Source organism: Capricornis sumatraensis, chromosome 4, assembly GCF_032405125.1.
Source record: "Capricornis sumatraensis isolate serow.1 chromosome 4, serow.2, whole genome shotgun sequence".
In the NCBI taxonomy this organism is placed as follows: domain Eukaryota; kingdom Metazoa; phylum Chordata; class Mammalia; order Artiodactyla; family Bovidae; genus Capricornis; species Capricornis sumatraensis.
In genome coordinates this window covers 73,225,286-73,286,947 of record NC_091072.1, presented here as the reverse complement: position 1 = coordinate 73,286,947, position 61,662 = coordinate 73,225,286, and the positions used below count along the sequence as shown (strand labels likewise).

General features: G+C 43.3%; 2 protein-coding genes and 1 pseudogene across 4 annotated transcripts; all 3 read right to left on the bottom strand.

The window, feature by feature from the left end:
• Positions 1-3,820: 3,820 nt before the first annotated feature.
• Positions 3,821-39,785, bottom strand: BIN2 (bridging integrator 2). Of its 3 annotated transcripts, none has more exons than XM_068970663.1 (12): positions 39,677-39,785; positions 32,707-32,787; positions 19,361-19,415; positions 18,970-19,064; positions 18,313-18,408; positions 15,524-15,631; positions 15,127-15,212; positions 13,724-13,799; positions 12,660-12,742; positions 8,464-9,157; positions 5,192-5,266; positions 3,821-4,213 (listed from the first exon to the last, which is right to left on the bottom strand). In XM_068970663.1, the coding sequence occupies exons 1-12, from the start codon at positions 39,755-39,757 to the stop codon at positions 4,184-4,186; spliced, it is 1,560 nt and encodes a 519-aa protein (XP_068826764.1). In that variant the 5' UTR covers positions 39,758-39,785; the 3' UTR covers positions 3,821-4,183. The 3 variants fall into 3 exon arrangements, with proteins under 3 accessions (XP_068826764.1, XP_068826765.1, XP_068826766.1); XM_068970664.1 differs by having other exon boundaries at positions 8,464-9,154; XM_068970665.1 differs by lacking the exon at positions 15,524-15,631.
• Positions 30,756-31,889, bottom strand: LOC138077962 (protein DBF4 homolog A pseudogene; annotated as a pseudogene).
• Positions 39,786-43,512: 3,727 nt separating the features above from the next.
• On the bottom strand, positions 43,513-57,768 carry CELA1 (chymotrypsin like elastase 1). The gene is made up of 8 exons (XM_068971749.1): positions 57,729-57,768; positions 57,045-57,127; positions 55,970-56,070; positions 54,962-55,087; positions 53,652-53,788; positions 52,308-52,453; positions 44,289-44,438; positions 43,513-43,530 (listed from the first exon to the last, which is right to left on the bottom strand). Exons 1-8 carry the CDS (start codon positions 57,766-57,768, stop codon positions 43,513-43,515), a joined length of 801 nt encoding a protein of 266 aa, XP_068827850.1.
• Between the last annotated feature and the right edge of the window lie 3,894 nt (positions 57,769-61,662).

Genomic DNA, 61,662 nt, shown 5'->3' with positions numbered 1-61,662 from the left:
AAGGTTCATAGTCTCTCAGAAGCATCTTTTTTTCTGTTTAAAATGTAACCTTAAAAGCTTTGCTGGTACATGATTTTATCCATGTTGGCACATGCCACTCACTTTGAAAGTGTAAACATGCGGAAAAATAGGATCCATATGCATGCACAGACTGGTTCCAAATTGGGAAAGGAGTATGTCAAGGCTGTATATTGTCATCGTGCTTATTTACCTTATATAGAGAGCACATCGTGCAAAATGCGGGCTGGATGAAGCACAAGCTGGAATCAAGATTGCGGGCAGAAATATCAATAACTTCAGATATGCAGATGACACCACCCTTATGGCAGAGAAAGCAAAGAAGAATTTAAGGAATTAAAGAGCCTCTTGATGAAGGTGAAAGAGGAGAGTGAAAAAGTTGGCTTAAAACTCAACATTCAGAAAACTAAGATCAGGGCATCTGGTTCCATCATTTCACAGCAAATAGATGGGGAAACAATGGAAACAGTGACAGACTTTTCTTGGACTCCAAAATCACTGTGGAAGGTGATTGCAACCATGAAATTAAAAGACGCTTGCTCCTTGAAAGAAAAGCAATGACAAGCCTAGACAGCATATTAAAAAGCAGAGACATTACTTTGCCTACAAATGTCCATCTAGCTAAAAGCTATGGTTTTTCCAGTTGTCATCATGTATGGATATGAGAGCTGGACAATAAAAAAGGCTGAACACCAAAGAACTGATGCCTTCGAACTGTGGTGTTGGAGAAGACTCTTGAGACAGCAAGGGGATCAAACCAGTCAGTCTTAAAGGAAATCAACCCTGAATATTCATTGGAAGGATTGATGCTGAAGCTGAAGCTCCACTACTTTGGCCACCTGGTGGGAAGAGCCAAGTCTTTGGAAGAGACCTTGATGCTGAGAAAGACTGAAGGCAGGAGGAGAAGGGGACGACAGAGGATGAGATGGTTGGATGGCATCACCAACTCAATGGACACAAATTTTAGAAAACTCCAGGAGATGGTGAAGGACATGAAAGCCTGGTGTGCTGCAGTGTATGGGGTCTCAAAAAGTCAGGCACGATTGAGTGAACAACATGCATGCACATGCTCAGCATCCACTTCAGCATAAAATAACCAATACCGTAATCAGTGTGTCCTCTGCTCTCTGGTGTGTCCCGTGTATCCTGGATGTGTCTAGTTTCTAGTATTCTCTGGATATTTTACCTGGTCTGTCAATAGTCTCCTTCACATTGTTGGAAGTCAGGGATTGGGTGATGGGCTTGCAATCAATTCTAGATGCATACAGATAGGTGATGAATGACGCCTCAGGTGGTGGTGAGCTACCAGTATTCTCCAGGTATTAAATGCCAGACTTCAGAAGCTGGAGCAGCCATCCTTATGGCAACAGACCTCCAGGGGCCTCAGGGTAGAGGGTAAGACATTTTCATCTCTGCCCAGCTTTCAGCCCCTTCTTTTGGTGCTGCCAGGATGGCAGTCTTCTAAGTCCTAGTCTAGTAAGTTCTGTCAACCCACTACCATTGGACCAGCTACAACTTCACCATTTTTCAAATTAGGGTAAATAATTTGATTCCTAACTGGGACCATCTGCCCTAGATAAGCAGAATGATTACTCATGCCCAGCTTACTAGCCCTCTCCCCAATATTCCTGGAGCCTCAGGTGGGGAGGCGGCATATGCTAATAGAGTGTCAGTCTCACACAGTTAAGTTTTCCACTTCATTTGTGCCTCTTTTGTGGAAGTTACCTTGAGTGCTTATCTCCCCACCAATAGACCAAGGACCCTAGGAGTCCTCTCTGGCACACTTCCCAAAGAGGATCAGTTTCCTAGGAGATGAGGGTCAGGAAAGCCCCAAAGAGAAAAGGCTTGAACTGGGGTTTTGCCTTGGGAGGAGCATTCTATGCAGGTCCTGGAGGGCCTTGGACAGCCAGGAAGCCTGTATTCCTAGCATTCCTCTACCCCCTCCATTAGTCCTAGAGTATCACCCGCAGCAGTGACCGAGTGCCAGGGGAGCGGGATGCCTTCTAGAAGAGGAATTAAAATACAGACAGGAGGACTTTGATAGGGGGATATGCAACCTCCACTTCATTAGAGATCCTTTGAAGTTTTTAAATGGAACAATAACAGGATTAGATCTTAGAAAAATGACTCCTAAGTACAAATATGCATTTCCAGCTCCCTAAGCGACATGTCTACTGAAAAGTCCCGCAAGTTCTCAAGCTCTTTGTATTAATGTTTGTATGGGACACCCAATAAACTGCACATAAAGGGTACAATTTGATCAGTTTTGACAAATGGATACATATTAAATTATCACCACTATCCCAGTCAAATCACCCCAAAGCTTCTTTGCCCTTCTTTGTAATCCACCCTCCTTCCTACTCCCACCCTCTACCACCACCAACACGGTCTTCCTGTCATTCCTGTAGACACTAACATGCCTCCTCCCAAACTGGGCCAGTCAGAGTCTTTCTCCAGGGAAAGAACACAGTGGCAGGAGGCAGCTGAAGCTGAGTCTTCCAATGACAGCAGCCAGGAGGGGCAGCCCATGCATTCCTGCTACAGACATCCGTAGACTGGTTCTTTCAGTTCTGTGAGCTGCGTAATATCCTTCCATCATATCCTTTAGTGCTGAATTGTGTCAGTTTGTTGCCTGAAACCAGAAAACTCATATATAATGCACTTTCTCCTGCAGTCACCATTCCAGGAAATGTTACCAAGCCTAACCTAAAATAATTCCTGAAAACTTCAGTCTTCATCACATGTCTCCTCTCACTCATTGCTAAATCCTGCCTGTTCTGCTCCCTGCTGAGCAGTCTGTCTCTGTAAAGTTCTGACTCTCCCCCATCCTCATCGTTTCTCTAGTACTCAGTGCAGTGCTTGGCAGACTACTCAATAAATTCTTGCTGAATGACTGAACGAATAGTGACATCATTAATCACCCCTAGAAACAAAAGCAAAAATGGATGAGTGCTTGTATATGTATGCATATTTATTAGGGTGGCAGGACTTCAAAGTGAAATTTTTTAAAAATTTATTATTTATTTACTTTTGGCTGCACTGGGTTTTCTCTAGTTGTGGTACACAGGCTTCTCATTGCAGTGGCTTCTCGTTGCAGAGCATGAACTAGGGTGCTTGGGCTCAGCAGTTGTGGCGTGAGGGCTTAGCTGCCCCTTGGCATGTGGAATCTTCCCAGATCAGGGATCAAACCCATGTCCCAAGCATTGGCAGGCGTATTCTCAACCAGTGGACCATCTGGGAAGTGCGCGAAGTTAGTTTTTAATGTTTTCACAGAAGCAAATGATAGTACTTGAATCCAAAAGTTCTGATTCCAAATTCCATACCACTTCCATTACACTTTGTATCTATACCATGAATCCTTCCCCTTCACTTGGAGTTCTGTTTCTTCTTCCACCCTGGTCAGAGCCTTACTTACATCAAGTACCAATCTGTAGACACTAGACACAGCTCTAAAATAAAACCCCTTCCCAAGGATATCTGCTTATTAACCAAAGGGCAGAGGAGGTAGGCAACAATGCATCTAGACTGAGGAGAGAAGCCTGTAGCCCCAGGCATCAGCAGAGTGTTATAGCCAGGAGGTAGGGGGAGCTGGAGGTCAGGGATGTGACTAAAGCTTTCTGAACCTGGGGTGCAGTCAATAACCTTGCCTAAGTGGAGGACAGTGTGCCGGCCTGGAACAACTTCCTGTGTCCAAAAAAGAAACCCCACACACATCAGAATAATACTTTATTTATCAATCTGAAAATCTGTTCTTTTGGCTTTAAGTCCTGCAAAATGAGTGGTAAATCAAAGATTTGTGCATGAGTCTCTGAGTATATGTGGTTATACGTCTGTATGAGGACAGATGTCTATGTCCACAGATGCTTTTGCTTTTTATAGTCTCACTGTAATTTTAGTCCCACTTAATTAGTATATAAGGTCTTATTACTGTCAAAACGCTAAAACCTGAACTAAATATTCCAACAGTCTCTTCTCCCAAGCCTGCCTCCCTCCCTCCCCTAAGTGTGCTCCTCAGCCTCCATTAATGCTAGGTCTTTAGAGACAGCCGGGATTCAGAGCCTGAGAAACCAGGAATGAATGCTGGGTCGTTAGTCCCTCTGACCTACATCCTCTAGCTGAGGAGTTTCTCCGGGGAGGTGTGTGGGGAGGTCCTCGCAGTTCCTCTTCAGAGTTGGGCATTTTGAATGGTAGACACCTAGAAAGTAAACATGATTGCATTAGATGTGGACCTGCCCTCCCACCAACCACTCAAGGGAAGGAAAAAATCAGTCTTCCTCTCCTGAATATATTTAGTGTAACGCACTGGCCTTTATGGGGGGGGGGGGGCGAGTGGGGAGGATGTGAAACTGGCTATTGGGATGATTTTAAAGCCTTATTGCAGAGACTGTTCACTATCTCATTCACCATCTCTTTATAAGGATTCGCAGAGGAGATTTCTTTTTAAAAATATTACTTATTTCTAGCTGTATTGGGTCTTGGTTGTGGTCGGGCTTCGCTGACCCTCAGCATGTGGGATCTTAGTTCCCTGACCAGGGCTTGAACCCATGTCCCCAGCGATGGAAAGCAAATTTTTAACCACTGGACCACCAGGGAAGTCCCAGAAGAGATTTCTTTTCATCTTAGTAGCAGGAGATGTTCTCTTAAGGAAGGGGCATCATAAAGTGGGTGAACTGATCAGGTTTTCCCTCTTCTTCTTGGATGTTAGAAAGTCTGGAACCAATTTTGTGGTCTATCGTTAGTAAGTCTGTTTTACAGAATGCATTTTTGTATTTGCCTAATTCATGGCTCCATTTTATGTCACTATCACTAATGTACAGAATTCTGCATTACTTTGCTACAGTTTGTATGTGTGTGTATTTACCTTTTGTATGCCTTTTGTGTCTCTTAACTCCTTTTTGAAATAAGTTTAGGCATAACTAAATATATTCTTAGGAGACGGCTATGAGAAGGGATCAGGAAATCCAAAGCCAGTTGGGAAATGGGCACAAAGGAAGCCTCATTTACTCTTGATTCTTCTGGCTCCCACCTGCTTGACTTTGCCCTAAGGAATCTGTTCACTGCTGGGTTCCCCTTGCAGCCCACAGTGAGGATTCCAGCCTGCAGCCAAGACTTGGTCCATCCCCAATCCCAGTCTCACCACCCCCCGTGTTCTCTGAGCATCTGGCCTTCTTACCTCTTCTTCAGGCTCATGTGCTATGACATTGCTCTCTTCTGGAACTGCAGAGCCATGAAGCTGAAGACTTTGGTTCTACAAAAAGAAGAGTTCTACTGGTGAGATGTGACTCAACCTCCCAGCCTGTCGGCTTAGAAGGGTCTTTTGTGCCTTACACTTTATTAGGGTCACAGGTAATACTAAGGGCAAACATATAAAGTTGTTTCACTGCAGCCTGAAAGCATCAGGGAAGGCTTTATGTCATCCTCTCTTGGATTAGGAAAACAAGATTCAAAGGCTGAAGTGACTTGCTGGGACAGGCAACCAGGCCTTTGAATTCCAGAACTGTTTCCATGATTTGTGTGACATGCATCTATATAGATGTATTTATGTGATGGTCTGTAAGGATACAAATATAGGACTTAAAACCACTAGCTACCACTTTTAGACCAATTCTCCTCAAGAATGCACACATTTAGATGATCCTAACCCCTGGCAGTTAGGAGAGCCAAGTGGTATGATGTCTTCTTTGGGAAAAGGTCTAGGTTCTGAGATGGGAGCCTGAGGTGTGGAACTGCTAAGACAGGGGAAGACCTTGGCACTCTTAAGGTTTAAAAAGATTTTTTTTTAATTGAAATTTAATTTATACACTATAAAAGTCATCCTTTTAAAGTAAAACCTAACAGTATGATAGTCATGTGAAATTCTGTGATTTCTCCTTTCAGGAAAATTTCCTTATTCTTAGTCCCTCTGCTGATTCTAGGCCATGAATTACCTCAAAGGTAATACTACCTCTGGGCTTCCATGGTGGCTCATTGGTAAAGAATCTGCCTGCAAGGCAGGTGACGCGGGTTCAATCCATGGGTCGGGAAGATCCCGTGAAGGAAATGGCAACCCACTCCAGTATTCGTGCTTGGAGAATCCCATGGACAGAAGAGCCTGGCAGGCTGCAGTTCATGGGGTCACAAAGAATCAGACATGACTTAGCAACTAAACAACAACAATTCTACCTCCAAGTAAGTGCTACCTCCAAGGAAGTTGTCAAAATCTTCATGTTCTCTCAGGTGATTCAAATGCTGGGCAAGAACAGATTTTCTCAGTTATCTTTCTATTTGCCCACTTTTATATGTGATAGGTCCACAGTTCTGCTTGAGAGAACATATGATTTATGATGTATCTGTGAGGGAGGTGAACACATTTTATAGGGACACAAGCTTCAAAGGACTGATGATACTGACAGGCCAGGATGTAACATGCTCTATTGCTTAATTCCACAGAAAAAATATGTCTCCTTAGCCACTGACTAAAGCAATCCCACAGGAGAGGCTGGGAGTAAGGAAACACTATATAAATCTCAAATGTAATGAGGTTGTGTCCTGTACCTCTTTCCCTAGGAAGATAGTGTTACTAACCTGTTCCTCAAAGTATCAAATAGCATCATGGCCCCCAGAATTTCCCCTTCAGTAAAATTACTCCAAGAATTCAAACTTATTCACCTGAGCCAAGCAGGTCATTCTATTGCTGCCTCTATACTAAAGTCATACATTACAAAAGTCAAATTTAATTTTGGATTTTCCATACAGTTGAGTTGCTTTTTTCAGTGCAGAAAAGTGACTCTACTCTTCACTACACAAAACCCCACAATGGCCTTGTGCTTATTCATCATCCACATGTCCTGCATAGCTCTCTCACACGGAATGGCAACCTCAGACTGGAAACCAGCCAAGGGCAAGTTTTATGTCCTATGTATTAGGATTTTCAATACCTCACGTGAGTCACGTGAATATCCTTCCCAGGCAAGGATATAACACCCTTGATGACTCAGATTTCAGTACCCCAGGGGAGTCAGCTGAGATAAGCTTATTGTCCTCGTGTTTTCTATCTTCCTTGTCTTGCCAGGCATCACAGCCTTGTGCCCTTTGTCCATGCTAGCTCCTCTCAGACAGCAGGGAGCTCCCAAGAGAGCTGGGTCAACCTTCAGGTAGGCATACCCAGTAGTAGGGTGCTATGATCTGAGGTGTACCAGACATCTCACACTTCTAGATATCCACATGGTTCATGCTCTGGCCTCCTTCACTGCCCAAGTGTCACCTTTTCTGACCACTGTTTAAAACTGCAATTCAGCACCCCCTTCTGGTCCCTTCCCCTACTTAGGTTTTCTCTGTAACTCTTATTAACACTAAACTATAATTTTACTTACTTATTCTGTTTCTTGTCTCTTTCCCCTCCACTAAAAGGTAAGATGCAGGAAGGCAGAGAATTTTGTGTTTGGCTTTACTCTAATAACCCTACTTCCTAGAAAAGTGTTTGGCACATAGAAGGGGTTTAATGAATGATTGTGGATTGAATGAATGAATCTGGATGCCATCCAGCCAGATGCTGCACCATAATACTCTGCACAATGCACCTGACAGGTAGGTGACCACATAGCCTGAGCTTCTAACATCAAGGAAGGGGAACTATTTTTCAAGGTGGCTCATCCTTTGGTTTTTTGATGCCCCTGGTGCCCCCTTTCCCTGTATTAAAAAAATATTTTTCCCACGCCATTTTTTAACAGAGCTAATCGCTGAAAGTTCCTCTACACTGATTCAAAGTGTACCTTAAAAAAAAAACTTCACACATAGGGCCTTTTTCTGTCCTCAGGAGTCTTGAAGAACAAGTCAAATCTCTCTACTATATGATAGACTTTCCATGTAATTTGAATAGAATATGACTTGATTTCCAGATCTTTCACAGAGGGTCTGCGTTTCTATTTTAACACAATCCTTTTCTCATCAAAATTTTCACTTTTCAAAAGACTATCCTTTTGCTTTACTGTCCTCTGTGAGTTCCTTCTAGGCTTCTCTCATCAAAGACAATGCCTTGGAAATTTGCTGATGCCATTTTGCTTGGCGTCTGTTTACCATAGTTACAAGTATGACAAAGTGAAATGAGACCTTCCTCCCTACCCCACATTAAAAAGTAATGATCAGCTGTCAGTTGTAGGTACTTTATATTGGGAACTCCCAGAACTTGGAGCAAAAGAAAGAAAGAATTAGTAACAATCTGGTTATACTAATATTAGAGATAAGCCCTTTGCAAAAGTCAATTACCCTAGCAGTACAAATCACTAAATTAGTTGCTATGATGATGTGCAAGAAATCCCAGAACCAAAAAAGGTGTCTGAGACTATCCTTGAAACTGTAATATAATGACGTAAAATCCTATCTACTGTGGGGCAACCTGAGCATAGCAAAAATGATCCCCATGGAGATTATAAAAGGGAATAAAGACTCAGCCAGATCTATGCTCACCTGAGAGATCATCAAAGTAGGGGAAGTACAAAGTTCTTCTGGGTTCAGATTGCTGGTGTTTTCCTTTTCTCTTACTGGCTTCTCTGGTGGCTGTGGGTCAGGAGAGGCCTCTGAGGAAGCCCGAGGGCTGGTGGGTGAGGCTGGAGGGCTGGAGGGCGTGTTCCCTAAGGAGCCCCTAGGACTGGGAGTGGCTCTGGGTGGCGGAGGCCTACTAGGTGGTGCTGAAGCCCTCTGCACAGAGACTCTCTTCTTTAGCTCTTCAGATCCCTCGCTTGAGGTACGAGTTCGGAGGACTACTACTGAGGAAGATGAAGCCTGCTCTGAAGGGGTCAGAGCTCTGGCTGGTGATGGAGCTGGGGAGCAAGGGAAAACTTCCTCCTGGGACTCTCTATCCTCAGTGAGGGGTGAGGGCTGGGACTGGGTGGGGCCATTGCAGGCTAGCAGAGGCTCTTCTTCCTCAGAAGAGCTTGTCTCGGCCTCCTCCTCTGTTTCCTTGTCTTTTAAGGGCTCTTCTTTAATCTCAGAGTTGTCTTCTCCCTGGGCTGAATCAGATGCCAGCTCTTCTTCACTTGCTGAGCTGGAGTCCTTCTCACTCTTCAAGGAAAGTGCGGAAGGACTGGTAGGTGAGGTTAGAGGGCTAGAGACTGTAGATGTTCGAACTGGGGGAGAGATGACTAAAGAGCGTCTGTTGCTGCTAAAAAAAGGAAGGGTGTTTAGACTCAGAAGAGTGAAAAACTGGAAGTAACCCCAATATCCCAAATATATAATGATACATTCATATAATAATAAAACAGAAAAAGCAATTTTCAATGGCATCAGAAAGTTTGTATAATTTGCAATAGTGCTTAAATTATAAAGTGGAAAAAGGCTATAGAATTTTTATCCATATCACAATCTTGATTATCTAAAAATATATAAATAAAAAATGACTGGAAAAAAACTCAGCAATATATTAACAAAGTATTTTCCTCAGGGAAAAACAGTTCATGAGTGAAATACAGTTGATCCTCATGGATTCTGTGTTTGCAAATTCATCTACCCTCTGAAATTTATTTAAACCTCAAGATCAACACTTGTGATACTTTCAGAATCACTCTCGGACACATGCCAGCTATGAAGAATGATTGCCTGACCAGTACTGTCCCAACTGAGGTCTAACCAGGCAAGCCTCTGCCTTCCTGTTTTAGCTCTCTTAGTGTAAGTATGTCCTGTTTGCCAAGTTTTTACACATTGTTGTGATTTTCTTTGGTGATTTTGCTGCTTAAAATGGCCTCTAAATGCAGTGCCAAAGTGCTGTTTGAAAGCAGAAAGTCTGTGATGTGCCTTCCAGAGAAAATACATATGTTAGATAAGCTTCATTCAGGCATGAGTTATAGTGCTGGTGGCTGTGGGTTCAATATGAATGCTGCTGCTGCCGCTAAATCGCTTCAGTCGTGTCTCTGTGTGACCTCATAGACGGCAGCCCACCAGGCTCCCCTGTCTCTGGGATTCTCCAGGCAAGAATACTGGAGTGGGTTGCCATTTCCTTCTCCAACGCATGAAAGTGAAAAGTGAAAGTGAAGTCGCTCAGTCATGTCTGACTCCTAGTGACCCCATGTACTGCAGCCCACCAGGCTCCTCCGTCCATGCAATCTTCCAGGCAAGAGTACTGGAGTGGGTTGCCACTGCCTTCTCCCAATATGAATGAATCAACAATATATATTAGATGTCTTTAAACAAATATACAAGAAAGGTTCTGTATGGATCGCTTGATGAAAATGTTGGAACCAGGGGCTCCTAAGAACCTAACCCCATGTTTCCCCTAGGAGCAGTGGGTCAGTATTCACTAATTCAGTGCTTGTGGTGATTTCTAGAACAAAACTACCATGAACAGTGAAAACTGACTACAACATTTATTGAGTATTCTGGATACTGTGCTGAGTGCTTCTGCAGGCAACATCAGCTTAACTCCTACTCACCTCCTTAGGTGCCTCCTGGGTACCAGCCACTACCTGATTAAGCAACTCACCAATATTTGCTTGATGTATAGCAACTATGTGCTGTATCCTGGGTTCAAGGATGGGAGAGAGTGATAGGAAGAATGATAGGAAGAGAAAGGTAATAATTTAGTTCCAGCCCTGTGGGAGTTTCTGATGTAAGATAAGCTAAGTGATATAAGGTTCTTTCTAGCACTAGCATCTTATGGGTCAGCAGGTTTAGAAGGCCCAGGATATAGAAAGAAAAGATCAGATTTCTCTGCAAGGTTCTAGGACATCTTGGTGTAAATGATGGTTAATTTCAGATGAATGGACTCAGAGAGAACTCTGGTTTTCAACGCTGGGAAGAGAAGAAATAGAGTTTTTGGAAAAGGGAAGTCTATATTGGCCCGTTAGTGATTCCTTTTAATAGTCTGTAACTGACTGTTAAATGAGTAATACAAATATCAAATACAAACAACCTACTGAGTCCCATTCTTTCTTCAAATCTCAAACTCAGTTTCAGCACCTCCTCAAAGTCTTCCCTGACCATCTATCTGCATATTGTAATCACTTAACTCTTGGTTCCTAACTGGTCTCCTTAGGTGCTTAGTATGTGCAATTTTATATTGTTCCTTGTTTTCTTAGGCACATTTTGTGTCCTTCCAACTTTTGTAAGTCACTTCAGGGAAAAGACAAGTCACCTATGTCTGTGGGTCCCTAACTCTCAGCATAAAACCTTGTGCATAGAAAGAACTTACTAAAACTTAAAAGGCTTTAGAATAAGAAAGTGATCACATTATGAAGGTAACAGACATGCCACATTGACACACACAGGAAAGCAAGTCATGACAGGTTAAGAAAAGGTATTTGTAATGTGTATCACTGAAGGATTAATATCCAGAATATACAAAAAAAAAAACCCACCTCATATAAATCAATTTTTAAAAAGAAGTAAACTATCTACATGAAAAATGTGAATAAAGGATAAACATGAAAGTCACAGAACAGGAACCTTAAAAGGTCAATAACATGAACAGATATTCAAGCTAACCAGCCACTGTGGAGATGTAATTAAAACTGCAAAAAATTCAATTTCATACCCATTTCCTTGGAAAAATTAAGAAGTCTGACAATGTCACATATAGCAAGAATATGGAGCAATGGGGGCTTCAATTCACTGCTGGTGGGCTGTAAACTGGGACAATGGCTTTGGAGAGCAATTTGGCAATGGTAATGTCTCATAAGGCTGAAGGAACCCAAAGGTACAGATTCTAAGAGTCAGCAATTCCACTCCCAGTACATCCTAAAGAAACTCTTAATAATATTCATACAAGGATAAATGTAAAACACATTCATCGCACCATTATTTGTAATAGCATAAAACTGGAAGGCAATGTCAATTTCCACTAGCAGTTCAAATAGATTGTGAACTAGCCATATAGTAATATCCATAACAGTTATGAAAAGGAAAGATCAGAGCTAACAACATGTAGCAACAGGATAAGTAAATCTCAAAAACAATACTAAGAACAAAAGAATATATACAGTATAACTGTATTTAAATAAAATTTTAAAACATGCAAAATAGTATTTTTGTGTATTCATATATGTGTATAATTAAAGTTAAAAAAATGTGGATAATAAATACTAAAATTTAAGACAGTGGTTACCCTCGGTGGAGGACAGGAAGAGAAAGTGAGTGGGGAAGGGACACTGGGAGATTTAATTATATATATTCTTTTTTTCTTCTAGAAAGTTTTTATGTATTTATCTATTTAGTTTTGGTTGCACTCGGTCTTGGCTGCTGCACACAGCCTTTCTCTAGCTGTGGAGAAGTGGGGTCTACCCTTGGTTGTGGTTTGTGGGCTTCAGTAGCTGTGGCCCGTGGGCTTACTTGCTCTGCAGCATGTGGGATCTTCCCGGACCAGGGATTGAACCTGTGTCCCCTTCATTGGCAGGCAGATTCCTATCCACTGAGCCACCAGGGAATTAATTAAGTGATTTCTTAAATTTGGTGATGGGTATATGGCTATTTGTTGTCCTATTCTTTTTTATCTTTAGTTATCATTGAAGTATTTCACAAAAGAAAAATAATATATTTAGGGGTACAGCACAAACAAAAAACATTATGCACTTGGACACAAAGGAAAGGTCAGGATTTGGGATCAGAGATGAGAGTGCTGAATATGTTCACACACAGAATAAACCAAACAGAAATGAGTCTCAGAAGCAGCTCACCTTGAGAGTCCCTTCACCACAAAGACTTTGTCAGAATGTTGTTTCTCCAGTTTGCTCATCACCTCGTAGAGATTGTGGTTCAGCTGGAGCAAGCAAGAGAAGAGATATTAGCCACGTGGGAACCTGGGACCAACAAATTCCTTCTCTCCCCAAAATAAAACCTTCCTACCCTAAATGATAAAATTCCTCATCTCTTTTGCATTAGTGTCTCAGTTGTGTCTTAATTTCTGTCTTTTCCATCAGACTGGCAGTTCTCTCAAGGCTAGGTCCTTGATATCTGATATTGATTTGAGGTTCTAGCTTCTCTCAGGTGACCCAGGGAACAAAAAGTCATTGTAATATCAACTAGACAAACCATAATTTAGCCAAGAAACTGTGGAGAGGAACATGTGTGGATATGGATGTGAATATAATTAATACTGTAACAGCAAGGTGTCTTGGAATTGCAGGTCTAGAAAAGACCCCATGGGGTCACGTTCCATGGCTGCCCATCTCTAAACAGGACTGGCCCTTTCCAAGACCAATGCCCTGAGAAACTGAGCTATGTTTAAACACCACCTCCACTCCCCAGCAACAGAAGACAAAGATTACACAACTTAGTTCCCCATTTCAGCCGTTTCTTCTATAGTCCTAATCTCCTTGGTGCACCTGAAACTCATCTGGAGACCATTCAGCTGTTAATGGAGCAGCACAGTCCATCAAGTGCTGTTATTTCACCATGAGAAAAAAGTAAACATCTGTGATGCCAATATGGATATTTAATGAGGCTATGTAAATTAAAGCGACCTTCAGATTTGTTAGAAAAACCCTCCTAGGTGTCTAAATGGGCTTCTCTGGTGGCTCAGATGGTAAAGAATCTGGCTGCAATGCAGGAGACCTAAGTTTAGTCTCTGAGTCGGGACGATCCTTGGGAGAAGAGAATGGCAACCCACTCCAGTATTCTTGCCTGGAGAATTCCATGGACAGACAAGCCTGGCAAGCTACAGCCCAAGGAGTTGCCAAGAGTTGGACATGACTGAGCGACTAACACTTTCAGGTGTCTAAATTGGCCAGATGCTTCTCACCTTGCTCATTTCCCTGTAGAAGACATCCCTCAGGTTGGAAATGTTTTGGAAGATGGTCACATAACAGCCAATACGACTGTCAGGAAGCAAAAGAACAAACACGTACAGGTAAGTGCTGGTAAAGAAAGTCTGTTGGAAGTATAAGGCAGACGCACAAGCCAAAGCCAGCCACTGCCGGGCTCCTCATAGAAAAGCACTGCGTGGCCTAGACTCAGGATGCTGGGATCTGGATTCATCAGAGCCAGGACAGGAGTACATTAGACTCTCAGGAGTGGGAAGGCAGGGGAGACATGATACCAAAGTATAACAGATCTCTGAGTGAAGTTTCCCGGTGGCTCAGAAGTAAAGAATCTGCCTGTAACGCAGGAGCCACAGGAGACATGGGTTCAGTCCCTAGGTTGGGAAGAGCCCCTGGGGAGGGCATGGCAATCCACTCCAGTATCCTTGCCTGGAGAATCCCATTCACAGAGGAGCCTGGAGGGTTACAATCCACAGGGTTGCAAAGAGTTGGACACGACTCAAATGACTTAGCATGCGTGAATGAAGTTACTGATTCAGGCTCTTCAGATACTGAAGTAGACATCCGAGTGCTTTGAAGAATTTTAGAAGTGATGTATAAGGCCATACAGCTATAATTATAAGTATTCTTTCTCAGTATATGGTACTTGGATGTCTATGCAGCTGTATGTACATTAATGAAATTCTACTGTAGATGAACTGTGGAAGTTTACATTTAAAGAAACTATTAAATTTCAATTCTGTTTAAATTAGGAATCACCTAATTAATATTTTAGAATACATGTAGTCATTATAAAGGATCCCTCACTCATAGACTAATATAAAGTGACAATATAAAATACTCTGCATTAAAGCATATCTTGTTCAATGAAAAGAAAATAGGATACAGATAGAACTTCTGATCAGATTCCTTTTCCAATGTGGGAAATTTATATCTAAAACATTTTTACCTACTGTGAAGCAAAAACATTTTTACCTACTGTGAAGCAAAAACATCTTCTTTAATGGAAACACTCATCCCATGGTTTATCTTATATATGAATCTTGATGTTCATGAACCAAGCTTGTTTAAAACAATACACACTCAAGCATAAAACCAGATACTCCTAGCAGGCATGATGACAGCACTTTACTTGCCAAGATCTCTCCTACCTAAGAGACATGTTGTCTTTAAACCCAGAAAAGCTGGTAGGGCAAAGAATCTCTGAATTTCAGATGAAGAAATCAAGGTCCAGAGATAAGGTGGTGAGCCTAATAACCCCCAGCAAGTTAGGAGCAGGGCTGAGGCTACATTCCATTCTTGGACCAGGGCTCTTTTCAGGAGGCAACATGTTTGGGCTGCCCAGGGCCTGGGATCCAGCCCTCTTCTGGAACTCAGTCATTACCTGTTATAAAGGACAGGCAGCTCCTCTAGTAGCTCCTGGTTCAGATCTTCAAACACAACCTGGGCTTTGTTGAACTCCTCCTCTGCCTAGGTAGTAAGAGACAGACCAATTCCCCTTATTCCTGAACCCAAAGCTAGAGATTGCTTCCTCTCTCTTCTGCATTTTTTCAGGGACTAGGCTTACTAGGAAACATGCCTCTCCTTCCCCAGACCTGTGTCCTCCCCAGCCTTGAGTCTGACTATCCTGAGAGCATTGGTGTCAGAAGAAACAGGATTTCCTTCAAGACACCGGAGGCTGAATTTATCATTTCCTAAACCGAACTTGGCTCAACCACCTGCCACCACTGTGGGTAAAGGGAGGGCATGGAGGTTTTACCAGGGTTTGTTTTGTTTTTCACCTTGGCTGTCTTGGCCTCATCTTTCTTCTTGGCATTCTGCACTGCCTCCAGGTGATGTCGGGCACTGTCGTAGTCCACAAGCTTCCGGCCCCGCTTGGCGATTCTTTCCTAACCCAGAGTCAAGAGAGAGGACCTTGATACTCACTTTTAAGTGACCAGGTTGTTGGTAACAGAGTATCAGAGAGGCAGCATTCCTGTCCTATTATCAAATTTTATTGTACTTTCTAACAGGGTTTTGTGCTCAGGGATCTCCCTCATTATCTGGAAAGAATGGAGAATTCTCAGGGGGAGAGAGTAGAGGGCAATCCCCCAGAGCACCTGGAAGCCTGCACTCAACTGCAACATATCCTACGACCCTATTAGAAACTGGTTCAGCACCCAGAACAAATGGCCTCGAGAAACCTACTAAATTGAAAGTCAGGAGTTTTTGGGTTTTACTCCCATCACTACCATTTATTAGCCTTGTCACCCAGGGCAAGGCATGCCTCTTTTGGAGCCTCAGTAGCCTCATCTGCCCTGTGTTGTTGTTTGGTTGCTCAGTTGTGTCTGACTTTTGTGACCCCATGGACTGTAGCCTGCCAGGCTCCTCTGTCCATAGGACTTCTCAGGCAAGAATTCTGGAGTAAGTTGCTGTTTCCTCTTCCAGGGGATCCTCTCGACCCAGGGATCAAACTCATGGCTCCTGCACTGGCAGGTGAATTCTTTACCACTGAGCCACCAAGGACTGATTTCCTATCGGATGGACTGGTTGGATCTCCTTGCAGTCCAAGGGACTCTCAAGAGTCTCCTCCAGCACCACAGTTCAAAAGCATCAATTCTTCAGTGCTCAGCTTTCTTTATGGTCCAACTCTCACATCCATACATGACTACTGGAAAAACCATAGCTTTGACTAGATGGCCCTTTGTTCACAAAGTAATGTCTCTGCTTTTTAATATGCTGTCTAGGTTGGTCATAACTTTTCTTCCAAGGAGCAAGTGTCTTTTTATTTCGTGGCTGCAGTCACCATCTGCAGTGATTTTGGAGCCCCCCAAAATAAAGCCTCTCACTGTTTCCATTGTTTCCCTGTCTATTTGCCATGAAGTGATGGGACTAGATGCCATGATCTTAGTTTTCTAAATGCTGAGCTTTAAGCCAACTTTTTCATCAAGAGGCTCTTTAGTTCTTCTTCACTTTCTGCCATAAGGGTGGTATCATATGCATATCTGAGGTTATTGATATATCTCCCAGCAATCTTGATTCCAGCTTGTACTTCATCCAGCCCAGCGTTTCTCATGATGTACTCTGCATAGAAGTTAAAGAAGCAGGGTGACAATATACAGCCTTGATGTACTTCTTTCCCAATTTGGAACCAGTCTGCTGTCCCATGTCTGGTTCTAACTGTTACTTCCTGACCTGCATACAGATTTCTCAGGAGGCAGGTCAGGTGGTCTGGTATTCCCATTTCTTTAAGAATCCTAAAGGATATCAGTCCTGAATATTCACTGGAAGGACTGATGCTGAAGCTGAAACTCCAATACTTTGGCCACTGATGTGAAGAACTGACTCATTTGAAAAGACCCTGATGCTGGGAAAGATTGAGGGCAGAAGGAGAAGGGGACGACAGAGGATGAGATGGTTGGATGGCATCACCAATTCGATGGACATGAGTTTGGGTAAACTCCAGGAGTTGGTGATGGACAGGGAGGCCTGGCGTGCTGCAGTCCATGGGGTTGCAGAGTCAGACATGACTGAGCGACTGAACTGAACTTCGACACCAGGGAAGCCCAGCTGCCCCATAGTGTTATTTTAAAGATCAAATGCTGAATATAAAGTAGTTTGAAAATCCTACAGCATAATAATAAAAATTGCAAACTATTATGAGCTCTGAGAGAACATCTACTCAATCTCATACCAACTACAAATTACACCAGGGAGAGGCAAACCATGGTAACGGCTTTGTCTTGTTCTCTCAACCACAGAACTTGAAAGGATCTTGTTAATTATCTGACCCAACTTCCTATCCAATTCACAAGCTTATCCACAATATCCAAGATAAGAAGTAGTTAGACTTCTGTTTGAACAGAGAATAGACAACTCACTATCTCTCAGCAGATTTCATTTTTTTGGGAAAGCTTTAGCTATGAGAAATTTAAGTGAGGCTTCCTTTAATTTCTTCCTATATTAATCTAAAACCAGCACAGTGTTCAACAGAGTAGATGTTTAATAAATATGAGTTGAATGAATTAATGAATTCTAATTCTACTTTCTGGAGCAGTTTAGAACAGGCTGAAGTCCTCTTTTACCTAACAGGCTTTCAAATATTTGAAGATAATTATTATGACTCCTCTAAGTTTTCTCTTCTCTACAATAAATATCTTTAGTCCCACCAGCTGTTTCTCACAACAAAAAGGGATGCTCTGACCTGGATCTAATTCAAAACCAGCCCAAATCTAGTTCACTGAAATCTAAATCTAAATGTAACCTTTACACTGTCTCTAACCCTTCACGCTAACCTCTTGTGTAAACCCTCAACTTTCAATCTTTTTCCTAACCTACCCAACTTCATTCCTAACCATGGGCTCTAACTCTACTTTGTACTTTTACCCAGGTGAAAGTGAAAGAGACAGTCACTCAGTCATGTCCAACTCTGTGACTCCCTGGACCGGAACCTACCAGGCTCCTCTGTCCATGAAATTCTCCAGGCAAGAATACTGGAGTGGATTGCCATTCTCTTCTCCAGGGGATCTTCCTTATCTTCTAACTTACATGGGCCACCCATAATCCATCCTTGATGCTGTAAACTGATTACCTTAATCTCACTAAACTGGGCCACATAGTTTTCCATGGTCCTCAAAGCCTGGTCAGCTAGTTTCTCTTCATAGTCTTCCCAAAGGAGATCATTATTCTGTAGGATAGAGGCAGAGAGCAGTGGTGAGGGCCCCGCTTCTCAACAGCAACTTCATCCCAGGGAAATATCCCAATTCTTCCCGCAACAAACTTCCTTTGAGAGCACCAATATTGTCAAAAGAGCATTCTGAACTCTGGGGAAAAGTCAGATGAAGAAACAGCTCTTCCTCGGGAACTGCCCTGTAAGAGAATGGACACACATTCTAGGGATTAAGAACAGTCTTGGACTCTAGAGTTTGAAGGATAGGGAAGTATGGGAGCAAATGACTGCATAAAGTTAGTTTTCAAAACCAACAAACTGGGTTTTGTGTAGGTAAAACTTTCCAAGGTTTTCAAGAGAGGAAAAGGATAAAAAAGAGAGGAATCCACGGATTAGGGAAAACTTGCTTTTACCTTCACAGTTACAGCTCCTTCCTACCACCTGTGATCAGGGCTATACAAACGAACAGTGTGAACTGGCTCCTTTGTTCTCCTGTTTGCTTGGACAGAGAAGCTGGGAGGAGGCTGAGATGAGGGTAGGGTGACTGTGGAAGAGCTGTAAAGCCCAGCATACTCTTACCGCCACGATGGCCTTCAGCTCCTCATGACCGTCCCACTTGCTGCTGTAGATCTCCTGCAGGGTTTCTGACACTCTCTTTGAACTTTCATGCATCACTGAAAGGAGAGAACTCAGTGCTACCATAAGGTAGTCTGACATAATCATATAGGTGACAGGCGAATCAATGGGGCTAATCCAAAAGGGCAAATTCCGTAGGTTTGGGCTATCACTGAGGGAAGCTGGGTGGGGTTGGATAGGAAAAGTTACTCTTCGTTGGTCCACAAAGTTCCAGGGGTCAGGCACAGGTTAAGTGATGAAAAGCCTGAGTATGGCTGGTTTTCTCCCTATCCCCCAGACTTCTTAGTAGCTGCATAAACACCATCTGGATCCCCCTGCGCTCCCTGATACTCACCTTTGACTGCACTGAGGAAGTTCTTCAGGTCCTTGTATAGCTTATGACCTTCTGCCTGAAAGGGAGAAGTGCCTCTAATGACTAAAGAGATATGTCTCTAGGTGTCAAGGTTGAAAAGTAGGTTAAAAGCAGAAATCAGTCCTGGAATTTCTCCAAACATCTGCAAATGTTATATATCAGCTTCTATTCTCTTTACCAAGAAGTTGTAGGTTGTCTCCTTTGGGATAAAATTTTAAGTTGCGAAATTGCTCCCACTGCACTGGCACGTCTTTTTTCCTTGGTTTGTTCTCCCCAGTGAACGAGAACCCCCACCTAATAGACCCTTGGAATTTAAGGATCCTATGTGAAGCTATCTATGTGACCCTCTGGCTGACCCTGACCTCTCTGAGTAGATAAACAGCTACCATTTTCTGCAGACACCAGGCTCCCTTCTTTCTTTGTACTCAGACACAGGCCATTCCTGTGCTTCCCTGAACTTCCTTTTTTCTTTTGGTATTTATGTTTTAATCAACAACACTCTTTACCAGGTGTAATTTTATGTAGGTCTTATGAAACTTTAGGTTGACTGTCATGAGACTAAACTGTGTCACCTCCAGGAAGATTTTGACCAGTGTGTGTGCATGTGTGCTCAGTTGCTCAGTCGTGTCCGACTCTTTGTGACCCCATGGACTGTAGCCCAGCAGGCTCCTCTGTCCATGGGATTTCCCAGGCAAGAATATTGGAGTGGGTTGCCATTTCCTTCTCCGGGAGATCTTCCCTACCCAGAGATCAAACTTGCATCTCGTACATCTCCTGCACTGGCAGGTGGACTGTTTACCACTCACCAATGTATAGTTGTTCTTTTTTAAATTAATTTTTATTGGAGTAAGGTTGATTTACAAGGTTGTGTTTGCACTTCATTTTTTTTTGCTCCCCTACCCCCACCCCCCACCCCCCACCACCCCTGCACTTCATTTTTTAATAGCTCTCTTAGAACTTCTGCCCACTGGTCCTAGGTTGGCCTTCTGTGTTCAGAGCAAACTAGTCTCTCTTGCACGCAGCTTTGAAGACATATTTCACAAGGTCTTCTTTTTCACAGGCCTCCTCAATTGTTCCTCATGGTGTTGTCTAAGACCCTTTGTATCTGGACTCCTTCCTCTGTGTGAATTCTAGTTTCTAGGAATTGAGTGAGGAGTTTTGACCCCAGGCCATCAGCCTTTTGGAGACTGACACTCCCAACATTTGGAGTGTGGGACTAGATGGACAGCCCACATCAAGGGTATCCAACAGGGCCAGGCCTGCAGACCCGAGCAGTGATCCTCCGTTCAGATGATCTGAGCTAAGAGGCATTTTGCCGTACATCATAAAAATACTTGTGAACATGTTTGCTTGTTTTATTCGCTTATGTTCATTATAGGTAGGCTGTTGAGTATACCAAGAGTATGAAAAATTTATGAGAAAAAAGCTGAAAACTCACAAAATTCTATCTCATAATTTAAAAGTTTAAACTGTGGAACTGTTTGTGAGAAAAATCATTATTACTTAATTTCAGCAGCAGAAAAACTAGGTCTACTTGGTCAAGTAAACAAAGGAAGCTAGATGATTAGCATCCATCTTCTTGCCTCCAGAGCTCACCTCTAAGCCAGTTCAAACTCTTGACCATACCTCAGGCTAAAAGTCTTTTTCAAGGGCTGCATGCCAGGGCTCAAGGGACACAAAGACAGATAGTCTCAAGGGAATCTGAGGTGCCATCAGATGGGTGGGAGAAGAACTGGGATCGTATGTGTGGCACAGCAAACAAGGATCAAAGGAACATCCTGACAGAAGAAGGGTAAGATGCAACAGGGAGGTCAGAATGCATGAAGAATCAGGAAATCATTGAGCCTGGTAATTGGAGGTCACGGGTGACCTTGAGAAAGTGATAGAGACAGATTTTAATAGCATAATAGACAGATTCAGCTAACAAAATTCAGAAACAGCATTCACCAGGAAAGATATCTCACTTCCTCTTTGCTTTGTCATTCACAGAAGAAAGTTTAAACAGTCTAAGACGTACATAATATGTTTTAAACATGGATATGGTAGGTGGGTATAACTTTGAGAGTTTTGAAAATGTGATAACCATGCTTTGAAAGAGTTTGAGGGATTATGTAAGTTAACAAGGATTTTAATTTCTTTTTTGAAAGGAAATAACATGGACTCAACTTTTTACTTCACCATGAAGATTTGGTCTTCAGAATACAAACGTAAGTAATAAAAACTGTTAAACTATCTTGCATAATTTCTACAAATGAAGTTCTTAATTTTTTATCCCATTAGATATTATATGGCCTGAAAAGCCAGATCAGTAATCAAGGCTACCATGTATGATGATGCAGGTTATATGTACACTATTCAAAACCAAGGGTACTATTTATACCATTGTCCTTAAGACCAGAATGCTTCTACCCTCCACTGCACTTCACAAAAGCCCAACTCCATTTCTGTGTTTTAGATCAAGTGTCTTGGTCAGAGTTCTTCCTGTATGCTCCTGCTCTTTCCGTTGGGGAGATGAAGAGAGAGAGAGACAGACAGACAGAGAGGATGTGCAGTGGTGGTAGTGGGTGCTAGAGATGTGGGACAGGACCAGCGTCATTTTCTTTCTTTGACCTGAAATAATATCTGCAGGCTGAATAATCCCAGCATCTTTTTTATCTCCGGACAGATGGGGCTCTGACAGTCTTAGCCTCCCACTTGTCTGTAAGTCAAAAACTTGTTTCTGCCACCAACTAGCAAGCTATTCTACTTCTCTGGCTTTAATTTCCTCATCTATAAATATCAACTAAGCCCAGCTCTAAATGTTAATTCTGGCTCTAAATATTATAATTTTATCACTTCTGCTCTCTCAGTTCAGTTCAATTGCTCAGTCGTGTCCAACTCTTTGCGAACCCATGGACTGCAGCACGCCGGCCTCCCTGCCCATCACCAACTCCTGGAGTTTACTCAAACTCATGTCCATTGAGTTGGTGACGCCATCCAACCATCTCATCCTCTGTCGTCCCCTTCTCCTCCAGCCTTCAATCTTTCCCAGGCTCTAAATCTTTGCAAAATTCTTGATGGCATCATAGAGTCTGAGTTCATCCTTCCCATCCCTGAAACAAACAGTCCCAGCCCTCACTCTGGAAGCTTGTGCTAAGCACTCAGGTAGACAGAGCTGTGTCCTAATAGACTGGGGTTCTGAGGATGGAGAAGTCCATCCTGGGGTTCCTAACTTGCTAGAGAAAAACGGACTCAGAGAAACACAAACACTCAGCAAAATAAGGGCATGACCAATCCTGAGCAAGTGTTGACAGTTCTTGATCTAATAGAGGTCCAGGAGGGAAAGATGAAACTAGATTGTTAGATGGTGATTTTAAATTTATTTATTTATTTTTGGCTGGGTCTTCTCTGCTGTGGGCGGGCTTCCTCTAGTTGCAATGAGCAGGGACTACTCTCTGGCTGTGTTGCTCAGGCTTCTCAATGCAGTGGCTTCTCTTCTTGCGGAACATGGGCTCTAGGCATGTGGGCTCAGTAGTTGGGGGTGCATGGGCTTAGTTGCCCAGCGGCCTGTGGGATCTTCCCGGATCAGGAATCAAACCTGTGTCCCCTGCATTGGCAGGTGGATTCTTAACTATTGGACCACCAGGGAAGTCCCTAGATGTGATTTTAAAGGCAATGAATTGGAAGCAGCTGTCACTACCAGAAATAAGGGATGAAAATGCTGCTTGAGGAAAATAATTCTTCCTATATAATACACTTTGAGGAAAGGGAAAGGGGGAAATAAGCAGAGTCCTCAAAGAAAAATTACTTATGAAAATTTGATGAAGCACCTAGGCAAGTGTCAAAGCCTTGAAATCTGGCTGGGTAGTTTGGGAGTAATATTTATTTATTAATAAAAAGTCCACCTATAAACTGGTTGCAGGTGAAAGGTAGGGCACATGACCAGCTGGTCCAACTTCTGGAAAACTTCACTCACTTTCAATTTCCTTGAAAGTGAAAGTTGCTCAGTAGTGTCCGACTCTTTGCAATCCCATGGACTATACAGTCCATGGAATTCTCCAGGCCAGAATACTGGAGTAGGTAGCCTTTCCCTTCTGCAGGGGATCTTCCCAACCCAGGGATTGAACCCAGGTCTCCCACATTGCAGGCAGATTCTTTACCAACTGAGCTATCAGGGAAGCCCAACTACCTTAACCTTGTCCTTTTTCCTCCTGTTCATTTTAGACACCCAAGTCCAGCTTCAGACCCGACTGTATATTCACTGTTTTTCTTCCTAAACTGTGAAAGCCTTGAGAACAGGGGTGCTGTATTGTTTCTATGTAGCAAGTACCTATGAAATGGTTGTTACTTAAACTTTCCAAGCATATTCAAACACCAGTTACCTAGGTGCATCATTCTCTCAGGAGAAATGTTTTCCCTTATTCCTAATCTAACTCCATTTCATCTCTCAAATGTATTTCCTCACTCAAGTGACAGTTAGTTGGGGGGCTCACACAGGGAATACTGAGAGGGTTGTCCCATCTGATCCTCTTATTCTTCTTGATGGCTATTCCTTCATCTCCTGCCTTTTCTACCCACACGTCTACCATTCCAGGTCGACCCTATAAGGCAGAGAAAGAACTGCGGGCCAGATGGGCCAAGAGTCAGAAACCTTTCAAAGTATGCTTCCTGTCTTGGAGTTGGAAGTAGAGCAGCAGCTGGAGTTGAGAAGAGGCCCAGGGAGGCCTCCATGTGAGGTACGGGGGAGAAAAGTAAAGGCTTTAAGTTTGAATCCTAGCTCTGCAGCTCTTAAGTTATGTTACTTTGATTAAATTACTTCCCTCTCAATCAGATCCTATTTCCCCTTGATGGAGTTAGACTAGATTGAAAGTGAAAGTGAAGTCGCTCAGTCATGTCTGACTCTCTGGACCCCATGGGCTGTGGCCTACCAGGCTCTTCTGTCCATGGATTCTCCAGGCAAGGGTACTGGAGTGGGTTGCCATTTCCATCTCCAGGGATCTTCCCGACCCAGGGATCGAACCCGGGTCTCTCGCATTGCAGGCAGACGCTTTACCGTCTGAGCCACCAGGGAAGCTTTTTAAACTAGATTGGTGGTGGCCAAAAGCTGTTCTCCCACTGCAGCATCATAATCACTTAGGAAGCTTAATGTAAAACAGATACTCTAGTTAATGATCACCTATGGCTGTTAATATCACACAAAAAAGGAGATAATCACACTCTATGTGTCTCCAGTGGAAGAATGTAACACCTATAATATCAAGTATTCTTGCTTCCAAAACAAACAAAAACAAAAATCTGAATCTCATCAACTCTCTAAATCTAACTATTAATTTACAGAAAATACAAGAGAGAGAGAGTAACCTGTTAAACAGTATCAGGGAGATTCAATCAGCAAAATTTAGAAACTGCAGGAAAAACAACCCAGTATTATCCATGAAGTGAAGTCGCTCAGTCGTGTCCAACTTTCTGCGGCCCTGTGGGCTGTAGCCTACCAGGCTCCTCTGTCCATGGGATTCTCCAGGCAAGGATACTGGAGTGGGTTGCCATTTCCTTCTCCAGGGATCTTCCTAACCCAGGGATCGAACCCGGGTCTCTCGCATTGCAGGCAGACGCTTTACCATCTGAGCCACTAGGGAAGCTATCATCCATAAATAAACTGCAAAAAGGAGAGAAACCTACAGATTAAGAGATTTATTAAATATGTCAATAAATTGCTGATTTAAACAAATTATTTTTAAAAGTGACACAAATCAAGGAGTGTGAACACTGCATATTTTATGATATTAAGAAATTACTGCTATTTTTTAGATGTTTTTAAGATACTGCTAAAATATGTTTTAAGCCAGATACGTAACCCGAACTATCTTGAAAGATATTTGTAAAGTGAAAAAAGTAAGTTATAAAACCAATGAATGGAATAATAACACTTTTGTAAACTGATTGTTGTGAGATCATACACATACACAGCGAAGTAATTGTAAGTATAAAAAAACAGTAGTTGTAGCATGGGATGGTGTGAAACCATTATTATTATTATTTTTGTTTCTTAATATACTATTTTTTTGGCCATGTGGTTTGTGGGATTTTAGTTCCCCAACTAGGGCTTGAACCTGGGCCTTTGGCTCTGAGGACACTGGACTATCAGGGATTTCCTCTTGATATTTATAATTTAAATATCTCAAAAAAATTTTAAAAACTCATTGCTGTGATGAGTAAATGTTTGTTGTTTTTTTTGAGTAAATGTTTTATAAAAAATATTTTTAGGTGTGATAATGATTTTGTGGTGAAATTTTAAGTGTCCTTATCTTTAGAGACTGATAATAAAATTTTTATAGATAAAATATCTAGAATTTGCTTCAAAATGATCAAGGATGGGGAAAGTGGGTGGAGATACAGATGAAACAAGATTTCATCTGTTATCAAGATTTCATCTGTATCAAGATGAAACAAGAAACAGGTTTTTCTTAGTATATATCTGAAATCTTCCATTAAAACAAGTTGAAAAATACAGATTCCCAAGCTCTACTACTGGAGATATTGTATTTAAAAACATTTCTCAAATGATTCTGGCACAGTCAACAACTGAATTAGATTATAGCTAATATGCTTTTAAATTAATTTTAAAGAATTATTTTCCATATAATTCAGTTAACTGATATAGGACAATAAAGAATTTGACTGGTCTTTGGCCCTGGTTTCTGAGAAGTAACTTCTAAATTCTTGGGATTTTCCAAGTTACTTCCAAGATATTCACAGTGGATCTCTCAGATCATACCTAAGTTTATGCTAAATAAATGACTCAGGATGGTGGCTGGTCAGACCAGAAATGTGAACCATGTGATTAGGGGGTTGGGGCTTTCAGATAGGTGATATCAGCATGACCTCCAGGGGAAAGGAGAGGAAGAAAGTTAGAGATCAAGTTCAATCACATGGCCTATGATTCGCTATGTAATGAAATCACAATAAAAACTCTAGACATCTTAAATTTAGGTAAGCTTCCCTGGTTGGTAATCCTATATCAACATGCTGGGAAAGTAACATGTCTTCAGAACATAGAAGCTTCATGCTTGGGATCATCCCAGACCTCCCCTTGTGTGTCTCTTCATTTGGCTGGTCCTGGTTTGTACCCTTTATAATAAAACTGTAACTGTAACTAGAGCACTTTCCTGAGTTCTGTGAGTCATTCTAGTGAATTATGGAAGCTGAGTGGCCAGTCAGTTCAGTCTCTCAGTCATGTCCAACTCTTTGACCCCATGGATTGTAGCACGCCAGGCTTCCCTGTCCATTGCCAACTCCTGGAGCTTACTCAAACTCATGTCCATTGAGTTGGTGATGCCATCCAACCATCTCATCCTCTGTTGTCCCCTTTTCCTCCAGCCTTCAATCTTTCCCAGCATCAGGGTCTTTTCAAATAAATCAGCTCTTCCCATCAAGTGGCCAAAATATTGGAGTTTCAGCTTCAGCATCAGTCCTTCCAATGAATATTCAGGACTGATTTCCTTTAGGATAAACTGGTTGGATCTCCTTGAAGTCCAAGGGACTCTCAAGAGTCTTCTCCAACACCACAGTTCAAAAGCATCAATTCTTTGGTGCTCAGCCTTCTTCACAGTCCAACTCTCATATCCATACATGACTACTGGAAAAACCATAGCTTTGGCTAGATGGACCTTTGTTGGCAAAGTAATATCTCTGCTTTTGAATATGCTGTCTAGGTTGGTCATAGATTTTCTTCCAAGGAGCAAAGGTCTTTTAATGTCATCACTGCAGTCACCATCAGCAGTGATTTTGGAGCCCAAAAAAATAAAGTCAGCCACTGTTTCCATTATTTCCCCATCTATCTGCCATGAAGTGATGGGACTGAATGCCATGATCATAGTTTACTGAATGTTGAGTTTTAAGCCAAGTTTTTCACTCTCCTCTTTCACTGTCATCAAGAGGCTGTTTAGTTCTTCACTTTCTGCCAAAAGGGTGGTGTCATCTGCATATAGAGGTTATTGATATTTCTCCCGGCAATCTTGATTCCAGCTTGTGCTTCATCCAGTGTGGCATTTTGCATAATATACTCTGCATATAAATTAAATAAGCAGGGTGACAATATATAGCCTTGACCTACTCCTTTCCTGATTTGGAACCAGTCTGTTGTTTCATGTCAGTTCTAACTGTTGCTTCTTGACCTGCATACAGATTCCTCATGAGGCAGGTCAAGTGGTCTGGAATTCCTATCTCTTCAAGAATTTTCCATAGTTTGTTGTGATCCACACAGTCAAAGGCTTTGGCACAGTCAATAAAGCAGAAGTAGATGTTTTTCTGGAACTCTCTTGCTTTTTTCAATGAACCAACAGATGTTGGCAATTTGATCTCCGGTTCCTCTGCCTTTTCTAAATCCAGCTTGAACATCTGGAAGTTCACAGTTCATGTACTGTTAAAGCCTGGCTTGGAGAATTCTGAGCTTTACTTTGCTAGCCTCTGAGATGAGCGCAATTGTGGGGTAGTTTGAACATTCTTTGGCATTGCCTTTCTTTGGGGTTGGAATGAAAACTAACCTTTTCCAGTCTGTGGACATTGCTGAGTTTTCCAGATTTGCTGGCATATTGAGTGCAGCACTTTCACAGCATCATCTTTTAGGATTTGAAATAGCTCAACTGGAATTCCATCACCTCCACTAGCTTTGTTCGTAGCGATGCTTCCTAAGGCCCACTCGACTTCACATTCCAGGATGTTTGGCTCTAGGTGAGTGATCACACCCTCATGGTTATCTGGGTCATGAAGATCTTTTTTGTATAGCTCTGTGTATTCTTGCCACCTCTTCTTAACATCTTTTGCTTCTGTTAGGTCCATACCATTTCTGTCCTTAATTGTGCCCATCTTTTCCCTGGTGGCTCAGATGGTAAAGCATCTGCCTGCAATGCGGGAGACCAGGGTTCAATCCCTGGGTCAGGAAGATCCTCTGGAGAAGGAAATGGCAACCTACTCCAGCACTCATGCCTGGAAAATTCCATGGATGGAGAAGCCTGGTGGGCTACAGTCCATGGGGTCGCTAAGAGTCGGACACAACTGAGCGACTTCACTTTTCACTTGCATGAAATGTTCCCTTGGTATCTCTAATTTTCTTGAAGAGATCTCTAGTCTTTCCCATTCTATTGCTTTCCTCCATTTCTTTGCATTGATCACTGAGGAAGGCTTTCTTATTTCTCCTTGCTATTCTTTGGAATTTTGCATTCAAATGGGTATATCTTTCCTTTTCTTCATTCCCTTGAGCTTCTCTTTTCTCAGTTATTTTTAAGACCTCCTCAGACAACCATTTTGCCTTTTTGCATTTCTTTTTCTTGGGGATGGTCTTGATCACTGCCTCCTGTACAGTGTCACGAACCACCATCCATAATTCTTCAGGCACTCTATCAGATCTAATCCCTTGAATCTATCTGTCACTTCTACTGTATAATAGTAAGGGATTTGATTTAGGTCATACATGAATGGTCTAGTGGTTTTCCCTACTTTCTTCCATTTCAGTCTGAATTTGGCAATAAGGAGTTCATGATCTGAGGCACAGTCGGCTCCCAGACTTGTTTATGCTGACTGTATAGAGCTTCTCCATCTTTGGCTGCAAAGAATATAATCAGTCTAATTTTGGTATTGACCAGCTGGTAATGTACATGTGTTGAGTCTTCTCTTGTTATGTTGGAAGAAGGTGTTTGCTATGACCAGTGCTGTTAGCCTTTAACCTACTTCATTTTGTACTCCAAGGCCAAATTTGCCTGTTATTCCAGGTATCTCTTGACTTCTTACTTTTGCATTCCAGCCCCTATAATGAAAAGGATATCTTTTTTCAGTATTAGTTCTAGATGGTCTTCACAGAATCGTTCACCTTCAGCTTCTTCAGCATCACTGGTTGGGGCATAGATTTGGATTACTGTAATATTGAATGGTTTGCCTTGGAAACGAACAGAGAGTGGCTGGTAAGAACCTCCAGATTTGTAACCAGTTGGTCAAAAATGCAAGTGGCCTAGGACCTCTCGAGCTTTGTGGCTGGTGTCTGAAATGAGGTAGTTTGGTGGGGAACTATGCCCTCAACCTGTAATGTTTGGACTTACTCTGGGTATTTAGTGTCAGAATTGCATTGCAATTGGATATTCATTTAAGTTAATAATTCCCTCCTATTATAAAGAGAAGATCACATGCTCCAGGACTGATGTCAGAATTAAATCAGATAAATGTGAGGCCTGGTACAGAGACAGAAAGTCAATATCCCATAGAAGAATAAATCTCTGTACACACTTCTCTCTCTTTCTCCTTTTTAATAAGATGAACCACAAATTTATTCTATAATTTTCTATAATAGGTATTCAATTCTGCAGAAAAATGCAAACAAAATATTGTTACTATTTATTTGGTTCTATAAACAAACTTGGGGGGAGAAAGAAAACCTTAAGAATTTTTATATAAACTTATAAAAATTTCAAGAATTTGGTTTTCATCATTTCTGAAAGTTATTTATTTTTTTAAGTCTAAAAGCCACTAAATGTAGAGGTCGAAAGAGAAAACACTGACAACAGATTATTTGAATTTCCCTCTTTCCAAATATCTAAAACATCACATATATCATTGTTTTCAGTGTAACCTGTGTAACCTAAGAATTCTGACTTCTCTTCACTAGTCTGAAAAAAGTTCAGTAGAGATTGTACTGTTGTCGTTCAGTCACTAAATCGTGTCTGATTTCGTTGCGACCCCATGGACTGCAGCAAGCCAGGCTCCTCTGTCCTCCACTATCTCCCAGAGCTTGCTCAAATTCATGAGATTGTATTTGTGAACTACAAATTCTGTTTTCTTCTTGCATAGTAGGAAGTTTAGTATTCTTATAAAACTCTGCATTTGGTTCCAGATTTTAAAAAAAATTTCTTCCTTATAATATTTTCATTCTCCAGTGGATTTTACCAGATGGTAAGCTCTCTGAATTCTTGACATCATATTCATTGGATTCCTAGAACTTTGGGATGGAGCCTTCTCTGAACTAAGGTGGTGCTAGTGGTAAAGAAAAGAAAGAAAGAGAGAAAGTGAAGTCGCTCAGTTTTGTCTGACTCTTTGCATTCCCATGGACTGTAGCCTACCAGGCTCCTCCATCCATGAAATTTTCCAGGCAAGAGTAGTACTGGAGTGGGTTGCCATTTCCTTCTCCAGGGGATCTTCCTGACTCAGGGATCAAACCCGAACCTACCTGATAATGCAGGAGACCTAAGAGATGTAGGTTCAATCCCTGGGTCAAGAAGCTCTCCTAGAGAAGTAAATGGCAAACCATTACAGTATGCTTGTCTGGAGAATCCCATGGACAAAGGAGCCTGGTGGGCTATGTCCATAGGGTTGCAAAGAGTCAGACACAACTGAGTAACTGAGCACACATCCCTTAACTATTTACTGAAAACAAATAAGAATCTTGACCAAATACAGAATGAAGGTCCTTTTCCTTCAGATCCTATGCTGGGAAGTGCACAGCATCTAACTTTTGTTTTGGTTGAGATGCAGTTTTTTCCATGTTGAAATTAGAAACTTGTATACATGTGTGTATCCTACACAGACAGTGATCTACCCTTAGCTCTTCATTTTCATGTATAATTCATTTCCATTCAGAAATGCCAGAATGCATTTTTGTTCATTTTTATGTAACAGTAGATATGTAAAATTTTATGTCATTTTCATAAATGGAACCTTTATTAGATGTTTTCTCATCAAGTCCTTTCAATTCAATAGAAGAAGGGTAGAGAAACACGTTCTGAAAAAAAACCCAAAGTTTTGTTTGGTTATTGGGTTTCTTTACATAGGAAACCCTGGTCAAGTAACTGTACATTATTTTCCCTGATGTCCATCTGAGGTGTATGTTGAAGTTCCAGCTTTTCTTTATATTCAGACTTTTCCGGGACATTTGCAGTTTTTATAGTCAAAAACTAACTTAGATACAATATCATCAACAACTTGATAGTGATTACTCTGTGCAAAGTTTCTGTGTTGCTCACTTATAAGATGTGCCTCCTGTCATTTACCTTTATAAAAAAGGCTTTGTGAGTCTACTTGTTCTTGTTTTTGTGGGCCAGTTCCTACTCTTTTCCCTACATCTCTTACAGAAGTTCTTGATTTCTTGAGTAAATACTTTTTTTTTTCTTTTGTTCCATGTAGTATCTTATGTCATCAGTATGAAGAATTTTTACTCTCCATGATATTTGGTAATCTATTTGAAGGAATAAAATCAGTCATTACTAGTTTTTTCATCTACTAAAAGGAGAAATCTGTACTTTTTCTTTGAAGTTAGGTAACTGAAATCTTTACTGAGAAATTCTTCAACTCACTCTCCCAGATCTTGTCCTTTCGTAATTTTTCAGATATAGTGACAGAAGGTAAGTCAGTGTAAAATGCTTTTTTCTGCTTTTCTGGTTTGTTATCAGTTTTCAGAAAATTCAAAGACTGTTGTTCTTTTTTTCGTTTTGACCTGGACTCCACCCTGGAAATGTGAATCACTATGGATCTTCATGGCTCTGTAGTTCATGGCAGTCACCTGGCACTCACATGCTGGGTCTGGAGAAGGTGTCACATCCAGCAGCTCTGGAAGCACGGCTCCCCAAGGCCCGATGGCTGGCCAGGTGCCTCTCCCCATCCATAGGCCACCAAGTGTTACCCACTTTCTCTTCTTTTTTAACGTTCCTATATATGAATTATATTTTTTCTTATTCAAATCACATATGCACTATAGAATTTTCAGAGCTGGTTGCAGTGCCTTCTTTTCCACTTCTTAATGTAAGTTTTCTTCTTTTTTTTAATGTAAGCTTTCTACATAAAATTACCCATAGCATCCAGTGAAGACAGAAGCAACAGTGAGAGCAGGAGTTTTGCTGGTGAGAATGACAGGTAAAAGATGGAGGTATTATTTTAGAATAAAAGGCTTTGGTGAGGTAGATGTAATGGACAAAGAGGCAACATGACACAGGGCCACTGTGATGAGAAGATGCTAGGGTAGGAGAGAGGCAGCCTGAGGAAAGGAATACGCCAGAAACTGAAGTGGAAGGCACTTGTTTTGATTTTTGTCCAAGGACCTGGTGATGTCTCTATACCCTGCGGGAATCACCATAAGAAAAAAACACTCTCTGTCCCTTACGAACCAGGGTGAGCAGGAACAAGAAAGGTAGTTTTCTGTGGTTCCCAGGGGAAGAATAAGCAGCAGGTAGGTCACCCCATGGCCCTGATTCCTTGGGCTAGGTGGGTTAGAAGGGATGCTTGCTGATCTGCAGAACCTGCTGTTGTTCTGCCACTCAACCCTCACGTCTTCTTTCTTCCTCCAAGCTTCCCTTTCCCATCCTCCAGGTTACCTGTTGTTGGTGGAAATTACTGGCACTTTGTTCAAACCGTTCATCTTTGGTCTCCACAGTTTTCCCCAACTTCTGCAGTACCTGGGAATATAAATCAGAGAGGTCCACACTGTTATAGTCAAGTCTCTCTTATCTGTTGGCCTCATTTGACCCTGGCTTCTGAGTCTCAGATTCAACTAAAGGGAAGTACATATATTAGCCCAACAGAATTAGAAATACAGCATGTTGCTGAAAAGTCAATTATGTTTTTTTTTTTTCAGTTATGTTTTATGGTTCCTCTCAATTTGGGGTATTCAGCAATGTGCTAGAGTATATAAAAAGCCCAGAATAAATAAGGTATGAAATTGTTATTTAGAGTGGTTTTCTGTGGGGATGGGGGGAGAGTATTATATTAAAGTAAGGATTAATTAGAAGAATGCAAAATGTGCATGGCTAAAATGCACATGTCTTAGCCTCAGCTAAGCCTTACCCTTGAAGACATTTTCTCACATGGGACACCCTCTTCCAGCCATAGCAGCAGATTCCTTTAGGTAGATGAAGTCAGAGAGGTGGGTAGGAGACTTTTGTCTGAAGGCCCTTGTAGGAAAACTGAGAAGCTCTAACATTATGCATTTGAAACTCAGCTAGAAGTGAACGCTATCGATAGCTACCTCCTCTCCCCTGGGACCCAGAGAACCAGTCATCATAGTGGTCTCAGTGCTGATGCAAAGAACACAGAAATGAGAAAGATACAGTTTCTCTTCTCCTAGAGGACACTCACTTACAACAAGTAAGAAAGCCCTGACTCTTCTACCTGTAACCCCCAGTTTGGAAAGAGGTACCACCATCCCCCAGGCCCAAGTCAGATTCAGGAGTTTCCCTCAACTACTTCTCTCTCACTTCCTTCACAGAACCCCTCACCATGTCCAGCTCTGGAAACCATCCCGTGTTTTCTAGCCTCACTGCCATGGCTTTAGTCCAGGGCCTCACTGTTTTTTTTGGCCTGTGACAATAGGCCTATCTTGTTGCTGCTTAAAACCTTCTAATGATTCTCCATTCATCTGCTCAACAAATGTTTCAGTTAAATGTCCATTACATATCTACAAGTTATAGTTGTAACTCTAGCATACATATGGGTCTCTAGGATCTGACCCTTCATTAAGCCTCAGCTCTCACTATTCCTTTTTCCTACAGGTCTCTCTCTCACTCATGTTTTTGGTTTTCTAATAAGCTGTACTGTTCTTGTTGTAGATGCTATTCCTTCTTTCTGGAATGTTCTTTCTTACCTTATCATCAGGCAACTATCTAAAATGACCAAATTCATACTCTGTATTCTTTGTGACACTTAATCACATCTATTGCATGTCATTAATCAAGGTAAATCAGTCCCTCCTAAGCACTTACAACTTCTGCACCTGTATACATTTCTATTACTGTTGTTCTTTTTTTGTCACACTGTGTGGCTTGTGGGATCTTAGTTCCTCAACCAGGGATCGAACCCAAGCTCCTTTCAGTGGAAGGATGGAGACTTAACTTGCTTAACTTGCCTGCTGATTTGCAGAACCTGCTGTTGTTCTACCATTCAGCCCTCATGCCTTCTTTCTTTCTACAAGCTTCCCTTTCCCACCCTCCAGATTACCTGTTGTTAATGGAATTTATTGGCACTCTGTTCAAACCGTTCATCTTTGGTTGCCAGCTTTCCATGGATCACCAGGGAATTCCTCTCGGTTTTATTATTTGCATTTATCTTTGTCTCTAGATTCTAAACTGTGAGCTCCTTGAGGACTGGACACTTGCCTTACTTATTTATATTTTTCAGTATCCAGCAAATAGATACTTAATACTTATAATAGGAAGGATAGTGAGACTGACACAGGAGGGGACCAAAAGGTTGGGCCTTGAATTTAAGATTTTGCTAGACTGGAATAAAGTGAAAAAGGTGAGGGTAGAAAGAGGATTTCAGGCAACGACAACATCAGCAAAGTAACAGAAGTGTGCAGATTCACAGCAGTTTTCATGAAATGGTTCAGCATGAATGGTTTAGAGTGTGTTACAAGGAGTGCTGTGTAAGGAAACTAGAAAGGGAGATTGGAGTCTCATTGTGAAGAACTCTGAATCATATGAAGGAGTGCCCAGGTCTTGGGCATGAGGCCAGCTCTATGCAGACTCTGACTCAGGTGTCTCCACTCTTAATCCTGGGGTTCTGGAGCTTTCTCTATGGCAGTTAAGACCAAGGTCTCTGGAACCAAATTGATATATGCCCATATCTTGGCTTTTCTACTTACTGGCTATAAGCCTTTGGGCAAATCACTTAAACTCTAGAGCCTCAGTTTGTAGAACTCCCTTTCCTCCATTAAGAATAATATCTCCTGGAGTTGTTGGGAGAATTAAATGATATTATACACATAACTTGCTTTCATAGTGGTGCCCTATGGTGAGTAGTTAATACAAATCCACTATCATCGTGCTGAGTTCCACTCTATTCCCTATAAACACCTGTCTTTACTTCCTTTTCAGGGCATTCTTGTCTTTATTCTGCCTCACTTAACACAGGGCCCTGGGTGTGCAGAGTCACTCATCTTCCCAAGCTCCACCCTCTCCCCTCAACCAAACACTGTCCTCTACCAGAAAGTTGCAAAACCACCTTGGCTTAGTGGTAATCACAGCTCTCACTTCCTTCCTGCCAGCCCTCCCTTCCTCTGCCTGGGGCTTGGTTCTTGGTGGGGAGAGGGGGGTGGGGCTGAAAGGAGAGAGGAGTCGATTCAGTTTAGAGTCTGTGTGACACACCTGGGAGCAGACCAACTTCCCCAAACCTCAAAAGGCTCAGGGCAAAAAAGCTTGGAGGGTGTGGGAGTGTGTTTGTTGAAGGAATACGCCCACCTTCAATTCTGAAACTGAAAAGATGATTATGATCACCATGAAAACATAACCCAGTGTCTTGGGGCCAAAGTATTTTTTGTCTTAAGCAATAGGGCCATGTCTCAGGGTACTTAAACTATGCTGTAGATGTTCTTCCTCAACTTGAGTTCCTTGAGGAAGGATGATGTATGGTGCTCCAAAAATGTTTGTTGAAAGAATTAGTAATTTTACCTTTGGATCACTTACTAATGAAAGCCCATATAATACTAATCCCTAAAGTCCTGCACTGAGAATTCTGCCCCAATTTGCCTGGCCTAGCAGCTGAGAAGTTGGAATACAGATGTTTAAAGAGAAAAGAGCAGGGACAAGAAAAAAAGTCAATGTGGCAAAATGTTAACACTTGGTGAAACAGGTGAAGAATATTGCAATGTTCATTCACCTATTTTACCTTTATGTAAGTTGAGTTACAAGTATAAAGCTTAAAAAAAAAAAAAAGCCACTGCAGACATGTTTGGTAGCTGTAGTTCCTCACTATGACCCCTCCCTACAATCATTTATTATATTTTAGTTAATTCTGTCAATTGGAGTAATTTGAAGAGGCCTTGGATATTAGATATTATGGAATCCTTATTGTCAAGATATATTCTAAAGTAGGCTCTCCTTTATCCCCTCATATATTTTCCAGCTTTTTCTCCCACCAATCCCTGAACTCCAGCTCAGCAGCATTTCTCCCTCGTTTGCCTAAAAGGATTTCCAGATTCTATGCTTTGCTCCTGCTGGCATTCCTCAGCTGGAATGCTCTCTCATCACTTGCCTGAGGAACTATTAATCAGACCTAATTCCTTTATCAATTCAGCCTACAAAACCCTACTCTGTTCTCAAGTCTTCTGAATTCCCAAGGATTTATCTCTCAGGTCACTTATTTTACTTAAAAACAAAACAAAACAAAACACCTAGACTGTAAGCTTCTAGCAGGCAAGAATGCCTCTTACTCAACTCATCTCTAAGTTCCAGAGATGAGCTGTCCAGCCCATATCGTGGACAAAGGGATTTTTCTGTAAATATTGCTGACTGAACCCTCACAAGTTGACTGAAAGTCAGCAGCGAAAAAGACCAACAGAGGAGTGGTAAACAGTGAATGCCTTTTCCTGGGGGGAGATCTAAGAGGCTTGCCACAGAGAAATCACAAACAGATGGTGAAAGCATTCATGTGAAATGTGAAGATGTAGCATACTGTAGAAACACAATAAAGCCAGACTCATCTTGAATCTGAGAAGGAACTGGAAAAAAAACAGGATGATGCTTCCTCTCCACTGGTTTAACAGTCACCAGACCTTCACTCGCAGCTTTACTCCTGCAAGAAGATCAGCAGGAAGTGGGCCAGCACAGCAGGAAGTGGGGAGACACAGATGTTAGAGCGGTTTTTCAGGAACTTTATAGAGAGCAGCCTGAGATTGGGATCCTAAGGCAGGACACCTGAGTTTCAGTGATAATTCTGCCACTTGCCAATCTCTTTTGAGCCTTATTTCCTCATTTCTAAATTTGGGATACTAACATAAAGCCTAAAGTGTTGAAAAGATGAAGTGAGATCATATCATAAGAATGTGGGCTCCATAAAGGGAGAGATTATGTCCTTCTTATATTCCTGTGCTTTGTCTATAGCAGGCACTTGATATTTGACACATTAGTTGTTACATATTACAGTCAACCACATATAGTAAAACTGCAGTGTCCCAGGGAATCCTTTCTTTTGACTGTAAGTTTCTCCATCTTTATTTTGCCTTCAATAACTTCCCAAGACTCAAAAACTCTGACAGGCTGAGCTGAACTCTTTCTCCTAACCCAGGTCATTTCCATCCTATCCAGACAACACCCACTGCCTCTAGGGTACCAGCTGTACTGCTTGAAGTTCAATGTCTGCTTGCCTTTGTGTCTAAATCTGGGTTCAGAGTATCTCCTTGTTTTCTGCAACAGCCTGGGACTTTCTCAGGGCAGATTCAAGTTTGTTTCTCTCTCTGCCTTCTAGGGGCTCAGACCAAGAAGAACAGGGTGTATCTGGGCAGTTGGGAAGTATTTGACTCTGAGGTTCAAGGAGCCCTCTCCCCTTCTCACTTCAGTGTCCTTACCAAATTAAGTCTCCAAATCACTGAACATCAACTGCATTTTACAGATGCAGAATCTGAAGCCTAGAGCAAAGCTGTTATTTACCTGAGGCTTCAAGTTGATGCTTTGAAAAAAAAGAGAGAAATCTTACAGCAAGGGCATAGTGATGGGGCTTCCTAGGTGGCACTAGTGGTAAAGAACCCACCTGCCAATGCAGGAGACGTAAGAGATGCGAGTTCAATCCCTGGATCAGGAAGACGTGCTGGAGGAGGGCATGGCCACGCACTCCAGTATTCTTGCCTGGAGAATCCCAGAGGAGTCTGGCAGGCTACATCCATAGGGTCACAAAGACATGACTAAAGTGGCTTAGCACGCATGCATGCATAGTGTTGATAGGTTGGATGATGATAGAAGGTGAAAGAGGGAGGTAAAACATAACTATTGTCCACAAATTTTTGGCCTTTGGCGATTTCTTTTTGTTTTTCCAACCCATAAGAGTGACCAGCCTTCTCTTCTCTAGCACCTCCTTTTCCTCTACAATGACTTCTAACTAGACCTTTCCATAGGCTTTGTAACCTTTGGAGAGATTGAAACCATGATCAAGGTGAAGTTAGGTTAAGGTGATGTAACAAAATCTAGCCACACAATAATCTTTCCCTTTTCCTCTGCTCTTTCACATGACCCAGCTTCCTCAGACAAAGACAGGGGAAACACACACACATATTCCCCCTACCCTTCCATTGTAAGCCTCTTAAAGATAAAAGACTATATCTATATTCCATCAATTCTCCGTTAATAATCCCACTTTGGAGAGCTGGTTGCCTTTAATCCTTCCCAGCACCCAAGCTAGTGCTCTGCTTTTATTTAAATTCTTAAGCATATGGTGTTCATTCAAATGCTTCTAAGACCATGAAGTCTTAGAAACCCAAGATTCTCACTCAGGTCCTAGTTATCTCTCTCCCTCCCATTCTCCTTCTAGCCTATTCATTTCTCCTTACCATCTTACCTACCAGGGTGCTGATGCGGTGGAGAGCAGGGACTCAGATCAGAAGCAAAGAAAATACACTGGACACATAGAAACAAAAATGCCAGTGAAATGTGTGGAGAAATGGTCACATCATCTAGTTAAGTGGGCAAGGTACAGATAAGACAGACAGTCTACCTCGATGGAGCCGTGCTGTGCTTAGTCATTCAGTCTCAGTCCTGTCCGACTCTTTGCGACCCCATGGACTGCAACCCGCCAGGCTCCTCTGTCCTTGGGGATTTTCCAGGCAAGAATATTGGGTTGCCATGCCCTCCCTCCAGGGGATCTTCCTAACCCAGTGATTCAACCCAGGTCTCCAGCATAGCAGGGGGATTCTTTACCGTCTGAGCCACCAGGGAAGCCCTTCGGAGCAGGGCCACCCAAAGCTAATTCAGGACACAGTGCAAAAAGAGATGCTCCTTGCCCACCCTGAACAGTACTCTCCAACGCCAAACAGAGGCACAGGAAGCAGATACGAGTTTCTGCTTACATCCGCTAAAGCAACAGCCTGCGACCAGGCCGGGTCAGGCAAGAAAAGAATCCGTCAGAATTACTCTAGTCCTTGTGGACTCCAGGTCCCACCTTAACGGGTGGTACTCGCTGCCAGCCCAGCTGGTTGAGTGCTGTCTTATGTGGGAAATGACCCTCTTTGAACCTCCAGTTTCATCATCTGTGAAAAATACCACTCTCGCTGGGTAGCGAGGACAAAATCTGCTACAGAGCAGTCACCAGCGTTTAGTTCCTTTCTTTTCCCCTTTCTGGGTCAGCTTGGGCGTTGTTTAGGTTCCAAGAGAAACAGACGGTGGGAACTGTCTCTCAGCTTCCCCCATCCCTGTCCGAGACTGGGCGAGGCTCTCTGCCTTCTCTCAAATCTGCTGTTTTCATGGGAACCCCTGCTCGCCTTTCCCGAGGTCAGCCTCCGTGTCCAGCCCAGGTCTCCCGTCCCGAACACCCCGCACACCCTGCGGCCGCGTCGGGCCTCAGCCTCGGCTCCCAGCCTCCTACCTTCTCTTGGGCTCTGCTGAACTTCTTCTGCACCTGCTTGGCGAAGAGGCCGGCAGCGCCGCCCGCCCGGCCCTCGGCCATCCTGCCAGCTCCCTCGGGGGCGGCCTCCCCTGGCCCGGCGCCCTGTGGTTTTCTCGAGGCCCCCAGAGGAGGAAGTGCGTTCCCGTCATGCCTCGCATCCGGCCAGGCGGGCCTCGCGCAGGTCACCCCGCCCCGTTGCCGCCTGGGAATCACCCTGGACCGCCTGAGGCCCCGGGCCCGGCCGGACGCAGCCGGAAACCTGCGCAACACAGGCCCAGGGCGGCGGCCTAGCCCACGGCAGGCCCAGCTGGCCGCTCCCCTGCGCTCTCGCTGGAGGCCCACGGCTGTTCGGCCCGGGGCATGGCCCAGGACGTGGGCGAGGGGCCCGCGGACACTTGTGAGGCTCAGGCTGGGGTTGGGTCTGTTCCCAGGAGGCCAGAGATTCAGGTCTGCCTTCAGGCGGCGCTTCCTCCAGGCCAGCTTCAAACCCTCTACCCGTGAGGTAGAGAACATCATCCGCGAAGAGTTTTCAAATCTGGGCCAAGACAATGTTCCCTGAGAGCTAACCAGCTGTAACGATCAGCAGGGGAAAATAACTGGAACAGAAGGGTAGAAATTTTTTGTAATTTCCACTCAGTGAGAGTGCTGAATGGGGTGTTTGTGGATATGTGTGCAGGAGCAGCGTACTCCAGTATTCTCTCCTGGGAAATCCCATGGACAGAGGAGCCTGGTGGGATACGGTTCATGGAGAGACAGAGACAGGACTCAGTGACTAAACAACAACTGGATGACCAAATAAAATGGACTTTCTGCTTCAGGGTGGAGTTTTTAAAGATGGAAGCCCTCTACTGGAGAGGTTGGCTCTGTCAACTGGGAAAAAAAAAAAGCACAATCTAAAAGTTGAGAATTATGTTTTATTTAGCAGACAAAACTGAGGACTTAAGCCTGGGACGCAGCCTCTCAGCTCTGAGAAACTGCTCAGAAGAGGTAAGGGAAGAGCCAATAGGTAATCATCAAAAGATTATAGTTAATTAAAGAAAACCAGGTATTTCAAGTTAAGGAATTTGGCACTTTTCTATTTATGGGAAGATGCAAGAGTCTGGGCTCACTGAAATTATTCCTTGGATATGTACCTCTACTATGTGGAGCCAGTATCTTGCACTTTCTCATCCTGAGTCTCCTCAGGGTACAACATTGAGTGGTGGCTGTAGTGGCTGATGGCCTGAGGGCCAGCATCCTCTCTCTCTCCTGAGCTCTCTCAGGGCTCACCATGGAGAGGATGGGGCTGTACTGTGATGACTTGATGACTGCAACAACCTTTGTTTACTGATAGGTCAGGCAACATTTTTTCACTCATGACTCCAAACCCAAACTGGTAGGAGGGGTAGATTGAGTAGAGGACAGGACTCCAAATCTGGACTTGAAAGAGAGGAGCAGCTGAGCTAGAAGTAGAAATGAAGATGCCTAGAAAGGGAGAGGACCTTATAGAAAAAAGGCCAAAGAGTTGGATATGGAAGCCTGTGCTGGGCATGGGGAGCAAATTTTTCTAGCTGGAGGAACTAGTATAGTGTACTAGATGGAGGCAGAAAATACATCATGTAAATTGGGATGGGACTGCTGAGATTATAACAGTTGATTCTCTAGGTAGCTTTCTAAATGGAAGTTGCTTCCTGACCTGATTGAGAAGATAGCTGGAAATTAGGACACTAGGTTTGGAGGAACCATTTACTCAAGGATTTTGCAAGTAAAATTCTCCAAAAGGAGGAAAGGAGTTCAAGATAAACTTCCTAAGGACTGGAGAAGGAAGCTGAACACCTGAGACAAAATCAGAAAGCCTTCTCTGCTATCCTTTTCCAGATCACTCCCCCAAACAGCCATATTGCACTCAGAATCAAGCATGTGACAGGCATTGCCAGGTGCTGGGAAGCCAAGAATGAATTTTTAAAAAGTGATTCTTGACTTAAAAATGCTTAAAGTCTGGAATTGGAGATAGGTTGTTAATCAGATGATTTTAGAGATGGATACAAAATTTTCGGGTAATAGGTCATTAGGGTTTATTGTGTTATAATGCTAGCTGTGGGGATGATCTAGAAGGGGCAAAGTGAAGAAATGGAAGGACTTGATGTTGGATGGGGAGAAGTGGGGGGAAGTGGGAGGACAGTGGTGCTGTGGGAACACTGAGAGAGATGGTGATCACCACAGATGTGATGATCAGTAGCAGAAGGAGGCCAGTACTTGGGTCATTCTCTGGAATTCACAGCATCCTCAGCAATGCAGCCCAGCCACTGCTTCCTAAAAAACCCTCTTCAGTGCCAATCCCTTGGGAACTGAAATTGATAGTCACCAAATCATGTAGTATTAGAGCAGGACAAATCTTTGGAAAGTAACTAGGTTGGGAATCTGAGTAACAGAAAGGGTGACTTGCCCAAGGTTATCCAGTTCCTCTGGCAGGCTACATAGTGTCGCACAGAGTCAGACACAACTGAGGCGACTTGGCACAAGCACACACACCCAGTTTGTCAGTAGTAGAACAGAGATGAGAATACAGGTGTCCTGTCAAGCCCAGCTTCTTTAAAAAAAAAAAAAATTTTATTTAAGTAATTGATTTATCTGGCTGCAAGAGGTCTTAGTTGTGGCATGCAGGATCTTTTAGTTGCTGCATATGAACTCTTTTTTTTTTTTTTTTTCGTGTGAACTCTTATTAATAGTGGTATGTGGGATCTAGACTGAACCCAGGCCCCCTGCATTGGGAGCATAACGTCTTAGCCACTGGACCACCAAGGAAATCCCTTGCCCAGCTTCTTTTGCTATACAAACTGTTCTAGAAGCCTCTGCTGACAAAGTAGCCTATAAATTGTGAGACCGGTCTTAGACAGTTTCCTCTAATGTAATGTAAACTCTCCAGATCCTTCTTGTCTGATCCTCAGCAGTTGCTATGAAAAACTGTTTCTCATCCCCTTAGCTTTCTCCTTTCAGTTCCCTCTTCGCTTTATCATACACCACTCTAACAGACGGAGCCCTGGCCAGGATAGGGAAGATTTATCAGCTTCCCAGTTCTGTGTTTTTTATAGAACCCCGGATCCAGTTGCCTGTTTTAGTCCAACCCTGAAGTGCTGACTCATACGTAACTTGAGGCCCCATATTCTTTTCCCCTCAATCCTTTCCTTTCTTTGTTCTGCATCTTCTTTTCTCATTTTTTCAATTCTTTCCTCTCTGTCTCCTTTCTGATTTGTCACTTTCACTGTCTGCTGGCACCTGACCTACCACCCAATCTTATACTCCTATCTCTAATGTATCCCCACAGTTGTCATGACTCAGAACTTTGGGGTGAGCACTGTTCTAGGCACTGACGGGAGAACCAAAAGAAAGCTGAGCCCCCAATCTGCCTGCAGAGTCAGGGCATATTTTGTCATTCTGGAACATTTTTAAAGCCCTCTGTGCCTCTGAATATAGCAAATATGCGTGGGAGGAGGGACAGACAGGCAGATTAACAGATGGGTAGGTCCTAACATAATCCAAAAAGGATAATGTAAGGCCACTTTCACTTGGCTTAGTTTGTGAACTGATAGAGATGGCAGCAAATGGAAGAACCAGCCCAGAAATCTGGTGAAATCCAACTCAGGCCCTATAACTGCCTTTCCCCTAGAAGGCTTAATTACAAATAAAAAGACACAGGGTGTTATGTATATTCAATTTTATTTGCTTTTCCACATCTGGCTCAATAGTCTCTTAGACTGGTTTTTTCCTTAATGGCCTCAAGTTCTGCTGTCAGTCCCTGAATCATCTTGGGAAGGCCGCTGGACTCAGGAAGATGTTCAGTTGCTGGCAATGGCCTAAAGGAAAAACCGGTTATATCCAGTCAGCAACTTCTGCTCACCTCCTTTCTTTTTTCTTCAGGGCTCCTAGTTGAGTATGGCCCTGTACTGGGTTTATGGGGAGTTGTGAGGGTGGGAGGCAGGAAGTAATTCTTAACTGGGCCAGGACAATTCAGTGCTATAAGCACATACTCGGAACTTAGTGGCAGACCTTGAACTGGTTGTAAGTCAAGGTTCATGCCACAGGACTCCAGAATGTGTTTGAAGCCTGGAGGGCACAGGTGGGATGGTGTGAGGCTCTACCACCAGGTCAGTGTAGGTACATTCTCACCTAGCACTCAAGCACTGTTTAAGGTGGTAAAACCTCTTGCCAAATGGTAGAGCAAATTCTCATGATGCCCTTAGAAAGAACTGGTGGGGGAGAATGTTAGTGCCTATTCCCTTGCCTGGAGTGTGCAGGCCTTTCTGAAGCCATTTTCCCCTTGGCCTTGACTTGGACAGCCGTGATAGGCACCTGGTTCAGGCCTGCTGTTGCCACCTTCCTCTAAGTAGTAAACAATATGGTGAAGCCTGCTTAGTAGGTATGTGAAGAGGAACTCAGGATGGCAACACTATCAGGGGAAAGTTCACTAGAGGGGAAGGGAAAGGGGTAGATAACTATTTGAAGGTGGTGAGGAAGATGATGGCTTCTCCTGACCAACTTTTTGCTCCCCACCCCAGTCAACGCGTGAATCTCCAGGTGACTGTATTTCATCCCATCATTTGAGAGGACTCACATTATTTATCCAAGAGATGTAAGCAGAGACCCGGGTGAAGACTGTGGGCTTCTTGGCGACATTACAGCCCAGGCTGGATACAAAGCTGGTCACACCATGGACAGCATACTGGCCATTCACCAAGCAGTGAAGGGGGCCCCCAGAATCACCCTGTGGGGAAGAGAAGCAGAGTCCTAAAACTCCAGATCTTTGGATCTTTGGGCCTTTGTTTCTGCTTACACCCTACCCACCCACATCACTGTTTATAAATCCTGTACTCTATAAAAGCTCCAATTGAAATCCCTACTTCCTTCGTATCCCCACTTTCTAAACAATTATAGTACTTCTTCCTTTCTTTCGCAGCATGTTTGTCGTGTTCTGCCTTGTGTTTTGGTTTCATAATTTGTTTCTAACTCCCACGCTTATCTGTGATCTTCTTGAGACAGGAACTACATCTTGCTGATATTTTCCGCTCTGCAATGCTAGCCTAGAACTTTGAATGTCTTAAGTTCAATAGCTATTACTGACTTAAATTGAACCTACAGTGGGGGGAAATAGGGTGTTCTAATGATTTATCTACCCCCAAGCATTCAGACCAATGGGTCTAATTAGACAGCATTTAGATAACAGGGTAGGTAGTCAAAACATGTTAAACTAAACTGAGGTAAAGAGAAGAGAAAGTGCTGTATTGGGTAGTGGTTACGTGCTTGGGCTCAGAATCGGAAGAATCTGAGTTTACAGATTATGACCTTGATACTCTTTTCCTTACTCAGTTCCCAGATGTCAGTTCTGTGATTCCAGACATAAAATTGGAAGCTATTTCACTGAAGAATCTGACCAGCACAAGAGGGAAGACTTTGAGGTACTATCGTTAGAAGTCCTCCAATGAAACGGCCTAGCCAGATCACCTGACAAAGCAGTTCCCTATAGATGAACGCCACCTATGGCTCAGAGGTACCTATCAGCTTGCCACTGTCCTACTCTGAAATGAGAGCAGATGGTCAAGGATGACCAAACATCTAAGAAAGTGTTGGTCGCTCAGTCGTGTCTGACTCTTTGCGACCCCATGGACTGTAGCCCTCCAGGCTCCTCTGTTCATGAGATTCTTCTCCAGGCAAGAATTATGGAGTGGGTTGCCATTTCCTTCTCCAGGGGATCTTCCCAACCCAGGCATCGAACCCGGGTCTCCTGCATTGCAGGCAGACTCTTTACCATCTGGGTCACCAGGGAAGAAAGCCTCAATATAAAGATAAAGATCCTGAGTGAAGTAAGTCAGACACAGAAAGACAAATATCATATGATATCACTTATATGTGGAATCTAAAACAGAAATAGAGTCACAGATGTAGAAAGCAAACTTATGATTATCAGGGGAGAGAGAAATGGGTGGGGAGGGAAAATAGGGAGATTGGGATTGACATATATACAGTACTATATGTAAAATAGGTAACTAATAAGAACCTACTGTACAGCACAGGGAACTTCTCAATATTCTGTAATGGCCCATGTGGGAAAAGAATGAAGAAAAAAGTGAATATATGTATAACTGATTCTACTTTGTGTATACCTAAAACTCACACAACATTGTAAATTACCTATACTCCAATAAAAATTTTTTTAAAAAATTAAAAAAATAAAGATCAAAATAAAGAGAAAGAAATAAACCAAAAATGAAGACAACCAAGATTATGCAGGGAGAAGACTACAAACAATAAAACTATATAAGTATTATATCCATGATATAAGAAGAGCAAGCTATTAGAGCATTCAGAAAACAAAAAGCCTTTGGAAACATGAATATGATGGTAGAAATGAAATATTAGGCTAGGAGATAGACAAACTATATAGAGAGAAAATAAGAAAATAGGAGAACCAGTTTAGGAGGTGGATTGTGAATAACAGGAATTCTAGAAACAAAAAATGAAAACAGAGGGGAGGAAATCATCAATAAATAAACATTTTCAGAACCAAAGGTCTGGAGTTTCCAGGATGAAAAAACTCACTGTCCCTCAAAATGAATGCAAATAGACCCATACCAAGACACAGAACACCAGGGTCAACAGAAGATAAAATAGGTCAGTTATAAATTAGTGGAGAGTTTAAGGCTGAACTGGTGATGAGTTGAGTATGTTGTTGGTTGTTGTCTGGTCAATAAGTTTTGTCCAACTCTTTGTGACCCCATGGACTGCAGCACGCCAGACTTCCCTGTCCTTCACTATCTCCCAAAGTTTGCTCAAACTCATGTCGATTGAGTTAGTGATCCCATCCAACCATCTCATCCTCTGTCGTCGTCTTCTCCTTCTGCTCTCAATCTTTCCCAGCATCAGGGTCTTTTCCATTGAGTCAGCTCTTCTCATCAGGTGGCCAAAGTATAGGAGTTTCAGCTTCAGCATCAGTCCTTCCAATGAATATTCAGGGTTGGTTTCCTTTAGGACTGACTGGTTTGATCTTTTTGCTGTCCAAGCGACTCTCAAGTCTTCTTCAGCACCACAATTCAAAAGGATCATTTCTTTGGCGCTCAACCTTCTTTATTGTCCAATTTTCACATCTGTGTGACTACGGCAAAAGTCACAGCTTTGACTATATGGACCTTTGTTAGCAAAGTAATGCCTCTGCTTTTTAATATGCCATCTAGGTTTGCCATAGCTTTTCTTCCAAGGAGCAAGTGTCTTTTGATTTCACGGCTGCAGTCACCATCTGCAGTGATTTTTAAGCACAAGAAAATAAAATCTGCCAGTTTCCATTTTTTCCCCATCTATTTGCCATGAATATATATTTTATGCAAATTTTGAAAGACAATGATTAACTCTAGGGAAAACAAAATTATTCAGGGAATAGCATTTTACATAATTATAATAAATACTAAATGTTAGTTTAAGAGAAATTATTTAGGGAGGTTGGGGTGGGGATCAGAAAAATTCATGCTTGAAGGGCAAGTATAAATGTGTAAAGGAAGAGAAGTCCCATATCTTGCATAATGCTTGAAGTGAAAAATTAAGTAGCAATATAAGTATACGCTTCCAGAGAGCTGGAGGTAGACATAAAAGAAGTCAACTCAAGAGTTAAAAGTAGTCCCCTCTAGGGAGGGAGAACTCCAGGTCAAAGAAGAAACACATGATTGTTCTTTCCCACTATCAAGCCTCAGAGTTTTATTTGCCACCTTAAACAAAGTCATCATTCAATGAAAACAACAACAACAAAAAAAAGAACTAGGGAAAGAGACCAAAAGTTCAAATTGGGGCTAATTTTTTTTTTTTTTTTAAGGAAGTAGCTGTACCCCACCCTAACTATGTTTGGGTAAAGAAGATGGTTATTCTTTTTATAAAAAGAAAGATATATATTCCTTTAGGTTATTGTACTCAATACAAAACAATTTAAATATCTTCCACCTAAATTCTAATAGGGATTTGAAAGTATTTCTAAACTAGAGGAATGGAAGGTAATTGAATTGTGTACCGTATTTCTGTCTTATGCTAATTGACCTGAAAAGAAACAAAAGCTCTGTAGTGAAGGAGGATATGGCTGAGGATTTTAGGGCAGAAGGAAGAGCTGGGAGAGAGCTCAGTGGGAGTGGGTAGATTGAGGTGAGAGGCGTTTAGTGAATCCCCTCTGAGGATATTGGCGAGGGACACAGAAATCTGAAAGCCCCAAAACCGAGACACAATATTTGGGAAATTCCATTGGGAAGGGACTATGGAGACACAATGGCCTCAGAGAATATCTGATTTGCAGTGTCAGCCAGAAGGAAAGTACTCTAGTTTTTCAGAGTTCAAGACTTTGAGAGAGAGCAGGGGAAAGTGAATTAAACTCAGAAAGGTTAAACCTTCAGAGGTTATAGGTGAGGCTGGCTGATGAGGAACTGGAAGAATTTAACTTCTGTGTTTGTCTTCATTTATTTATTTATTCATTTGGCTGCACTGGGTCTTAGTTGTGACATGTGGAATCTAGTTCTCTGACCAAGGATCGAACCCAGAGCCCCCTGTATTCAGAGCGCTGAGCCTTAGCCGCTAAACCACCAGGGAAGTCCCGCATCTTTTCTTTTGCCCTAACTTGCAGGTAGCGTTCCCAGGATACAGGACTTTTAGATGTGGACAAAAAAAATGTTGCCTGCTGTGTCAGTAAACAAAGTGTTGCCTGCTATTCTGGGAAACAATGAATGTTGCCCACTATCAAGCCACCTGCCCCCGCAGCTGCTTTCCACATCCTGAAGGGATTTCAGGATGGCGAAAAATGATACTGACCCTAGATAGTTACAATGAATATCAAAGGGCTGGTTTCTATGAGCCCAGACTCTTGCATCTTCCCATACAGAGAAAAGCACTGAAACCATTCACTTGAGATGTCTGTTTCTTGTTATTGGCAGTAATCTTTGATGGCTGACTGTTTTTTTCCCCCCCAGCAAAAATTCTAACATCCCTTGGCTCCTTCCTTACCTCTTTGCAACTGTTCCTCTGAGCTGTCTGAGAGGGTGTCTTCCAGGCTATAATCTTCAGTAAGTTCATCCAATAAAACAAAACTCTTAACTTGTAAGTTGTGTGGTTTTGGGTTTTTTTTCAGCTGACCCTGGGGAAGTCCTGGGAAAACTGGGATGAGTTGGTCACCTTACTTTCATAGTACTAAGTGCTCACCAAAAAAACCTTTAATTTTTGATTCTACTATTTCAGCCAGCCTATCAGTCTCCTTCTGGCTTCTCTTCCTCCTCCACCTAGCTTAGAGCTTGCATTTGATCTGCAATACTGTCTTTATGTTTCAATAATGCATGAAAACCCAGCCCTGAGCTAATCCATTCCCTACAACTAGATCTTTGAATGGAGTGAATAATTTACCCATATGATTACTGCATGGTCTCTAACCTCAGCCTATCAGCAACATCATGGAGGCCAGTCTTTCTCCATTCATCTTAATTAATCCAAATCCATCCAACCCTTTTACCCCTTCATTTCCCACATTTAATTTGACTCCTAGTTCATGCGTAAATAGAAGCAATTACAGAACACCCACCAAATTTGAGCTACTCAGCCTGCACATTCTTTCATATCCATGCATGTTTCTGTGTCCCTCTTCTATTCAAAGCCAGCTCCACCCGTGTTCTTGGTTCATCTCTTCCTTCCCCTCTGGGATCTTGCTGTGCTGTGCTGTGCTTAGTCGCTCAGTCATGTCCGACTCTCTGCAACTCCATGGACTGTAGCCTGCCAGGCTCCTCTGTCCATGGGGATTCTCTAGGCAAGAATACTAGAGTGGGTTGCCATGCCCTCCTCCAGGGTATCTTCCCGACCCAGGGATTGAACCCATGTCTCCTGCATTGTAGGCAGATTCTTTACCAGCTGAGCTACCCCTGGGGTGGCCCCTGGGGTCTTGCATCATCCATTTATTCCCTTTCTCTGACTCTACAGGATCCTTTCTGCTCTGCCCAGAAATACACTCAGTTTTCTTCGATCTTAAAAGATGCACCTGCTCCACGACTTTCATCCTCCTGAAAGCTACCGGACTTTTAAATTCCTCTTTCATCCAAGATTCTTGAAAGAGTATTCTATGTTTCTTGCTATTTCTTATTGCCTCTTCATGTGTTACCTTTCAATCAAGCTTCTGTCCTCATCACTCCACTGAAACTGTTCTGGCCATAGTTACCAGTGATCTGTCAACTGCCGAAGAAGCTACTTTCATTTATGCACTGTGGCTCCTGGCTTCACTGTATGCTATGTGATGACCTGTCAGTATTTCCTGAGAGTTTGTAAAACCCTTATTACTATGGTTTCCTCTTACTTCTTAGATCCTTATGGATCCTTTGTCCTCCACCTATCCCTGAAGCACTCAACTATTTCTGTTATCACAGTTCTTCCCCCAAATCACTGTTTTATTTTCTTTTTTCCTCATTTTACCACTTTTCCCTGAGGAGTAGGGAGTAGAGGGAGGGAGAGTTTGAGGGATCTCATTTCCTGTTGAACTTATCTCCTGCCCAGTTTTCTCCTCCAGGCTCTACTCTCTTTATATCTGGTTTCTTACCAGTTAAACTATAGCTGAATGTCCCACTGAGATCTCAGACTCAATTTGTCCAGAACCATATTCATCACTTTCCCTCCGAAATCCTAGAAATCTTGTCTCATTGGAGGCTGCAAACCCCTCCCCCAAATCACTTAACTGAGGTGCCTGGAAGTCACTGCTGCTCCTCCACCTCCCTCCTCTCCACTGTGCTAACTCGGACCCTCAGATTTCTTGCCTAGATAATTGAAACAGTCTCCTAAGCAGTCTCCCTGCTAATTTTGCCCTCTTCAAATACACGCTTACCTTATCATCAGAGAGTGATTTTAAAAGGCAAATCTGCTCACGCTGTTCTCCTGTTTAAAACTCTTGAGGGGTTTCCCAGTGCCTAAGATAAAGTGCATGTCCCAAGCATGCTATTTGAATGAAGGCCCAAGTCCTGTGGCTCCTACCCGTCTCTAGTGTCATCTCTTGACATTCCCTAGAATGGTAATAGTTTATGTTGCAGCCCAGAGGTCAGCACATTTTTTTTTTGTAAAGAGCCAAAGAGTAAGTATCTCAGGCTTTGCAGGTCATACTGTCCCTCTCGCAACTGTTCATCCCCATGAAAGCAGCCATAAACAATGTCATGAACAAGTCTAACTGCATTCCAGGGAAACCTTCTTTTTAAAACAAACATTGAAATTTTATATTTTTCATGTGTCGTAGCATATTCTTCCTTTTTAAATTTTTTCCCAACCATTAAAAAAAATATAAAAAACATTCTTAGCTCACGGGCCACACAAGAAACAGAATCAGCAAGTTGGGTGCTGGAGACTGTGAGCCCTGACCGCTGCTGTAGCTGAAGGGAATGCCTTATAATTCTCTGTGTGTTCTAGGTTCTTAGCCCATGTCTTTCTTCACGTTCTCTCTCTCTGAATATTTTTTCCTCTTTTTTCTTGCCTGGCTTTCTGTTTAAACTTCATGACTCACTACGAACTCTAGCTTCTCAGGGAAGGAAAGTCTTCTGACACCAACAGGTAGAGAGGGGAGTATCTGTTTTTTGGATTCCTGTATCACCTTTAGGCATGTCTTTATGATAACACTTAGCCACACTGTAGACGTTCTGTCCTATGTCTGCTCTTTCCATTCCTCCACTAGACTGTGTTTATATTCATCTTTGTATCTCTTGTATTTTTGGTACAAAGATGAATCAAACACAGTGACTAGCATTTAGCAGATAATCAAGAACTTTTATTGGACTGCAGTACCAAATCTGTAAGATGGTGTATTGTTGATTGATCTTGTGTAAATAGAAGATGATTTATACATATATATAATTTTATAATAGTTTATATATATACTATTATAAAGCTATTTAGTGTACTTTCCCCTACCATATTTACCTGTATATATATTGCTATCAATACTACTGGGTCAAAAGGGTGGTGGTAGAGGAGCTATAAGAAAAATTAGGGTCAGGACTTCCCTGAATGGCTAAGACTCTGAGCTCCCAATGTAGGGGGCCTGGGTTTGATCCCTGGTCAGGGAACTAGATCCCACATACTGAAACTGGGAGTTGACATGCCACAACTAAAGATCCCAGACAGAAGATCTCACCTGTTACAACTAAGACCTGGCTCAGTCAAATAAATAAACAGAATATTAAAAAAAAAAAAGAAAGAAAGAAAAATTGGGGTTGATGGGAGGGAAGCTACCCTGTACACAGTGACAACCACTAATCCAGGCCTAGCCCTACCGCAGCCATTAAAAGTCTAAGGCACCAATAACTTCTAAAGGACACACATATACCAACACAAATGTTAGGCCACATACAAAGTTTTGAGGTGAGGGCATCAGGCAGGCAAGATGAATTTTAAGTTTCCTTTCAACTTTGAGATTCCTCGAATACAGACTTATCAGCACAGAATAATTCTCATCCAGACACTAGACTAGAAAGTTGAGTCTGTATTTACGGGTGGGAGTAGGTGTGGAATAGGAGGTGGGGAAATGGTAGGGGGTGAGAGGCAGAGAAGAGAGGGAGCTGGGGTGAGACTTCGGACACTCTGAGCCTGTGTTCACCTGGCATCCAGCACGAACTCCGTCTCCTCCAGCGCACACCATGGTGGTCTTCACGGTGGAGCCCCAGTAGGAGGAGCTGGAGCAGGTGGCGTAGTCCACGGAGGGCAGGTAAGCCTGCTGCAGGGTCTGGGCCAGCTGCCCATTGGCTGAACAGCACACACAACTTTAGAGGTCAGCCCCAGATGCTGTGCAGGGAAAACCTTCCACACCTGGCCAAACTTTCCCAAGCTCTGATGAAAGCTGAGGTCAGGGTAAGCTCCTTTTCTCTGCCATGTCATAGATGTCCTCTTGTTTCTCTTTAGGTGAAAGGTACAGGCACCTTCCTTGACTAGTATTCCCAGATTCCAAACCACTAACTCATGACTACTTTAGTTAAGTAACTAGAATGGTCTTATTGTTAATAACTCATCTGTCTGTCCTGCTTCCTTACACCATAAACCCCATGGAGTAGAACTGGAACTGTGCAGCCTTCTTTCCATTTCTTAAGAACTTAGTGCAGTTTTCCTTTATCTGATTTTTTTTTTGTGTGTGGATCCTTACAACAACACTTTCATGTTATATACAGATCAGGGAATTGAATCACAATGACATTAAGTGAAGCAAGAGCAAAGCTGGATTAGAAGCATGTCTGTCTCAGTCCCAGGTTTTCCCAGTAGACTGTTGCTCACAGCAAGACCTCACCTCTCCTGCAGAGCTCAGATCCTGCCCAGTGGCTCTCAGCTTTCTGCACCAGGCCTGCTGTCTCTTCCCTTGTTAACCATCTCTGCTCATAGCCTCTCCCACCTTTCCGTGTCATCCAGTGACTTTTCCTTCCAGTAATCCTCCCATGATTGACCAGAAGAAGGCTGAGGCCTCCTGTGCCTTGACTTCTTTGGACCTGCAACCACCCCTGGCTCTTTCACTCCAACCCACAGCCCGGTGATTTGTCTATGGAGGTAGCATGATGCTGTAGTGACCACAAAAGTGGGAGCCAAGATACCGGCATTCGGGCCCCAGCTAACCAGGTACTAACTAGTCACTATCTAGTCATGTGACCTTGAACAAAATCTTTACTTTCTTTGGGCCTCAGTTTCCTCATATATAAAATGAGAGGCTAGTAAAAAATACTCTCTGAAGTAAGGCCTTATTTTTTTTGTTGCTAAGAGTCTGTGAATCTCTGAATTGACTGTTGCATGGCTTGTTCTTAGGTTGATTTCACCCACCAGTTATTTTATCTCTGGTGGTTCCTCTGGTTCCTGGCCTCCGGCTCTGAACACTTAGGACCACAAAACAAGGGCTGCAGAAGCTCAGCTACCTAGTCAGTATCCATGTGGGGGATGGATGATGCCAGTGCAGGCAACTTACTCTTAGTCCTGCCCCAGCCTGTGATGTAGCAGGGCGTGTTGTTAGCCAGGATGGTTCCTGACTGTGGCAGAACACCCAGCTGGACATAGCTGTTGAGGGTAGCACTTTGGGCCAGGCGCAGCACTGCGATGTCGTAACTGCGGGTAGAAAGGAGATTGCTTGCTCACAGGACCGGAACTTCCTTCAGCTCAGCATAGGGATAAGCCCTCCCTAAGCTTTGTGTCCCCACAGGATCGGAAACCAGTGACTACGAAGAAGGAGAGGACTCGCCAAGCTTCAAACTTGAGGAATTGCGTATTTGGGGTCTAGGATATTCTATGTGTAACAGCAGCCCCTGCTGGTGAGGTCTTGGCACGGTCACTAGTTCTTATTTGCAGCCCTGGGGAGTGAAGCTCTTTTCTGAGTGGAGGGCTGTGATCTTGGTAGTGGAGAAGAGTTCTCAAATGAGAAAGACCTAAGATGCTTTGCAGATATACCCCAGTTACTGGAGCCCAATCCCACTCCCACACTCTATAGACTGGCCACCCTTTTAACCACTTCCTTTACAAAAGTTTACAGCTCAGTCTTGCTGAAGTTTTCTTACTATAAGATTCATTTTTAGGAAGTCCGTTTTTGCTAATGGTGGTGGTATAGTAGCTAAGTCGTGTCTGACTCTCACGACCCCACGGACTGTAGCCTGTCAGGCTCCTCTGTCCATGGGATTCTCCAGGCAAGAAAACTGGAGTGGGTTGCCATTTCCTCCTCCAGGGGATCTTTGTGACCCAGGGATGGAACTCAGGTCTCCTGCATTGCAGGCAGATTTTTTACCAACTGAGCTACAAGGAAAGCCTTTTGCTAATGGAGTCTGTGCCATAAAATGAATAATAAATAACAATAGAAACAGGAACATTGAACTCTGCAGAGAAGGAGCTTCAGGGGATCCAATAATGCAGACCAGCCCAGATCAAACAAATCCCAAAGACCTTCAAATGTTCTCAAGCCCTAGTGTGTGCTCAGTCATGTCCAACCCTTTGCAGCCCCATGGACTGTAGCCCATCAGGCTCCTCTGTCCATGGGATTTTCCAGGCAAGAATACTGGAGTGGGTTGCCATTTCCTCTTCCAGGGGATCTTGCTGACCCAGGAATCGAACCCACATCCCCTGTGTCTCCTGTATTGCAGGCAGATTCTTTACCACTTGAGCCACTGGGGAAGCCCCCCAGCATCTTAATTCTCAAAGTCCTCCTGGATGAATGTGAAGGAAGCCCAGACCCTGTGGCTGGGCAGCTAGCCCCCCACCTCCCAGTCCCAGGCCAGCGCCACCTTGCCCTACCCTGCAGCCACGTTATTGCTGTTCCAGGACGGGTGCACCACGATCTTCTGCACGCTGATGTACTGCTCGGTGCCATCGTTCTGGCTCAGGTTGTGGTCTCCCAGCACCACACGGAAGGTCAGTTGGCTGAAGGGAGAGAGGGAACCCCTGAGTGAGCCTTTTTTTCCTCCTCTCAGAGAAAAGTCGGGAAGGCATCTTCCATCTCATTTTTAGGACAGGAACTCATCTTTTCTGGCCCAGGCAGAGGGAATATGGAAGACCCTGGGAGATGAAGAAGTAACTAGCCCTCTCATCCCCAATTTGCTAACTTGTGGAAGTGACAAAAACTACTATCAGCTTCATTTCCCCAATATCAGAGGCTGAATATCTCATAACTTGGGAGAAGTGTGGTGGGCATAAATGAAAGAATGTCTCTCAGACCACAAAGGGATGTTGAGAGGTATATAAACTTCTAGACCAAGAGTTCTTAAAACATGGTCCCTGGACCAGCAGCATCAGTAGAACCTGGAAACTTGCTAGAAATGCCGATTATCAGGACTCAGCCTGGAGTTCTCTATCAGGAACTCTACTGGGTGGGGCCCAGCAATCTGTGCCTTGTAGGTGATTCTGATACATGCTCAAATTTAAGAACCATTGCTCAAGATAAATATGAAAAAATGGTTACCAATCAGGCATTGACTAGTACTTAAATATTTATCTACTTAATCTTCACAATAATTCTACAAAGTAGGTATTATTACCCCATTAGAGATAAGAGAGTAAGAGCTTAGGGAGCTAAGTAAGCCATCCAAGTTCACATAGCTAGAAGAAGGTGGGACTGGATTTGAACGTGAACTTATCTAATGCCAGGCTTTGAAAAGTACAGTTTGTACTTTTCATCTTACTATCTCCCTGCAGGCCCCCAAACTCCTTAAGTCTTGTCCTGAGAGGTCCAGGATACATATTCCTCTAGAAGGACCAGATTCTTCTCCTCCCAGGGGCTCAGAAAAGCTGGCTTGTTTTTCTCACCTATCCACACAGTGAGCAGCTGTCATCACCCAGTTCTGTTTGATGAGGGTGCCGCCACAGGTGTGATACCAGGAACTTCCAGACTTGTACTGGAGGGAAATCTAGACGGGGAGAGAAGAAAAGAGGAATAGGTTGGTGTTTTTAAAAAAACTTTGTCCCAAACCAAGATCTCCTTAAACTCCTGCCGTCCCTCAAAATATCTGCCAACCATTTGGGCTACACATACAGTGCTTTTGGCATCATTACACTAGGTTGTTGCAAAGGGCCAAGAACCCAGGTCCTTCTACCTCGATTGCCTCTTGGAAAGGAAATGTAGCCATGGAATTGCTCTATCACCTAATCCACAAGCCGAGGTCCCCAGATCTCCCCTCCAGTGTTTTCAAGATACACCCTGGCCCTTCATTCGGCGGATGCTTAGAAACGCCGCTGGAGCCTTCGTTTTAATCAGTTCACGCCTCCTCCTTTGGTGGCTCTTATCACACACAATAACTCTACTCCTGAAAATGGAGGCTCAAACTTTTGTAAATTGGGTTTAATTCAGAATTAATTGCAGTGATTCCTCTCGAAGTATGGCTATTCACCAGTCAGTTTGCCAGTTTTACACAATTAGAATTGCTGAAATCAAAGCCTAGCCCTATTTTGAAAGTGGAAACTCTTTAAACAGCCACATAAACAAGGGGCTCTAGCTGGGGGCAGGGTGTGTTCACATGTGACACACACTGCATGGAGGGGGCTGTGTGTGTGTGTGTGAAGGTGTGTTGCATCTATGTGAGTCTGGCATACAGTCTTGCTAGTGTGGTCAAAGTGGTATCGCTGGGAGCGTACATGAGGTTTGTGTTTGTGTGTGTGCCTGGGAAACTGAGTGTGGTCGGTGTTTTTGCATTTAGAGAAAAACTCCTTTTGCATTTAGAAAAAAACTCCTAAGCCTGGTCCCATTCATCTTCAACATCTAGAATCCAGGCAGCTGGAGAACTTCCTGTAGATAAGGATATGCACACATATACATAACAATGTATATCAGGGCACAAGCAACTCTTATTTCATTGGCAGTCTGGGGCTGTGCAGGAACACCCACCTGAGAGGGCCAAGAATTCTTCGAGACCGCAGTCCCTCCAACTACCCGGGCGTTGGTTTCTGGAAAGTCCTGGGTGCCGTGTCCTTTGTGGAGCAGAAGAAAAGTGAGTGATGACTAAGCGTGGGGTCAGCTCAGGGTGGGAGGGCGGGAGGCAGTTGTGCTTTGTCTGCAAACTCACAGTTCCTCCCAGCAAATGAGGGGCCCAGCTGTGAGTTCCCTGGGTCCCTTTGGAAAGCAGGGAAGTCCAAGTGCCTTCTGCTTCCCCTACGTGTCCCCAGAGCTCTGACCCATTTCACACAGCCACCAGGACCCAGTGGTCTCAGCCTCGCTCAGGGTCTCTACCCCTCGCCTCACCCCCACCTGCCCGCACACAGAGCTTTAGCTGGAGTCCCCAGGGGGGAAAGCAGTACATACGCCCCGAGGCGCCTGCTGAGGATGTCTTCCTGTCCTCGGGGATGATGGGGGAGTCTGGGGCCTGGAAGAGGCTCCTCTCTGCTTCAGGAACCTGTCAGCCAGGGGTTCCTGACCTTTTCTATCACGAGCTCCAGGAGAGTAAAGTTTTTGCTAGACACACAGGCAGAGTCTCCTGCTTGCCCCAGGATAAGACCTGGGCTTAGTGAAAGCTTTCGGACCCTCCTGCTCTATCTCCCTCCCTACAGATCTCCGGCCAGATGACCCACTTACCATAAAGGACGAGAGAGGCGAACACCAGCAAGCGCAGCATGTTGCCAGCGAGTAGACCACTGCCCCCTTGCCATGAACCAAGCCCTCTTTATACTCCTTTTATCAGCAGCTTTGCTGACCTTCTTCCTGCCAACTGGCAGGGCTGTGGGTGAAAGGCAGGGAAAATCACAGGTGACATGGAAACACAAATGAAAAGATTTCTTTTCAGGTAAACTAATTTATCTATGATCAAAGACAGAACAAGGCCAGGGCTGAATTAATCATCTGCTTTCAGTTGAAAAGCATCCAACAAACTCTTTACCAGAAATAAGATGGAAAGACAGGACTGGCTTTTCCTTTGGGGTGCTCCCCTCCTAACCTGCCACTGCCTCACTGCCCTCTGGGGCACTGTAAGTGCAGAGACCTACCCCGTGCACCAGAAGGTAGAGGCAAACAGGGCTAGAAGGTCAGCAGAAAGAAGGAAGAGACAGCAGCATCTCCCTGCCCAAAGAAGGAGATGGTCATTCCCCCAGGACACAGGCAGAGGTATAAATGCAGGGCGACAAAAGCAGAGTAGATGCAGTGGAGAGAATTATTATTTTTTTAAGAACAATGTATACCTCCAAATGTTTATTTATTATTCATTTTTTTAAAGGTGTGATTGTGGTGGCAATGGTATCAAATTGTTAATGGGATTTAGTTTCCATTGGATGTATTTTACTTTATGCATTTATTTTTCTCTCTGGCTGCCCCTTGGCATATGGAACTTTCTCAACCAGGGATGGAATCTGTGCCAGCTCCAATGGAGCAAGGCGTCTTAACCACTGGACCACCAGGGAAGTTCAGTGGAGAGACTTCTGATGGAGGACGGTATTAGGAAGCAGGTTAGGGGAAAGTCATATGGATAGCAGATGAAAGAGCTCTCAGAGAAGGAGGGTATGGGATGGGTGAGAAGAGAGAGCCTTCAGGATAGGAAGCTAGTCTTCCAGCTATGAGGGTGGGGGCAGAGGATAGGGAGTTTCAGGACAGGTGTATCCTGCAGGAGATGAGAGGCTCTGCTCATCAGAGTCAGGAGAGGAAGAAGGAGGGAGGTGCAGAGTGCCTGGTCGTGGGTGGCAAACTCTGGGTTGGGAGGTCCCTGAATGGGCACTGGGGGTGGAGCTGTGATTTAGGCAGAGAGAAGCCAGGAATGGTGCCACAGTGATGTGCACAGAGGAAGCCACAATGGTGTGATCACTCACCTGGAGCCAGACATCCTGGAATGTGAAGTCAAGTGGGCCTTAGGAAGCATCACTACAAACAAAGCTAGTGGAGGTGATGGAATTCCAGTTGAGCTATTTCAAACTCTAAAAGATGATGCTGTGAAAGTGCTGCACTCAATATGCCAGCAAATTTGGATAACTGAGCAGTGGCCACAAGACTGAGAAAGGTCAGTTTTCATTCCAATCCCAAGGAACGGCAATGCCAAAGAATGTTCAAACTATCGCACAATTGCACTCATCTCACACGCTAGCAAAGTAATGCTCAAAATTCTCCAAGCCAGGCTTCAACAGTACATGCACCGTGAACTTCCAGATGTTCAAGCTGGATTTAGAAAAGGCAGAGGAACCAGAGATCAAATTGCCAACATCCATTGGATCATCGAAAAAGCAAGAGAGTTCCAGAAAAACATCTATTTCTGCTTTATTGACTATGCCAAAGCCTTTGACTGTGTGGATCACAACAAACTATGGAAAATTCTTCAAGAGATGGGCATACCAGACCACCTTACCTGCCTCCTGAGAAATCTGTATGCAGGTCAGGAAGCAACAGTTAGAACTGGACATGGAACAACAGACTGGTTCCGAATAGGGAAAGGAGTAGGTCAAGGCTGTATATTGTCACCCTGCTTATTTAACTTATATGCAGAGTACATCATGCGAAATGCTGGGCTGGATGAAGCACAAGCTGGAATCAAGATTGCCAGGAGAAACATCAATAACCTCAGATACGCAGATGACACCACCGTTATGGCAGAAATCGAAGAATTAAAGAGCCTCTTGATGAAAGTGAAAGAGGAGAGTGAAAAAGTTGGTTTAAAACTCAGCATTCAGAAAACTAAGATCATGGCATCTGGTCCCATAATTTCGTGGCAGATAGATGGGGAAACAATGGAAACAGAGAGAGACTTTATTTGGGGGGGCTCCAAAATTACTGCACCCATGAAATTAAAAGACACTTGTTCCTTGGAAGAAATGCTATGACAAACCTAGACAGCATATTCAAAAGCAGAGACATTACTTTGCCAACAAAGGTCCATCTAGTCAAGGCTATGGTTTTTCCAGGAGTCGTGTATGGATGTGAGAGTTGGACCATAAAGAAAGCTGAGTGCTGAAGAATTGATGCTTTTGAACTGTGGTGTTGGAGAAGACTCTTGAGAGTCCCTTGGACTTCAAGGAGACCCAACCAGTCCATCCTAAAGGAAATCAGTCCTGAATATTCATCGGAAGGACTGATGCTGAAGCTGAAACTCCAATACTTTGGCCACCTGATGCAAAGAGCTGACTCATTTGAAAAGACCCTGATGCTGGGAAAGATTGAAGGCGGGAGGAGAAGGGGACGACAGAGGATGAGATGGTTGGATGGCATCACCGACTCAATGGACATGAGTTTGAGCAAGCTCCGAAAGTTGGTGATGGACAGGGAAGCTTGGCATGCTGCAGTCCATGGGGTCGCAAAGAGTCGGACACGACTGAGAGATTGAACTGAACTGAACTGAACTGAACTGAACTGAAGCCAGGAAGGGGACGGGGAACTGCACTAAGGGCTGCGTTGCCGGGAGCCAGCGTGAGGAATTCCACCAGTGACAAGGTCATGCGGCAGAGCTCTGATGGCAAGGCTAATCAGACCTCAGGTTTTCCCCCTGGAATTTCCTGAGCATCCACCCCCCCAAAATAAGAATCTTCCTGCTTTTCCGCTCTTCTAATATTCTCTGGAAAAAGTCAAATCAGGGCTTTAGTCTTCTGCATTTGAAAGGGATGTTTCAGTTAAAACCCCCTCTGATAACTCTCTAGCTTGCCTAACAGGTTCCCCCGGACCTCTTACAGCTTGTGAATTGCTTACAGCCCCGCAACTGCGAGAGGCACAAAGCTTAAAAGCATCTTAAAGATACAGAGCCTTTTCTAAAGAGTTAAAAATTATATTGGTAGAGGATTTTCACTGTTGACTCAATGACTGCTGCCAGGCCTCCATATTCTTTATCTTTTAGGCACCTGGGAGGATGTTAATCAATGTAAACGGGATATGGAAAAAGATATATAGTAGTTTTGATGTTAGCAACACTAGACTTTTGAGTTTATTACTTTTCTCTTTGTTATATATCACTGCACTCCTCTTGTGTCCTTGCTATGTAAGAATGTAACTTTATTTAGTGCTTTCTGAGAATGGCACCAGCCTTTGGGAAGATCAACACAAACAAGTCTGGTTGACAAACCCTTATCAGAAAAAAGCCTGTAAAATGTTAATTGGCCCTTTTGGCCGGAAGATGATGTAAATTACCTAAGACTTGTGTATACAATTAGGTATGCAGAGAGAAAAGCCTGGTTTTGATAAGTCTGGACTGCTAACGCTGCATAACTTTGTGTTACCCATTGATCTCCATGTTTTATCAAAAGTATAAAAGGCTTTCTGAACAATAGAGGACAGAGCCAGTCGCTGGACTGGTTTCCCCCGTGTCTCCTCTTTACTCTAATTTCAGGCTGAATTCCCACCTGGAGCGGGGCGGCTCACTAGGTCTACTTACTTGCCCTGGCTTTTAAGACCCGCGCGAAAGGGAGCCTAAGGAGGGGCACCCTTAGATATTCAAGTGGGCGCCGGTGGCCCATTGTAGATAGTGCAAGCTCCTTGTCTGGAACTTTATTGGCTTTCCCCGTAAGCCAAGTTATTCAGCCCTCTTTCTCCACTTAATTTTCCTACT

Coding starts and splice junctions, on each gene's coding strand:
- CELA1 (XM_068971749.1), bottom strand. CDS start 57,768: ATGCTGCGCTTGCTGGTGTTCGCCTCTCTCGTCCTTTATG. Junction 53,789..54,961: donor AGCAATAACGTGGCTGCAGG/GTAGGGCAAGGT, acceptor TTCTACCCGCAG/TTACGACATCGCAGTGCTGC. Junction 52,454..53,651: donor AGGCTGGGGCAGGACTAAGA/GTAAGTTGCCTG, acceptor TGTGCTGTTCAG/CCAATGGGCAGCTGGCCCAG.
- BIN2 (XM_068970663.1), bottom strand. CDS start 39,757: ATGGCCGAGGGCCGGGCGGGCGGCGCTGCCGGCCTCTTCGCCAAGCAG. Junction 15,632..18,312: donor CCCAGTTTAGTGAGATTAAG/GTAATCAGTTTA, acceptor ACTCTGGGTTAG/GAAAGAATCGCCAAGCGGGG. Junction 15,213..15,523: donor ATGAGGCCAAGACAGCCAAG/GTGAAAAACAAA, acceptor CTTACTACCTAG/GCAGAGGAGGAGTTCAACAA.